We start from the raw sequence: 66,791 nt of genomic DNA, 5'->3' as shown, positions 1-66,791 counted from the left end.
TTATGATACTTGACAACGAAGAGAATATCAAAAGAACGAATTACAATAAGTCTCACATAAGAGAAATAATTACTGAAAGGTCTAATAACAACCTAAGCTGCCTGTATTGACAAGTCTTACAATGGAGAATGACAACCTCCGGGACTTGGTTTGTAATTTTTTTCTCTATAGAACTTGATTATAATTCTCCCTATCAATAATATGCCAAGCTTTCCAAGTCGTGTGTAGAACAATCGACCCTCAAGAAAGAGACGTCTAAACTACAAAATAGAGTAAGTTAGAAATTAAATGAGATAGACAAAATATTAAAAGGTTCAATTATCACATTGAGAAGGCGCCAAAATGTTAAACAAATGTCGCTGATTTTTCACATGATGGTGAATTTGTTGAAAAAGTTCTCTGCCCCACTAAATACGCTCATAAGAGTTGTAAGTCAAGCTAGAAATTAAAAAAAAAAAACTCATGATTTTTAACAAGAAATATAAAATAAAATTGGAATCCATAAAAAAGTCATGATATTGGATGAGACGATGAAAACAACTATGTCAAATTTTCCACACTCCGTGTAGGATACCTATCACAATAGAAATATATTTCTAAATTCAAAGAGTATTTGGATGAAAACTAAATCATAATTTTAAAATTAATTTATATAATTCAAAATAAATATGTGAGAGGAGTTTTATTTCAAATTTACATAAAAAAATTTTTTAAGGTGCTTCAACACTTCCTAAACACCTCCTCACAAAACAAGCATATGTCCATGATTTTCAACATTGCTTGAATATTTGGTAAAGTTGTAAATAGGGTTAGGGTGTAAAGCGCTGGCCCTTTAAAACTCACATGCCACATACCTTGAAATTATGTAATTATTAAAAATTAGCCCTTGGGTATGTAGGTTCAAGGTCTAAAAAGGCTAACCTTTTATATTATTTTTTAAAATTTAAATTATTTTTAATATTTTGAAATAAAAAAAATAATCAATAAAAACTTTAAATTTTTATTCAAATTAAAAATATTAATAAAGAAACTACTAACGAGTAGCGAAAAAAGTATTAAATGCCAATAACCTATTGTCCAAACCCAAAAAAAAAAAAAGAAGCCAAAACCAATGCAACAGAGAAAGTAAAAAGATTAAAACCAAGCAACTAAAGATTAACAATATTAACATATCTTCATCCTCCTTATGATAATCAAGATCAACAATATTTAATTGTTCTTTACTACAAGTTGGCTCTTTTTCAATGATAAAATATCAAGTTTTTGTCTTCATCACTTATCTAAGGTAAAACTATGCAGTAGTTATGAGTATAAATGAGAGTCTGAATATTTGTTAGAATAAGAATTTGTGTACTTGTTAAGACATGTAAATGATGATAAAAGAAGATTTACTAGCTATTATAATGATTGAAATGCTATAATATCAGCTAGCATTGTTGAAATTGAAAGAATTGGAAATTGATTTTAATTGTTCTTCCACTAATCCAAGATATCTAATTCTCTTCTATATCTTGCTTAAGATTAAGACTTGTCCATAAAAAAATAATCCATAATTATATAAATATATGATAATATAAAGTATAGGTGGGCTTAAATGGGCTCGTCTTTTTATTTTGAGTCCTAAAGACTAGCCTTTTACTAAATAAGTCTCTAGAAACCAACAAAGATGGATCTAGCAGAAGGGGCTAGTCCCTCACAGCGTGGCGAATTAAGGTTCGAATCCCTACGAGAGAGGTACCCCCATTTAGTATCCGACAGTTGCTTCAAATAGGGGGATACATATGCTTTAGTTAAAAAATAAGTTCTCTAGAAATTAAAAGAGATATATAATCTTACATCTCCAAAAATTAGAGTATAATTAAACGTGTTGTTTGAATTATGCTCTTGTGATTATGTATAAGCTTCTGCTCCCTCTTGCTCATGATATAAAAAGTTGGTTAATTGTTCTTTTATACTAATAAATAGAATTTTAGTCATTAAATGATTTTTTTTTTCAATTTTACACCTAAAAATATAAATAAAATACTTTTAATGGTACACTTTTATTATCTCTCATATTTCTCATCTCTCTCCTATATTTAATAAGAATAAAAATAAAAAATTATATTATTATCCTGATAATATCTTATATTTTGAATCATAATTTCTTCTATCCTACTTTTTAATTATACTATGGACTGGAGGGAGTTCTTGATTATTAGGTGCGACCTTAAGCATTAATTTGAAATTTTTTTCCCTGCCATCTAAGTATTACATTGAATTTAAAGAATACAATAAGTGACATTAATATAAGTTTAAAGTAATGTGATGCCAATATGAATTGTGCTATATATATTGATTTATACAAGAAAACTGCTGACTCCAACAAGTGAATATTATAAAAAAAAAATCGTTTTTCATAGAAAGAGTCATTTGAAAAATAATCTATTGCACAATTCAAAGACGAAGTCTGAGTAAATGTCTTTAAAATTCAAATCATCCTAACGGGGAGCTAAATATTAAATAAGATAAAAAAGAGAACGAAATCTTACTATAAACATGATTATATTAATTTATTCATTACTTTAATTGACGATGATATGAAAAACATTACTATGCGAAACAGAAAACATAAATTGCTATTCTTTCATATAATAAAAGATCCATTATGGAATGGACTTGAAATCTTACATTACAATCTTGCAAATTGTTGTCAACAAAAAGTAATATATCTCTTATATATATATATATATAATATCTCTCTATAAACCTAGCATAGATATGTGTGTGTGGGGGTGTGCATTTATTGTAACTCATGAATCACTTCCAACTCAAAATTATGTCTTGGTGGAATAATGGTACTTGTATGGTTGAAGTAGCAAAGTCAAATGGAATGGGAGGCGTTTTCAATTTATCAACTTCTCCTTCCAACATTTGTATCACCATTTTCATGACGGACGATTTGTTGGATGCCACTGAATACACGAAAGTCCCACAATTGCTAGCTTCTTTGCAATTTTAACTTCATCATCATCTTCAATGTAGATATTTATATCTCCCCCTTCAATGAAATTATGTATCCATCCTGGGTACATAACTTAAAAGTTTCTTGATTTGTATCAACATTTTTTCTTCCCACCAACCATTTCTAGCAGTAACATTCATAATTGTAAATGTCTGATTTGTACGACCATTTCTAAAGTTTCGAGAGAAACTTCAGGTGCAATATAACCTAAAGTTCCTTTTGCTGCTGTCATCGACACCGTACTTTGATTTTTAGAACACAATTTAGCTAGACCAAAATCAGAAATTTTGGAGTGAAATTGTGATCTAATAGTATATTACAAGGATTGATGTCAAAGTGAAGAATTCGATAATCACAACCTTGGTGAAGGTATTAATCCCTTTAGCTATGGCAAGAGCTATTTCTTGCAGCTTCATCCATCCAAGGAAATGTTTCTTTGTTGTCTGGGGTAGATATGAACTTTTTGGAGGCAACCATTTGGGAAAAAGTCAAAACAAGAGCACGGTGGAATCCATCAGCACAAAGCCTAACAATCGGACGACATTGATGTGATGAATTTTACCCATCGTGCCCACTTCATTAATGAATTCTTACCATCGGTTTCTGAATGATTGAGTACCTTTACAGCCACTTCAATATCAGTAGATAACTGACCTTTGAAAACTGTTCCATGAGCTCCTTCACCTAATTTTTTTTGAAATGATTTGTGATTCTCTTAAGGTCAGCATAAGAGAATCTAGTGGGCTTGAGTGCCTGTAATCGTCGATAAACTTTTCCAGTCTTGCTTGATCATCTATCTTTTTGAAGAAGTGATATATGTAAAAGCCAAAAATGAACAGCAACACTAGCACAAGGGGACCTATATACAAAGCATACAAATGAAATTCAATTCAATCCAATGAACGTCCAAAAAACGAAATTAACGACAATAGAGCATAAGCAAATTCAATTATTGTCACCTGTGGATGGTAAAGCAACGTGAGAATCTTGCTGTTTTTGTGCTTTTCAACGTCTGCTTTAGGCCACTGAGTCTCAAGGAGCCAAAGTTAAGTTCTTGTGCGGGTATGGGTGAAACAATTGAAACATCAAAGTGCAGTAAATTAGAATGCCCGTCCACAGCCAAGACACCATCTTCAGAGCTAACAGCATAAATTGGGCAGAAGCACAAGAAGTCGGGGGTACTAAATAGATGAACAGATACTAATATTAGATGAACAGGATGAGCTCAACGCAAAAGAAGAGCAATCTAAGAAAGTAAGATTGTACAGCATGTCGGAATAATCAAATTGGAAAGGATAAATGGATGAATTGTAGAGACGTTGTAGAAAGAATCTGGGAAGACAATCTCACATTTCATATATTTCTAAGATGCGGGACTCATAGTCTACTGATGAGAGGGAGAGGCTTGCTCCTTTGAGAGCTGGCACTGTCGGGAACTCAACCATCGTCACGTTTTCAATTGTAAATTAAGCTTCGCTTGCACGAGATGGAAGGGAACACTTTCATGAGCATCCCCCAGATTCATAAGCGAGACGAATACCTGCATCATCAACAAACAAGAAGAAAATCTGTGATAAGAAAACATTGCAGTCAAAGTTTTTTGTATCTCTGCCCCATCTAAAAGTTGGACTCAGAGTTCTGTCTACACAAGTATAAAGTAATTTCATTCAAAATGATAGCCGTGTTCTCTGCTACTTTATAGGAACAAATTTGGACTGATTTAGACATCAATTCTTAATTTTTTAGCCAACAAAATATTAGTTGGTTACTCGCAAGGATTGACTCATATTTAGTTCAAATCCTGGTGGGCTATCCGTAAATACTTTTGTGTGTTCCTTGAAGCCAGAGACGTGCCTAGGGGCCCTCAAAACTTTAATCACCAGTCAAACAGATGTTGCAAATCAATTTTGGCAAAAAAAAAAAAAAAGAGTCTTGGCGTAGAGAAAAAGAAAGCATTACTCGCATAGCATATTAAATACATAAATAATGGAATTGAGTTGAGAAGAAAAGTCATGGAGTGAACGGGGAGGCTCAGAGTTCAGAAATCAGAAGAGTAGCGGCTACATATCATTGTGAGAGATGGCCAGAGAGAAAGGCTCGTGGTGTTGGTATTTAGTGTGGTTCACTCTGCTTCTAACGGATGCAGTTCTCAGTAATCAATTTCAGAACAAATCCTGTAGTCCATCTCGGTGCGGCATTATAACAAACATCTCATATCCATTTCGACTACGAGATGACCCACCCTCCTGCGGCGACCTCAAATTCGAGTTAGCCTGCCAAAACAACGTCACTCTCCTTAATCTGTACAATGGAGCATACAGAGTGCTGGGAATCAACTACGAAAACTTCACAATCCGACTCGTAGATCCTGGCATTCAGGAGGGCAATTGCTCCTCCCTTCCTCGTTATTTCCTATCCCGATCCAATTTCAGCTACTCCGACGACTTTGCCTATATCGATCACCCTGAATCAGAAACTATATTCAAACACATGGTGTACCTGAAGCAGCGATCCAGTTAGGGACGACGCAACGTACGTGGATACATCTCCCTGCGTGAATTGGGAGTCCAGAGAAAAAGGAGAAGGCCATGTGTATGCTGTTGCTGGAGACTTACTGGGTAAGGACTGGAAATCAGGGTGTCGAGTGAAACTTGTGGCCGCCATTAGCTCAGATTGGGACTCATTATTGCTACGCGGAGGAGCCAAGTCCTATTCCGATATCCACAGCGTGCTTTCCTATGGATTTGAAGTTTCTTGGGTGAACTGGTTTCACCACGGTTGTGAGGCTATTTCTTGTTTCGATTACGATAGTTGCAGTTTCCCCGTGATGCTCAAACTTTCAATGTCGTCAAAGTTGTCAAACTCATCGCTATAGTCCCATGGGTATAGATAGCGTCGGTTGTGGTAAGTCACTTTTCCCTTATCATACATTCAAACTTCTCACACGTTTACAGAATATACATACGCGCACATACTCCAGTGTGAGGAGATTGGCTCAAAATATAAGAGCTTAACCAAGTAAGTAATTAATGATAGTTTTTGACTTTTACTTTTTGTTACAAAGGGGAGAGGGGAAGAGAATTTTCCAATCACATCTTTTTAGTGAGGATAAAATATATAATTTTATTAATTTAAAACATATTTAATGACTTAATTAACATTTTTTTATTTGCAAAAAGCCTAAATAATGTTTTATTACTTTTGGATCTTAGTATAGAGTTATTTAACTTTTTTTTTAAATATAAGATATCAATTCACTTTTCCTCTCATATTTATTTATTTTATTTCGAGATAGTTTTGTAATAAAGAGAGTTCTAACCAATATACTTAATTAGTAAGTATATTTTTTAAAAAAATCTATTTATTATAGATGATTAACGTAACTTTTTTTTTAATCTATTCAAATTAGACAATTAATTTATATTAAAGTTTGTTATACTATAAAGCTAATAAACTGTGTATGTATGTGTGTGTGTATATAGAGAGAGAGAGGAGACTACATGTTATTTTTTAAAAGAAAAAGCTCATATAAGAAGTTTATAATTTTTTTCATCTATTTTTTTTGCATTGGAAGAAAGCGAAAGGTTCTATTTGATTTTGTGTCATCCCTTTATTTTTAAAACTAAATAGAAATTACTTCCTCTCTCGGTCAGTTTGTGTTAATATTGCTCATATTTATGTTTATGTTAGTTTTTTTTTCCCCGGAGTATGCTTATCAAAGTTATTTATTTATCTTTTAATCTTCTTCGGTTTTTATGATGTAGCAGCACTGCCAAAGCTGCGCATATTTGCAGAAGGTATCATTCACTGTTAATGTTAGTCTAGTTCCTGTACGCTTCAAATATAACCTTCTTTTAAATTAAGAAAAAATCATTAAAAAAAATACCTGTTTAATTTTAAAATGATAATAAAAAAGTAAATTTGACCTGTAAAAATCTTTATAAAATAGTCAGCATTATCTATTTATCATTTTGAAATTTAACAGGTATTTTATGGTATTTTTCCTTAAATCATTCATTAAGGCTACTTTTGCTAAAAGAAATCATCCATTAAGGCTGCCTTTACAAACTTGTTTCAATAAAAGGGTGGGGGGAAAGATGACATTGAGAGGTCAAAATGAATTATTCATATGTTAAAATAAAAAAAATTAGCTCAGATTGAGTTTTTGGATATGGTGTTTGAAAATGGACCAACTTTGATATTTGTTTAAAATGACAAACAGATTTATGGGTGCGAGGTCTTATTTAAAATATAAACAATAGTTTTGTTCTTTCTACAAAAAAATATAGTTTCGTAAATTTAAAAAGAAAATATTCTACAATAAAAAAGAAGATACGTTGGGCTGGGAAAAAAACAAAACAAAAAAGATAAGTTGGAGTATTCTACGAAACAAAATCTTCTCACCTACAACACCGTTCGTCTTTTTGTTCTTATTTACTTCTACAGCTACCCTTGACATTGTTGACTTATTCTGTTAAATTTTCTTGCAGATTACCTCTATGGAATTTATAAAGGTAAGATTCTATCTAATTTGTTTTGATTTATAATCTTTTAATTTATTCCATATTTGCCTATAACTTTGTTTCAAAGTTTTAAAAACGAATAATTAATATATTAAATTAAACTAATAATGAATTAACTAAAACAATATAGCTAGTTCTTCTTTTTGGGGGGTTACATCATGAGGATTAAACGATATTTTTTATCTTTCCATCCTATTCCCAGCATTGTCACTACTTGAGATAGTCCTAGGTGATGATAAGCCTTTATTTTATTTGCACAATATTTATGTGTCTGGTAATTGGCTATATATATGCTCATCACCATCATGGTTACCCCTCTTTTTATACATCTATTTAAAACAGAGTGAACGAAAATGAAAAGGTGCTCTATTTTTAACCAACACAGTTACATAATTTATGATTATTGTAAAATATTCTTGACCTCTAGAAGAAATATATTCATAATGTAATATACAATGAGAAAATGAAATATTTGATCCAGGTGTAGTCATCTTTTTTTGAATAACCAAACATGTAATCAAACATCTAATATTTATGAAACTACATATTTGCAGGATTTCGCCAAATAGTGAAGATGACTACTTACGGTCACTATAGTGACTATGATTTTAGTCTAACAAATCTTGCAATCACATTAGGAATAGCGACTGGAAGAGTTGTTTTGCCAATCATCACAACCAGATTTTTATTTGGCATCATATTCCTATCTGCGCTATTGCTTTATAAATGCCATAGGAGACATTTATCAATATATGAAGACATCGAAGATTTTATACGACTTCATAACCTCATTCCAATAAGGTACTCTTACAAGGATTTGAAGACAATGACCCAAGGTTTCAAGAATAAGTTAGGTGAAGGTGGCTTTGGCACTGTTTACAGAGGGAAGCTAAGGAGCGGACCCGAAGTTGCCATCAAAATATTGGGCAAATCCAAAGCTGATGGCCAAGAATTTATCAGTGAAGTGGCAACACTTGGGAGGATACATCATTTTAATGTGGTACATCTTGTTGGTTTTTGTCTTGAAGGAACAAATCGTGCTCTTATATACGAATTCATGTCCAGAGGGTCTTTGGACAAATATATTTTTTCTAAAGAAGAAAGCATCTCCTTGAGTTATCACAAAATATATGAGATATCTTTAGGGGTGGCTCATGGAATTGCTTATCTTCATCGTGGTTGTGACATGCAAATATTGCATTTTGACATCAAACCTCATAACATTCTTCTTGATGATAGCTTTACTCCAAAGATTTCGGATTTTGGGCTGGCAAGATTATATGCTGTTGATGATAGTGTTGTCACTTTGACTGCAGCGAGAGGTACAATAGGATACATGGCTCCTGAATTGTTCTACAAGAATATTGGAGGAGTGTCTTCTAAGGCAGATGTTTATAGTTTTGGAATGCTTTTAATGGAAATGGCCGGTAGAAGAAGAAACTTGAACCCACATGCAGAATGTTCAAGCCAACTTTACTTTCCCTTGTGGATTTATGATCAGCTGGATGATGATAAAGATATAGAAATGGAGGATTTGACAAAAGAAGAAAAGGATTTAGCAAAGAAAATGATCATAATAGCACTCTGGTGTATACAGCTAAAACCTATTGATCGTCCTTCAATGAGCAAAGTGATAGAAATGTTAGAAGCAAATGATGTGGAAAGTCTTGAAATGCCCCCAAAACCTTCCCTGTACCCAAATGAGACAGTTTTAGCGGATCACATGTCCGACACTGACCAAACAATATCCACTACTCCTGGACATTCTCATAACAATCTGGGTGAGGGCACAAGTAATGGAAATTAATATGCAATTGAAAAGAGGGGGTCATAGCTGGTACCTATTCAAAGTTTGGACTTATCATATTTGTATTTCTTTTATATACAATATCATATTTGCATTTGATGGAACTATTTAGTTATTGTGATTTGGGTTTTGCCTTAGTAATTCAGCATCTTGCTTTCATTATTAGTAATGATGTCCGATATGCGCAACGCAGAGACTACTATTCTCTTTCAAGCTCATAATGTGCAATGTAGTATATATCTGTGAAGCAATAATCATGGATCAAAATCTTTAATTGAAATAGATATTTCTGTCTAACTACTTATTTGCATTCGCCTTTGTATTTGACGTTGCTAACATACACAAACACACATTATGAGGTTTAACATTTTTGTGTGCAATTTTTCTAATGAATTGTCATAATATAACACAAATAGCACTCCTAGGTGTCTAGGTAAACGCCTAAGGATAATTGACGGCTCGTCCTGCCCAACATTGGTATGACCTAGGAGGAAGGGAGACTTTACCATACTCTTGGATCATAGGTGAACCCAACCCCTTTCCAAAAAAATTTGTATCAAAAAAAAAAAACACAAATAGCATACAGTAGGTCAAAAGATGCCCAAAATTCCGGAAGCATAATTGGCTCTCTTTTCTAGGATTAAAACTTCAGAAATAATGGTCATATAGTTTTAATATTTGGTTTTTCAAATTAATTATACTAATACATATGGATGAAACCAACACTACAAAAGAAAATAGTTCATTACTGACAAAAAAATTTATTGAAAATTCCGCCACTAATTAAATGCCGTGACTAAATTTCATCAATAATCACATTTTCTTTTTAGTAACACAAGAACTAATTCCTGGTCAAAAAGGAAACCAAAAACCAATTCCTCTTTTTCAGTTTTTATCATTCACTTTGGGGCCCATTTAGAAACTGAATGCCCAAAAAATGTGCCCCATAATGGACCAACCCATAAGTCTTTATCCGTGGCCTCTCCGTTGCCTTCGCAAGATTCTTGCTTGATACTTTGCCAAAACCAAAGCGATGCTAGGTGACAATTCAAATGTGAAATTTTCAGCAGCTGCGGTTGTAATTTTTCTTTTAAAAAAAAAACTTGTAGGAATTTCGAAGCCCTACTACCTTTAAAATTCTACCTCATACGCTTAATATAAGATCTAGTTAGAAATTTAATTCAGTTTTAAATATAAAATCTCAATTTACTTTATCTTACATATTTATCTATTTTTCCTAAAGCAATTCTTATATTGATTGCACATGTTATAAGTTTTGTTAAAAACCAGTGCTAATGCACATGATTAATAAAAGTATTTTAGATAATATAACACCTATTTATTACAAATAACTAACTTAACTGTTTTTTAATACTCATAAATTAATTATGTATCTAACTTTTATATTAAAAATTGAAAGTACTAATTTTATAGAATTCCAACCTTTGGCCGCCAAAAAACCAAAAAAGGTTGTCCGCAGCAGCAAAGGAGAGACGCAGCGAGAGCATTTTCATCATGCCATATTTTATTTTGAGTTGAGATACAAAACTACCCATCAAATGATAAAATTGCACATGAGAGAAGTATATGATGTCAGGCATATTTTGAAAAATGTTAATAGGTATTTTTGCATATTAAATTTTTATTTTTTTTATTTTTGCAAAAACCCATTAAGATCTTTGACGGTTATTTCTAAAATTTTGGGATCCTTATTTATGTTTAATTTCATTTCATGATCTCTATTTGTCATTTTCTCTGCAGTTGCATAGAGATGAAAAGGTCTTAAAAAGTTGCCATACTACTTCTTGTCTTTAATCTAAGAGTTAATTAACTAATTTACGTAGAATAAAAAAATTAATTAAGTTAGTTATTTATAATAAATAGATGTTATTTTTCTAAAATATTTTTACTAATAATGTGTATTATCAAAAACTAGCATTTGATAAAACCTTAATCTGTGTAAATATTACAAAGACTACCTTAGAAAAAATAAATAAATATAAGAGACAAGATGAATTGGGGTCTTATATTTAAAATATATTTAAAACTAAATTGAATATTAAACATGCTTATATAAGGACGGGAGGTGTTAGTTTGCAAAAATTCATCAACGTGAACAACACGGTATGGTAAACAAGTGTCTCTAATTTTCCACATGATGCTATTTGACTGAAAATTAAACCCAATTAAATGAGGCGATTACAATTCAATTGTGAAACATGTTCGATGAGAAAGTCATAAAAATTGATAGAAAGAGATTAATTCCCCTCCCCCCGGGGGGGTTTGACTGCTTATTTATTTATTTATCTTTTTTTGGCATCAGAATTGACTGTTTTTACTGCCCATTCTAATTATATCGGATTTTGTAGCAGTTCTGAGTCCTAACCATATTTTATTGTGAAAGGATGAAAATATTTATGGATGAATTTGCATATTAACCACTAACCAGTTAATTGCTCTAGTGACCAAATATGAGCTAAAGTAGTGAATCTCCTCATCTGGTAGCAATGAACACACACACATAAATCATTGACATAATCAGTCTATTTGGCATGGCATCTTGGAAGAAAAAAAAGTAACTTATAGGTGTTATAAATCAGTTTGTAAATTTGAGAGCTGTTTGTTATAATTTTTGGCCAATCTGATCAAAAACTGTTTTTTTAAACATGGTTGCAAAAACACCTGAAACTTACTTATAACTTATACAAAAGTAGTTTTTTGAAATTAAAAGACATTTTGCTATATATTTTTTGTACTTTTCAATCAGTTTATAGTTATTTGTTTTAATATTCTAAAACAATCTTAGTGATTGTTATAATATTTTTAATTTTTAATATTATTTTTCATTCTATATTTAAGTAACGTGGCATGTTGATGAGTTCAGAGTGAGTGGCCTTACCTAGACTAAAACCTTAGATATCAGACTAAGTTAGCTTGGTTCGGTTTAGCTAACACCTTCAAAAATTTTCATATTAATATGATTTCTAATTTAAATCTATTTTATTAATTAAATATAAGTTTTTCATATTATAATAATCTAAAATTATTATATTTTGCAAAGTCGTATTTTTAATCATTTTTTATTATTTAATAAAAGTTATACCCATTTTGATCATTCTGCAAACTAAGCTTATTCATTTAATCATAATCCAAATAAATTTTGTACTTTACAAACTAACTTTTATAAAAGTTAATTCAAACACAAATCACACCACGAAATCTAACTTTTATCCAATCTCACTTTTTTAAAAATCAAATTTAAAATAAGTTACTTTTTCTATTGCTAATCCAAACGAACCCAATAATTACTAGTACGAAGTAACTTCACTATAAAACATTTCAAGTATAAAATTTATGTAGGACTAATTAATATGGAGAAAAAAATGAAAAAAAAAGGTAAAATAAACATTTCAAACCAATAAGAAACCTGAGAGTGTTTAATTGGGATAGGATAAAAAAAATTCGGGATGGAACCACAACCACTATAGTAACCAAGATGAGACGGGATGTAGGACGGGCTCGTCCCGTCCCATCCCAGAGTTTTTTTTTTTAAAAAAATTACTTATTAATAATTTTTATTAGATTATTCAATTTTTTTTAAGAATAATTATTTTTATGATGATTTTCAGCAATTAAATTATAATATTATCTCAATAAAATCTTATTTCTCAATAAAATAATTCATAAAAGCATTATATAGTTTTTTATGGTAATTCTTTTTTTACAATATTGTTTTTACAAGTTTTTTACATTATGCAATTGAGCTTTTTATATAATATATTTTTTTAAATGTTTTTATATTCAGAAGCCTAATAAAAAATAAAAATTACAATATAAAAAAAATCTAAACCTAAATTACATTGGTTTGTAAAGAAAAAAAATTTGAAATAGGGAGGAGATACGGGATCGAAATCCCATCCCGTCCTATGAGCAGGCATAAAATGAGCCATTTGAGTTGCATGTATAATTTGGGAAGACTCGTCTGCAAAAATAGACCTCCACAGTTAAAAATAAATTAAAGGAATAATATTAGGGAGAATTTAGAAGTCATAACAATAAACGATGACTATAAAAACGGGTATCGTTTTCTAAGTCAATGGATAACTGGTTTCCTAAAAGAGTCCTCATTCAGTACGATGTACTCAACATTGCTACCTTTCGTTCTTAGTATGAGAGTTAGTTGACTAATTTAAGTAGATTAATAAAATTTGTTGAGTTAGTTATTTGTAATAATTAGTTTTGTTTTTCCTAAAATACTCTTACTAATTATGTATTAGCTAAAACTATTATTTGATTGAAATTTAATATGTTTAACTACTACAAAGGTTACTTTGAAAAAATGAATAAATATGAGAGACAAAGTAGATTTAGGGTCTTATATTTAGTACTAAGTTAAAAGTTAAACTAGTTTTTCTATTAATGACCGAAAGTAATATGATACAACCTAGACCGTCCAATGAAAGTAGGGAGGTGATCATCTTTTGGCAGTGCTTGTGTTATGGCTATGCCTCTCTTTTATTGAAAATGCTAAAAAGGTAAAATGGGGGGAAAAACGATCGTACAGAAACTGATGATGAGAACATATTAGCATATGTGCTTTTAATTAATGGCGTCTCTATTCAGATTGCCCATGCTCATTTCCTCGTAGGATCATAGCTCTTTCAAGGAGTCCCTTCCTAATTCAAGATTTCATCTTTCTGCTTCTTGCTTCTTCCCCATTGTATTCCATTTCTGATCCATATCTGTTGTCCCTCAACTATAAAAATCTCCATCGTTGCTTTTCTTTTCCATCGTCTCCTTCTTCATCTGACATAGTCGATTCACGCCGGATCACAGATCCATCTTCAAAAGCCTGGCAACATTCGTGAAAGAATACGGACAAAAAAATACAGGAGGGAGTTAACGGATGGTTGTGGGCTGTTTAACACAGGTGAGATTGCTCGACTTTTAAAATTTCTGGGGTCAAATTCCACCATAAATTATTTTATGATGCTATATATACTTTAAAAAAATTTTCTAAGTGCTAGATGTACCTTAATCTTTTATTAATATCCACAACATTAACATAACAAAATGTTCTGCATAATATAATATACTACTTACAATCATTAATATAAGAGCTAGTTTGACATTCAATTTAGTCTTAAATATAAGATTTTAATTTACTTTGTCCCAATTAGTCCTTTTAATAGTTGGACATGTTAAATGTTTTATCAAATAATAGTTCTAGCCAATACACATGATTAACAAGGGTATTTTAAAGAAGACAATACCTATTTATTATAAATAACTAACTTATTTAATTTTCTTAATTTACTTAAATTAGTCAACTTACTTTTATATTAAAGACAAGAGATAGCATTAAACAAAAAGCATCAATCTGCACATGTAACGGAAATAGATAATAATTGATTTCATCTATGGATAAACATGAAAATAATATTACAAGCCTCACAAAATACTCTCAATAAAAATAAAAATTACATGTATTCATACACACCCAAGTATTTATTCGAATTCATGAATCACTTCGAACTCTAAATTCAAGTGTCTCGTAGGAATTATGGTACTCGTATTAGTTGAAGTGGCAAAGTCAAATGGAGTGGGAGGCACCTTTAATTTATCAACCTCTTCGTCCAACATTTGAATAATGGTCTTCATGGAAGGACGATTTATTGGATGCCATTGAATGCACCAAAGTCCCACAATTGCCAGTTTTCTTGCAATCTTAATGTCATCTTCATCTTCTATGTGGATACTTATATCACCTCCTTCCATCAAACTATGGATCCATTCTGGGTATAACACTTGTAAGATTTCTGGATTAGTATCAACATTTTTCCTTCCACCAACCATTTCTAGTAGTAGCATTCCATAACTGTAAATATCTACTTTATATGACACATTTCCAAAGTTTCGAGAGAAGATTTCAAGTGCAATGTAGCCTAAAGTTCCTCTAGCTACTGTTATTGATACTGTACTTTGATTTTTAGAACACAATTTAGCTAGACCAAAATTAAAAATTTTTCGAGTAAAATTGTGATCTAACAACACATTATGAGGATTGATGTCAAAGTGAAGAATTCGGTAATCACAACCTTGATGAAGATATTCAATCCCTTGAGCTATGGAAAGGGCTAACTGTTGCAACTTCAACCATCCAAGGAAATTTTCTTTGTTGTCTGGCGAAGATATGAACTTTTGAAGGGAACCATTTGGAAAGAAGTCATAAACAAGAGCACGATGAAAACCATCAGCGCAAAAGCCTAGCAAACGAACAATATTGATGTGATGAATTTTGCCCATAGTCCCCACTTCATTGATGAACTCTTGCCTATCGCTCTCTGAATTATTGAGTACTTTCACAGCCACTTGGATTTCCGTAGATAACTTACCTTTAAACACTTCTCCATGAGCTCCTTCACCTGATTTATGCTTGAAATGATTTGGGATTCATTTCAGTTCAACATAAGAAAATCTAGTAGGCTTATGTACCTTGTAATCCTCCAAAAACTTTTCCAATCTCACTTGATCATCTCCTTTCTCTTTGAAATAGAGATACATGTAAAAGCACACAATGAACACCAACGCTAGTAGAATTGAACCTGGTGTTACAGAAGCATGTAAATTAAACATCAAATTTCAATTAGAGGAACATACCAAAAGCCATGTTGAGAGGGGGAAAAAGAGCAAAAGAGGAAAAGCAAAGTCAATGATTTTCACAAGCACCTGGGAAAACAATTCCAAGAATCTTCCTGGTTTTACGCTTTTCAACATCAGAATTTGGTTGTGGAAATTTGATTTGCAAGACGTTTCTGTGAAGGCACATTGCGGAAATTGGAGAAACTACCTGAAACATCTTGGTGTAGAAAGCTAGGTCCCACTCCAGGATGCTATCTTCGGAGGAAACAGCATAAATTGGGCAGACCACCATATCTTGTGCAGATGAATTGGAAAAGTGTTCGTGTCTAAGGTATCTCGACCCAAGTGAAGAACAATTAAAGAAAGTAACATTTTCTTTGGTCATATCATAAAACTCTAAAGGATAAATGGATGAATTGTAGAGATGATGTTGTAGAAAGAGTCTGGTAAGACAACCCTCTGGATCCTCTGTGTGTAAGATGTGGGATTTATAGTCCCTGTCATAAACATAGAGACTTACTCCTTCAAGAGCAGGGATAGACAGGAACTCAACCATCCTGCCATGGTCATAGAGATGGAATGGAATAGTTTTATCATTAGCCACATGCTGTTTCAAACCATTCCCTTGTTTCACAAGGAACATTGATAGTTGGAATATCACCAACAACAAAAATCTGCAATAGCAAAACATGGTAAGCAAATATTTTCTTTTCCAAGTTCTACATGAAACTTGGATTGGGATACCAATATATGTTAGGTGACACGATACATATTTCATTTAGAATGAAAGCAAGGAGAAGAAGGAATTGACTTGGAAGTCCACTGTAGGTTAAAATTGTTTTCGTGGTCTATGGTGCTGCTAAAGTAAAAAGCTTTGGATTGATCACATTTGACCAAAATTGTTTGTCGTGGTTATGGTGTTAGTTAAGGAAAAGCTTTGTATTGATCAGAGTTGATCAAAATTGTTTACCATGATCCTTGGCACTATTTAAGAAAAGCATTGGATTGACCAGAGGTGACTGAAGTTGTTTGTCGTGGCTCATGATTTATGATGCAACATAAGTAAAAGCTTTGAATTGACTACAGTTATTCAAAATTGTTAGTCGTGGGCTATGGTGCTGCTTAAGTAAAATTTTTATATTAATTATAGATGACCAAAATATTTTGTTGTGGTCTATGGTGCTATTTAAGTAAAGGTTTTAAATTGATCAAATTGATTGAAATTATCTACCGTGGCCCGTGGACTACGGTACTAAAGTAAAAGTTTTGAATTGACTACAATTGATCTAAATTGTTAATCGTGTTCTATGATACTACTTAAGTAAAAGCTTTGAATCGACCAAAATTGACTAAAATTGCCCGTGGTTTACGATACTATTTAGGTGAAAGTTTTGAATTGACCACAACTGACCAAAATTGTTTACTGTGGTCTATGGTGCTACTTAAGTAATTAAAAGAGTTGGATTGATCAAATTTGTTCTTTTTCTTCACTTAATTATCAATCTCTTTAAAATTTTCAGATAATAAATTATTTAATTTGCATTTTCTAATGTACGGGAAAATGGGGGGAAAATACTCTAGCAGTTAGTCAATATTCATAGGGGCCAAGAGAGATGTAAAGACAAGTCATTAGTCAAAAAGTGAAGTCAACCTTGGAAAAAAAAGACACAAGTTAGCCGCGTGGATGAGAAAGAAAAGAAAAAAATGACAAGGAGCTGTGTTTATTAAAGAAAAGAAAAGGAATTTATTGAACAACAGCTTAGAATCAACAACTGCACATCATTGCGAACAATGGAGAGAGAGAAAGGCTTAAGGTGGTGGGATTCTGTGTTGCTTGCACTGCTTCTAACATATGGACTTGCGAGCTCCCAAGAGCAGAGCAAGTCCTGTGCTCCGTCTCAGTGCGGCATTATCACAAACATCAGACATCCATTTCGACTACGAGATGACCCGCCCGGCTGCGGTGATCCAATCTATGAGCTAGCCTGTGAAAACAACATAACTCTGCTTCATCTGAATTCAGCAACATATAGAGTGCTGGGAATTGACCACAGCAACTTCACAATCCGACTCGTAGATCCTGGAATTCAGGAGGGAAATTGCTCTTCCCTCCCTCACTATCTCTTATCCTTATCCAATTTCACTGATAGTCATAGCCGTAACCCCTATGACGCTATTTTGACATACAAACAATTTACATTCAAGCACGTAGTGTACCTAAAGTGTAGAGATCCAGTGAGGGACGACGTAGCATACCTGGACACAGCTCCCTGTGTGAAGTGGGAAGGAAAAAGTCATGTTTATGCTGTGGCTGGAGACCTGTCGGCTTACCAGTTAAAATCTCAGTGTCGTGTGAAATCAGTGGCCACCATAGCCTCTGATTGGGAGTCAATAGGAGATCAAAGAAAAAAGTCCTACACTGATATTCACATAGCGCTTTCCTCTGGATTTGAGCTTTCATGGTGGCGACGAGCTTGCATTGATTTTAAATGCCCAAGTGATCGTAAATGCTCTTTAGACCCTAAAACAACAAGTCTCAGATGCGCTGCGTTTCCCAGGAGGTGCATCAGTCCCATGGGAATAACTGACGGTGAAGTGGGAATAAAATGTACGTCACTTTTCCAGTTTTCCATTTCTGGTTTAAATTAATAATTAATAACTTCAGTTTTTAATATAAGAACTGACTAATTTGAGTAGATTTGTTAAGTTAGTTATTTATAATAAATATGTATTATTTTTTTTAGAATACCCTTACTAATCATGTGTATTAACTAGAACTATTATTTAATGAAACCTTTAACTAAAAAGACTATTTTTAAAAAATAAATAACTATAAAAGACAATTAGGAACTTATATTTAGAATTAAATTAAATATTTAACTTTTATATTATATTAAGAACCCAAGTATTATTTGCTCAAGAGCAGTACTCTTTACTTAACTCATATATTTTAACAGTTTTCTTGGCTTAAATGAAACAAACCTTTTTCCCGCTAAAATCAGTCAATGATTAATTAAAAAACGAATTTGTTTTATTGAGATTTCCATGTTCAACATGTTGACATTATATTTACGGTTTTTAATTTTTAATATTTCTGAGTCTTGCAGGTCATTTATCAAAGTTGCGCATATTGGCAGAAGGTAAATAATGAGCTTATTTACGTATATAAGAAAATTGATTAACTTAATTATTTATTATTAAAAGGTCATATATCACTTTCCGTAACATATCCTGCTTATAAATTTTAAGAGAAAATAACATCCAATTGGATACTTATTTTGTATTCAATCACTGCCGTTGTTGACACTGCTAAAATTTCCTTGCAGATTTTCTTTATGGATTGGAAAAAGGTAAGGTTCTATCTCATCCCCGGCACATTTTTTGTTATTTTTTGAGTTTAGCCACGATTTTAATTTCTTAATTAATTAGTTGATCAATTTTAATATATCTTCTGATTATATATGTTATTTTGATTTTTGACTTATAATTTGTGCCATATCTATCTTCATTTGGATACGCCAAATTAAAATGATTCTGCACATACGAATATATATATATATATATATATTGGCCTGAGCACATACGAATATTAAGTGATTGAATTGGGGAAAAGGGATCTTATATTTTACAAGTAAATTCCTACACTTTTTCGTCATCCTTCTAAAACAAATCCACGGCAATACCAAAACAACACTTCTGATTGACTCCCTATCTGTGCCGTAAACAAAAGTCTATATACTTTATATCTTGTCATGGTCAAAAATAAAAATAAACTTCATATAAATAAATGATGTTACTCATGATTTTAAATACTTTATAAATGTCAAACAAAGTTTCACTTCAAATATCAAAACTACTTCTCATCATATGATATCCACATGTCTTAAGGGGTGTTTGGATGGAAACCAAACAATAATTTTACAAGTGATTTTACAATATACAAAGTAAATATGTGAAGAAATTTATCTAGATTTGTAAAAAACTACTTTTAAAAAGCAGATATCCAAACACTTATTTATTGTCTTACTTCTCAGCGATTGTTTGCAACTCTATAAAAGGACATTGAATAGGCAAAATCAAAGATAGAAAAAAAAAATGTTTGAATCCAATATAAAAATTTTTTTTACAAATATTATTACTTATATTTTTATACCTTGTTCTTGTTCAATTTGTGTAAAATCCTCCTGTAAAAAAATACTAATAATTAATTCTAAGGTTAATAGCATTTTTAACCCCTAAAATTTTACTTTACTTTAATTTTGGTCCTAAAATTTGAAACTAACAATTTTGGTTCTTGACATCTTGTCTCAAAGGCCAAAAATACTGTTCTAAGGACCAAAAATCATAAAAATAAAATCAAATTCCAAAAATTAAAACTACAGCTGGTTTTAAATTTTAGAGACTAAAGCTCAAAAAAAAAATTCAAATTTTAGGGACTAAAAATGATATTAATACTTAATTCTATGTATATTCAAAGTAGTCATATTCTTGTCACTATTAACCAATGATACGGTGTTCTTTTTTTTTTTTTTTGGGGGGGGTGGGGAATTTGCAGGACTGGAGGAAGTAGAAAGGAAGGGTATATACCCTCACTACAGTGACACGGATTCTATTCTAACAAATCCAGCAATCAAATTAGGAATACTCACTGCAATAGGTCTTGTGCCATACATGATACTCAGATTTTCAATGGGGGTGCTACTACTATCCATATTGTTGATTTATAAATACCGGAGAAGGCACATGTCAATGTTTGAGAACATTGAAGATTTTATAAGACTTCAAAACCTTATTCCAATAAGGTACTCCTACAAGGAATTAAGAGCAATGACAGAGGGTTTTAAGATTAAGTTAGGCGAAGGAGGCTTTGGAACTGTATACAAAGGGAAGCTAAGAAGTGGATCTTATGTTGCTATTAAAATGTTGGGCAAATCCAAAGCCAATTGCCAAGAATTCATTAGTGAAGTTGCAACCATTGGGAGGATACACCATTTCAATGTGGTTCATCTTGTTGGGTTTTGTGTGGAAGGAACTAAGCGTGCTCTTGTTTATGAATATATGTCGAATGGATCTTTGGATAAATATATTTTTCCCAAGAAAGAAAGCGTCTCCTTGAGTTTTCATCGGATATATGAGATTTCTCTGGGAGTGGCTCGTGGAATACCTTACCTTCACCATGGATGCGATATGCAGATATTGCATTTTGATATTAAGCCCCATAATATTCTTCTTGATGATAATTTTAGTCCAAAAATTTCAGATTTTGGACTGGCAAGATTATATTCTGTTGGTGATAGTATTGTAACTTTAACCGCAGCAAGAGGAACAATAGGGTATATGGCTCCTGAATTATTTTACAAGAATATTGGAGGAGTTTCTCACAAGGCTGATGTTTATAGTTTTGGAATGCTTTTGATGGAAATGGCAAGCCGAAGAAGGAATTTGAATTCACATGTAGAACATTCAAGCCAACTTTACTTTCCTTTGTGGATTTATGATCACTTTGATGATGATAAAGATATTGGAATGGAAGATTTGACAGAAGAAGAAAAGGATTTAGCAAAGAAAATGTTCATAGTAGCACTCTGGTGTATACAACTAAAACCTGCGGATCGTCCTTCAATGAACAAAGTGATAGAAATGTTAGAAGCAAATGATGTTAGAAGTCTTGAAATGCCTTCAAAACCTTCTTTATATCCTAACGAGACTGTTTTTGTGGATCACATGTCCAGCTCAAGCCAAACAACATCCACTATTCATGGACATTCTCATAGCAATCTTGCTAGGTGAGGCCACAAGTAATAGAAACTAAGATGCAATTGAAAAAGGAGCTAGGTCAAAGCTCGTGGCTTTCTAAAGTTTGAACTTATCATATGTGTCCCATCTCAATATTTAGTTGTTGTTCGGATTTGGGTTTTGCCCAAATAATTCAGCATGTTGTTATCATTAGTAATGATGTTTTGCAATATCCTGAATATTATATCAGTAAAAAAATTCAAAAAATAATTAAATAATAATATTTTATTATTGTAAAATAATAATACTTTATTATTTAAAAAAAAAAAAAGAACACCTTTTGGTGGCAACATTTATTATGAAGAAGAAAACGGAGATGGATGGTTGAAGGGAGGAATTAATGAAAGAAGAAGAAAATGAGGGAGGAACAGTTGAAGGTTACAGATAAAAGGCAAACAAGAGACAAAGAAAGAAAGAAAGAGAGAGAGAGCAACAGGAAGAGAGAGACGGAGAGAGGGAGCGTGGAGAGGAATGCCTGCTATTTCTAAAGGAGAAGACAAGCTTTGGGGATAATTTAGGTACATAAAATTACTTCTTTTCATTAAAATTTTTTCATGAATATTTTCTATATATTTTAAACTTCCTAATGAAAGTATTAATACGGTGATTAGAGAAAATTTTGAGATTTAGATATGGAGTAAGTATTGAGTTTTGATGAATGTTAACCATAGTATTGTAGATATAATATAGCAGATCATTTCTATCAATTTAGATTTGTCTATTTGTTGGTTTTAATATTTAAAAATTAATTTTTAATTTAAAAAATCTGTTATATATGACATATATTGTATTTATACAGATCAAAATTAAGTTAAATAATTTATTTGGGTTGTTTGACATATTATTGAGATTTTAATCAATTTAGTTTTATTTACTGGGTGACTGGAGGCTTTAAAATAATTATTTTAAATAAAATTTTTATTATTTGTGGGGGGGAAGATCTGATAGTTATACCATTAAAACTTTGATTAAATTATTTATTTATAAATATTTGAAGTACTATTGAATTTTTGATGATTTGGTTTTGAGGTTTAAACTTCAAATGGGATTTTTAAAAAATTTAGAACATAATAATTTCATATTTGCAAATTTTGAAAAATTCTTTTTATTAAAGTAAATAATTCGGAGGATCTAAATAAATAATTTGACTTGTCATAAAATTATAAGTTAATTCTAAAATACTTAATTTGGGTTATGAGAGTTGCTGAAATTTAGAATAAAAATAAATTAAATTAGAAATTTAACTAATATATAAGCTTAATTATTTTTTTACCAGCAAATATAAGCTTAATTAATTAATTAGTTTATATTAATATGTGGTTATATTAATTGTGTAGATTAATTATTGGTTGAGTACAAGATTGACCTTGTGGTAATCCTTTTTATTGTTTTGGTGAGAGATAACTATTTTTCATTTGTTATATGTGCTAATATGTTGTTTGTGAGTATTTTGATATTTTGAAACAATGATATGCTATTTGAAACTCAGGGAGATATGTTATACCTTTTTAAGCTATGAAAATTATTTTGTGGAATTTTTGGAATTGTCACTAAGCCGTTTGAAAAAAAAATAATTTATATTTTATGGATTTTATTGAGAAAAGATTAAGATATTTCTCATTATATTCTGAATGATTGGTTATTAATTGGATTTTGAGTTGAGTCTTGCTCTATCAAGTGGTAAGGTTGCCATTAATATACATTAGTTGGCTTCCTCCGTCCCCTGTAGTAAGGGATATGCTTTTGTGGCTTCTTATTCATCTCCCAAAGTGAGAAATAAGCCTATATGTCTGATTGATCTCTTACAGTGAGGGATAAATTTATGTGGTTTGTGTGTTGACCCCATAGTGAGAGCTTGAATTATTGAAATTATCTTAGTACACATGTTTTCTGTTTATATTGATATATCTATAATTTTCGAGAATTAATAACTGTCCCACTTGACATCTTACGAACACATGTTAGTATGTATGATGAGTTAAAAAGTTGGTTATTAAGGCTTTTATCTCATCCCGTGATTTCTACTATCTTCAGGTGATAGCTTAGGTGGTGGTCCATCAAGGAAGGCTCTGGAGGCTTAGTGTACTGTTCTAGCTTGTATAACCTCTCTTCTTTTGTTTTATATGCTGGTTTATGATATGTTGCCATATCAGGCTCATCTATTCTAATGTTATAAACTGATACTTTTGATTACTACTATCTAATATGGGGGGCTGTTAGAAGGCTGGAGATTTCTAAGACTTTTCATGTGACACTCTCTTGAAAGTTTTGATTTTTGATTAATGAACTCCATAGCTTAATTTAAAATGATTTATCAATTCGTATGTTTAAAAGTATGAGTTTTGTTTGGATTAATGGTTGAATGGTATTTCTAGACTTTAGAAGTCCAAAACCCAAGTTAATGATTGATATTGCCCGTGATATAAGTTTATTTATTTTAACTATAATAGTGGTTTTATAATTTTAAGATTTCTTCTTTTCTATCATGGTTAATCTTTCGAATAAATTATTTGATTTAATCTAAGTGGGTTTTTGGAAGAACGGTCATCACATGTGTGATATGTGCAAAGACTATTAATGTAATCTCTTTCAAGCTTATAATCTACTACCTCCGACCCTTAATATATTAACTAATTTGATATTTAGTTTAGTTCTATATATAAAATCTAAATCCACTTTGTCTATCGTTATCCATTTTTTCTAAAATAATTTTTGCAATAATTGCACATGTTAAAGATTCCATCGAGCAGTGATTTTAGTTAATATACATGATTAGCAATGATATTTTAGAAAGGATAGTACATATTTATTAACTTAACAAATTTTTTTAATCTACTCAAATTATTAAACTAACTCTTATACCAAGAACCAAAGGTAATACTCACAATATATCTTTAAAACAATAAGCATCGCTCAAAATCTTCAATTGAAATCGATACTTATGTCTTACTAATTTGTAAAACATCCTATCTTTAACCCCTCAGGATACGGGTTTGGAAGCGTTATGGTTCAAGCGATTCATGAAATAATCCGTAGATTGAACTTTGTGATTGGTTCTCGGGTTACTATTTACTGGTTAAATTCCATATTTTCAGTCCAAGTTTGAGCAATCATAACTCTTAACACACGTATCCATTTTAAGTGATCTATCACTTGTTTAAAAGTTCAGGATGTGTACTTTCATGAGCAGAGTCAGTCATTTACCATACTTCTACTCTGTCACTATTTTGTTACTCAATTAGGGATAGCTTATACCCTAACTTGCACTAACAGTTCATGATTAGGACTTTCCATACGTAATGCCATTTCATTCATACACTAATCATTCCATACATTATCATAGGTAATTACACAAGCTAACATCATCATTTATTATCACATACTATTAATGGTACCTTTACAACATACATTGGTATATACAGTGTACAACGTAATATAATACATTTCTTAATTCTTTTCCTCTCTTTCTTGCTCCACTTCTTGATTTCTTCTCCCATCCTCTTGCACATAGTATGATTGGTTAAGGGAGAGTGAGATTCGGGAGAATCTCAGTAACAAACATTACCATTTATGCGTGCAAGATGGATGCAAGTATATGACATCCTTTTGTGCACAACTTTATCATTTATGCATAGTGAAATGCCATGGAAAGTAAGCCAGTTCATTCATATTCACAACATAATTCCAAGGCATGCTTAACTAAACATAGCAATCATAGTTCAGCAGCATAGCTTAATCACATCATGGCATTAATAACACATACACACATACACACCAAGTACACAAGAAAGGTAAGTTCGCTACCTTGTATCATAAGTTTTCTCTTGCTCTTCAACTTGCTCTTTTTTGCTTCTAACCATTAAGGTTGCTTCCTCAACCTTTATCATTCCTTTTCCTTGATGTCTCATGGACCTAAATACACCAACACATCATTTCCATTCATTCATTAGAGCCATGGTAATCAACAACATCAATGCTTTGTTTTTTTTTTAAGCTATATTAGCTTCTAACTTTTAAGCTTGATTTCCAACCTTTTCAAAATTAATTCCACATACTATTCCCACACAATATGTAGAATCTATTTCCAAGCTCAAAATAATCAAAATCAAACTGTTCCCTACTCAACTTGATCTGGCTGAACATCGAGTCGTAGAGCTCAACATTCTACTTTCAATTCTAATGCTTCCAAACTTGTTTTCTCACTTTTACCCCGCACAATTTTTCATTTTAAACACATTGGAAGTATCAAAATCATCAAAATCCAAATCCTAGCCCCAAAAGCCATCCCTGGCCGAAATATTACTAAAGTTACATAATCAAGAAATTCAATCAATTTCAATATAAAACCACTTGATTCTTGTTCCTTTCAAGTCTTTAAACATTATTCTAACATCAATTTTATCTTCTCCTATTCTTAAGAATTTCGTGCAGCATGTCCCCTTAGAGTTTCAAGCTCCCAAAAATCATTAAAATCCATAACCAAGCTCAATAACAACAAGGGTAGTGAAAACTACATCAAAAACCACAAACATACCTTGTTTTGGAGTTTGATCTTGTATATGACCGCTTGGCCTTTCTTTCCCCCTTCCTTCTCTCTCTAGAAACCATTTTGCCAGAGCTTCCCAAGGTTTCCTCTAGGTTGGACGAAAATGAAGGGTGGCGAGGGGTATTTATAGAAAACAAGATTGAATCTGGGCCATTGATCTTAAAAATGTGTGGCTTGATCTGGACTGTCCATTTTCTCTTTTAATCTTATAGTGACAAGTGTCCTATGATATCATGCTTACCTCATCATGATGACATCATACTTACATCATCAATCCACATGCTTTTAATCTAACCGCACACGTGTCTTGCATTCGACCGTACATGTGTCTTGCATCCAGCCGTACGCGTAATATCTTTTTTTCCATCTAACCGCACACTTGCCTCCTCCATATTCCTTCATCATTTTGGAATTAAAATAAGGAGGAAATTAATATAAAACTCGTGCAAAATATAATCCTTAGGCATTCCTCCACCTATCTTGCCATTATGCACCGTATAAGGTACTTTTTGGGGCTTTGACTTACCCAGGACCACTGAGACATGTTCTGGTACTATTTTCTCACCTGAAATAAATTCACATGGCGTTATATAACATGCCTAAAGAGGGAATGATGCTCTTCCCTTGTTTTTCTATTAAAATAATTAAAATAATCATATTTATTTTGGAGTGAACTTGACCGAATTCTTTCTACCGGTCTACGACTCCGAGAATCTGTCTCCAGTACCAATACTATTTATTTATCACAGGGAATTCTTCTAATTTTTCTTAAGTCAAAAGTCAACCTCTAGACATTTGATTTTGACTTTCCCCAGATAGTATGTAAATAGGCTTTAAATTCCATTAAAGCCAACCTCTTCGCTTTTTGGGGACGGAATTATTTTTAAAACCTATGATAATTCCTCAAGTATTTTTTTTTCCATTTTCTTCCAATTATCTAAGACCTTCCTATACTTTAAATAATTCATTTTTGAAAATATTCCAAATCAGTCAAAACCCTGGGAATTTCACAATTTCCTTCTAGGGGTATTTTCATCATTTTTAGCCTCATATAGGCCTCTGAATCTTATTTCTATTTTTCTGAAATTTTTCTGAAATGTTCAGGCCTTAACCTATCATTTCCCATTTTCTGGGATTTTTCTGGAATTTTCGGGTATAATTTCTATTTTTGCCCTTACCAACCCAAAACTTTACAAAATTACGATTTTACTCTTAGTTTGGCTTAACCTCAAAATTCACCTCATTGAGGCCTTCAACATAACATTTGGCCTACATTTACCTTTATTTCGCATTTCTGGGCCCTAAGACCTCTTCAGAATCTCTAACTTCCTCTTTTTTCAGTCCCAGAAAAATTTTCCTTTGCGATTTACTTCCTGGGAATCCTGCTATCCTTCCAGGAAATCTTTGGAACCTCTGCCAAAAAGGATCTGGTAGCCTACTCATTTTAAGCTAATTTCGGTACTTCTAGGCCCAAAATTCAGGATGTGACAATTTGCAACTGCCGTACATAAAATTTTATATTTGACGTTACTAACTAGCATGTATATCTATCAGTGTATGAGGCTTAAGCTTTTTGTGTGCAGCTGAGTGTCATAATACTCCTCTAATTCTTAATATAAAAAATTTTATATTAAAGTTTTATGTTTAAAACCAAAAATAATTCATTAATCATCTCCTACGTTCAGAATTAAAAGAGTATAGCGCAAATAAAATACCATAGCTTAAAAGCCCACTCGTCCGGAAGTATAAATGACTCTCAGTAAAGAATGAGCACATAGTTTAATATAGTTTAATATTTGGTTTTCAAATTATAATAGAAATGTATGAAACGAAACCATGAACTAATTGCTGGTCAAAAAAGAAATAAAAAATGAATTAACACTTTAGTTTCTATCATCTGCTGTGTAACCTTTAAAAAAAAGGTCGTTGGGCCATTCATGACCCAAAAATGGCCCAATACTAGCCAATTTTAAAATTACAAATCTTGGATTTATGAGTAAAATATAATTATTATAGGAAAGAGATTGTTTCAATTTTGTAAAACTTTTCTTGAGAATACTACCCGATCCTTAATATAAGATCTAATTAGCTAATTTAAAAAGATTAAAAAATTAGTTAAGTTAGTTATTTTTAATAAATAAGTATTATCTTTTGTAGAATATCTTTACTAATAATGTATATTAACTAAAACTACTATTTGATTACACTTTAAACATATGCAACTATTATAAAGATTATTTTTTTAAAATGGATAATATAAGATCAAGTAGATTAAAATCTTATATTTAGAAATAAATTGAATATCAAATCAACTCTTATATTAAAAACCAGATATAGTATAAAGGAAGGTGTTGTTTGCGCTTTAGTAGAAATCTGATGCTAGGTGATTTCTTCCCCACAAAACTTGCAATTTTTTTTTCCAATTAGCCATATTTTTCTGACTCACCAAAAGATGGAAATTACTAATGGATTAAGACATCGAAGACATCATACGACTACATAACATCATTCCAATAGGCCACTCCTACAAGGATTTGTTGACAGTGACAAAGATTATTAAAAAATAAATTTTTAGAGCTAAAATTTTCTTAGGCCCTCTGTTTCAGCTGTTCCATTGAGACTTTGACCATCACATTCTACATTTGCACTACAATGAGCTATGTGAGAAGCGAGATGCAGGCATGTAAAGAGAACAGAGCACCTTAGAGATTCCAGAGCATTCTATAGTCTTTGGGAGGTGCAATTGATGCGAAAGTTTCGTGCTCCGGCACTTTGATAAATGACAAACCGTTTTGACTTGCCTTGCGTTCAGTCATTAGTGTTCGACATTTCAGCATTGGTATAAAAATATTATTTAAAGAGGATTTAAAATGACATTGATCCAACTAAACATAATTGCTCTTTTATATCTTACGAAATAAAATTCTTCTCATATATTTATTATATATCATGCAAAATTATTTAAAATAATTTAATTTAGACACACATAAAGCATAATATACGAATATTGAGGTGCAGCGAAAAAAAAAATGTACGAGCAAATATATATTGAACACAGAGAAAGATGCACCGAGCGTCCAAGCCAATCTAAACTGTTTTTTTTTCTGCCAACCAATCTCAACATCATTTTACTTAAACTTTTTAACGTAATTAATGAGCAAATGTATATGAGAAGCATATTTTAGCACAGTATATATATATTTTAAACATAGATATCCTCTTATTAGAAACATTATTAGATACTAAATATGAGTACATCTCTTAACAAGAATTTAAGCTTTAGTTCACTATATTATGCGTGTGGGACTTAGACCAAATTTGTGCAAGGCACAACCGATGGAACGTTTAGAGGCATTGAAAGCCCAGAGTTAAGTAAATGTTTTTGCCCCCCCAAAAAAAAAATGAGTGTTAATCAAAACACTTTCAACCAAAAACCAAACTGTCCAACTTTCAATATTTGCTGTTCTAAGCCCAATTTATTTTTTTTTTGCGCCGATTCTCTTTTTACTGCCTTGATCTGATCTCAGATGAGATAATACACTAATCTTTTTTTTTTGCCAACAAAAATTATATATGCGTGTGTATATAAATATACACACACATAACCAAACTATGGTACAAAGTTCTGAACACATACACATATTATTAAGCACATTCAATCAAATAATAAATTGATCAATTTAACAGTAAACAACTTTATACTGTTAAAAATCAGATGAATTAGAGGGATTTGCATATTAAATTTTCTTTTTAATAATCTTTTCTATTTTATCTTTATATAATAATATTTTTTAGGATTCTAGTTTTTTCCCTCTTCCCTTTATGGTATGCTACTAAAAAAGTTGCTTGTTATTGGCCTTTAGAACACTAATAAAATGGGGTGAATTATCTTCCTTTTATATAAAGATAAAAGAGAAAAGATAAACACTAAAAAATATTAAGGTTGATACTTGATAGGACATCAACAATATAGTGAAATAGAATAGTAATAAATATTTAAAAATTAAATTATGCATAGACACACATAATAATATTGATTGATACAAAAATTGGGATAAAATTGAAATTAATTGTTAGAATATGTTTTGGAAAAAAAAACGATACTAAATCTTTTCTTTATTAGAAAAATATCGTATTGGAAAACAATTTATATATATTCTGACACCCTGAATCTCCGAATTTGATTCATCAAAAACGAATGGTTCGATTCCAACTCTCCTTGTTTGGTTGTGTACATCTATATGTGTGTGCGCGTCTCCGCATTCTTTTTCTTCGGTGTTTCGGTGAGGTGAATTAGGAAGAGGAAGAACTGCCTCGGGGAAACCCAACAAACCCAGCGAGGGAAGGAAAATGTTTAGCACCGATCTTCCTGAAGAAATTTGGAGGAGATATCGATGAGGCTTCCTATGAAATCCCTACTTCAATGCAAATTCGTGGCGAAATCTTGGTACGCACAAATCACTAATCCATATAACTAGACAATTTGAATGGTCTGATTCAATGACCAAAAACCGCCGCCGCTAGCTGATATTTCAATTGCACAATGCCTCTCTAAAGCCTTGCATTTTTCTAATTTTTGACTAGGAACCCATCGATATAGAAGTGCCGTTTCCTGAGAAGGATGTGAAATACATATTCGTTTATGGTCAATATAATGGGATTTTCTGTCTCTATAGAGTTTATAGGGGAGATAAAGCTGGGGAGGCCAGCTCGATTCTATGGAATCCACGAACCAAAAAGATGAAGGTTATTCCTACATCTCAAAACCAATTTCCTTTTTAGGCCACAGAGAACGCGAAGCTAAAGCTAAGCCCAATCCAAATGCCCAAACCAAATAGCTAAACCAACCCCTGCTCAAATATTGTGGTGGTTTAGTTTGGTTTTCATTAACAAAACTCTTCGGTTCCGTCGTAGGACTGTTTAGTTTGCTAAAAAAGAGCCAATCTCTCGTAATGTGAGAAATCACGGTTTAAATTTTTTGCTAGGAAAAGACATTCAGTGACTAACGGTACCTTGAAGGAAAAAAATTTAACAAAGATGTTCATAAAGGCACTATAGTATATACAATCAAAGCCAACAAATCACATTCGATTAATAAAGTAATAGAACTGCTAGAAGTAGATGAAGTCGAAAGTTTTGAAATGCCTCCAAAACCTTCTCTATTTTCCAATGAGACCGTTGTATTGGATGATACACTTGACTCTGACTTAACAAAATCCATTATCTGTTTATGTTCTCATAGTAGTCCAGCTAGTAATAATGATGTGATGATTCATGTCATGTTACTACCTCTAATCTTTAATATAAAAGATATTTGACTAATTTGAGTAGATTAAAGAAACTAATTAAGTTAGTTATTTGTAATGAATGTATATTATCTTTTCTGAAATATCCTTGCTAATCAGTATATTGGCTACAACTAACATTATTACAATGACTACTTTAGGAAAAAAATAGATAAATATGAGAGACATAGTGAATTGAATCTTATATTTAGGACCAAAATAAAAAGTCAAACGATATCTTATATTAAAAATTGGAGGTAGTAAATTCAGAGAAACTTTAACTGAGGTTTTACATTAGAAAAGGGAGTCATTTGGACCATTAAGTTTTATTTGGTATCTTCAAGTTATTTTATTCCATTAATGTCATGCTACAGAAATTAATTGGAAAAATTTTGATGAAAAAATGTGAGATTAAAAAGCAAAAAAAATCAATTTAAAGTTTTTAACTCATTTCTCCAATTTTTTAAATTGAACTCATTAAAATTTTTCTTCCTCTCTCATTCCCTTTATTTCCCTCATGGCAAACAGATACACAATAACGTTAAACCTCAGAATGAACAAACGATGCAAATCCTGACCATTTCAAATATATAGAATCTATCAATTTATAATAATTGTAACTTGGAGATGAAAATGTGCTAAACACTAAAAGATTTAGATTAGTGATTATTTTTTCAACGATACATCACATGATGAGGTTATATATGAGCTTGAAAGAGATACTTGTGAATATGACGATATCATTATATTCCTTCAGTCTTAATTATAAGACCTTTTTTATAGTGTAAATTACACTACCAAAAAAGTCTTATATTTAAGACGGGAGGAGTATTAAACATGAAAAATAAAATGATAAATTATTAAGGCAAAGCCTAAAATAAGGCAATAATAATGTTATATAAAATACAAATTGATAAGGGAAGCTAATAATTCATGTGTTTCAAAATTTTAAATAACCATTGTTTTGAGTTGGCCGAGAAATACTGTCACCGAATCGCTCTGTTTATGTAGTTGCTTTTGGACGCAGGGTCATGTCCCTTGAATTGATGTCTATGCTCATTATCGTTTTAATTCAGTCCCTCACCATAGGCACAGTAACTTGGTTAGGTTATGTCCATACGGCCAATGTTACTAACCGTAAACTTTGTCATGTTCATGGCGTCGATGGAACAATCTATCACAAAATCAATTTGCAACATGCTTTCCTTGGTTCTCAGTGGAGAATTCCTCCCCCACACCGTTTTTTTCCACATAATGTATAGGTATTTTTATATTGGAGATAATTCTATTTGAGATATATCAGCACTAAATATGAGTATATCCCTCAATGTAGATTCGAACATTGGTTCAATATATATTGTGAGAGACTAATCTTTTTTGTTTGACCTAATCTCTTTTGGTTTTCTTCTTCTTTTTTTTTGGCTCTTAGTGATAGTATATTTGAGAGAAAAAGAAAAGGTCTTTAAAATATTTAATTGAAGTAGGGACTCCTGCCCCCCTCCCCCCCCAAAAAAAAATACAGAAGTAGAGTTTGGGGCATAACACCAGCCCAAAACACATGCACTGCTAGGTGTTAGTTTCTCAGGCCCACGCTCATGGATAGGTCCACAAATGACGAATCCATGGAGGGAAACTGCAAAAATCACTTTTTTCCGAACGTTTAATTTTGAAAAAAATTACAATCAAGTCCCATTTAAAAGAATTAAATATAAAAAAATATCTTGAAATCATCAAATTATTTTGAAATCTCAAGAGACCTCATTGCAAGATATTCTATTTGTTTAATTGCCAAATTATCTTTTTTGTTTTTTAATTTTATATTGATAATTGAAAGAGCAGTTATTAACAATTTAAAGTATAAAAATTAACAATTTTTGCAAAAGCTATTGACAATTTATATATTTTGTGATGCACTGAGACATTATTGGATATTAAATACAGATATCTCTCTCAGTGAAAATTCAAACATTAATTCAATATGTTGCAATTATTAGACCCAATTCCGATTTGTTTTAAAACGGTTAATATAATTGATGCAAACTTTCTAGTCCAAAAAAAAAAGAGAAAAAGAAGAAGAAAAGAAGTAGAGTTTGGAGCATAACACCAACCCAAAACACATGAACTGTGAGGTTTTAGTCTATGAGGCTTAAAATCGTTATCCACACATCAAGAAGATTGAATATAACAGAAAAAGCTAGTTTCTCATAATGTGGCAATTAAAATATGAAACAAAATGTTTTCATCAATTTGAACAATTACTTTAATTTTTAATCTTTTGTTAAAGGGGAAAAAAAAAGAACTCAAACGAATTTTCAGCCTCAATTGAAAAACATCTAGACGTACAAAATACTCCTAAGCTAGATAGAGCTGGAAGTCAAGAAGTTAATGGACTTTGGAAGAAATATTCACAATTGACAGCGACATGGAAAACAATTGTCTCCAATTCACATGTTTTCTGGAATGTAGGGGGAGATTCTTGGCCAAAGTTTATACCATCGTCCCAGACAATTTGGCGTGAATAACAATTCAAATATGAAATGACATACTTTCATTTCCAACAGCTTCGTTTGTAATTTTTTTTTAAAGACATAATAAAACTGATGTTATATACTGTTTTGATCCTATTTATAAGGTAGAGATAAAAATTTTTTCTTGATCCTATTTATAAACTACCCCATTATATTTTTAGTATGAATCTATTATTTTGTCCTTCATTTATTATAGTGTAGATGATTATTTCTTTGAAATGTGTATATATTAAATAAGAATAAAATTAGAAAATGATAAAAACCATATTGGATGTACCTATACTTCTTTTTAATTTTTAATTTAGTACCTACGTGTTTCTTTCTCTTAATTAAATATTTAATTTTTCTTTATCAACAAATTTAAATGATGATTTTGCAATTAAATGTTGACAAGTTATGCTTTGAATTTTAATTCTGTAACCTAAAACTTTTATATCTTTAAATTTAAGCATTTGAATTATTAGATGTTTGATAAATATGGAAAATACAAAAATATTAAACATTTCATCATTTATAAAAATAATTATATTAAAAGATTAAAAATTGCAACGCGTTTTATTAGCATTTAAATTTGAAGGGATAATTTCAATTCGTTGAATGAGAATTTTCTGTTAAATGAAACTAATTTTGTTAACATTTAGGAACCAAAACCACATTTTTAAACTTGAGAGTACTATTGTTAGACTCGCAAGTTGACTCTCTAAGTTTAACGTTTTTATGTTTTCAGCTAACAAAATCGTGTTGACTTGTTCTTAAACTCGTAATAATTTTAAACTCGGTTAAACTTATGAGTTCATTTACCGAATTTACCGTTTTTACGTTTTTAGCTTACAAAATCGTGTCAACTCGCTCTTAGACTTGTGCTAAATTTTTAAATTTAATTATGTTTAGTGACTTTATATATGATTTTTATACAAATTTTTTTGTTGAATATGATAAATTATGAACATTAATAGATATAGTTTCAATTATTTAAATTTAAAATATATTTAAATGATATTGTTCTCATTTTTTATATATTAATTATTTGATTATATACTTTTAGTATCAGTTTATTAATAAAAGTAAACTCTTATGAGTTTACGATTCGAGTTTACGATTTGAGTTTACATCATTATCACGAGTTTATTCAAACTCGTGAGTTTGACAACCTTGCTTGAGAGATTAACTGAATTTTTTCCAAAATTTAGAAGACTAAATGTATAAATTAACTTTTTTTATGATTTATCTTGTAAGCCCGATCTTAAAATTAAATGAGCCAAAAAATCTAAACAATATTTTCGCATCCCATGTTCCTCAGAATCTACCGGGAGGTCCTTTGACAAAGTCAATATTCAACACCACTGAAGATAACTTGGCATGAATGACAATTCAAATGTAAAACAAAATGTTTTCATCAATTCGAACAATTACATTTAATTTGTAATCTTTTGTTAAAGAATAAGAAAGAACTCAAATGAATTTTCAGCCACAGTTGAAAAACATCTAGGCCTGCAAAATAATCCTTCGCTAGACAGAGATGGAAATTAAGAAGTTATTGGACTTTGGAAAAAGCATTCATATTTGACAGCGATATGGAAAATAATTGTCTCCAATTCACATGTTTTCTGGAATGTGCATTCACATTTGAAAAAATATAATTAGCATGTACACCGGCAGAAACAAACACACGAAGTCTTCCATATTACCCACATAATACTCATCCCAACAAAAAATAGACTTCAATAATTTTAAGTCAAGTCAGAAATGGATCATAATATCTCTTGAAATTACTCAATGCATGGAAAAACCTACAGCTACTTTTAAGTAATGACAAACGGTGACAAATGTCTCTAGTTTTCCACATTTATATAGCAATATTTGGCGGAAGCTTGTGGCCTACAAGATGGAGCTGTAATTAATTTGGAAATTGAATACATTAAGAAAGCTAGATAAATTAGTTAATTATAATAAATATAAGATGATTTCTCTAACATACTTTTTGTGAAATATTAGATTATATATATTAATTTATAGATTAGACAAATTAATTTTAAAATAATAAATATAAAAAATAAAATAAATTAGAATCTTATATTTAGAATCAAAATTGACTCCTTAACTAATTTTCATATTTCAAAAGGAAGGAGCATAAAATAGGTTAAAAAGGGGCCATAATATTCTGTAAAACGTGGGGGCACGAGAATTTGTGATACTGGACAAAGACAATTCATAAATATATGAGTCAAGAGGCATGCTGTGGTCTTAGTAACTCCCAGATGCAACTCACCAAAACTTTTCTCTTATGAAAAAAAAATAATAATAACTCATCCTTAAGAAAGAGACATCTTGACCTGGAGAATAAGTTAGAAACTAAATTAGAAAGACAAAGTATTTAAAATTTTTATTAGTACCTTGAGAAGACTAAAACGTTAAAAAAGTATCTATAATTTTCCACGTGACAGTGATATTTGGTTGAAAACTTTTCTCTCTTAAATACGCTCATCAGATCCTCTTGCAAGTCAAGATGAAAATATAAGGGGAAAAAATCATAACTTTCAGCAATAAATATAAATGAAATTGGAATCTGGTGATTTCCCTCTTGTATCGTATAAAAAAGTCATGATATTGGATGAGGACAATTAAAATAGCTATGTCACATTTTCCACATTGATTAATGATAAAGTTGACCCCAAAGAGAATTAAATTAGATCCATCAAAGTTAATTATAACTTTGACTAATGACTATGGAAGCAAATGACTATACCTCTAATTCCTTTGTATATTCTATATTTGACAGAATATATCCGTTTACTGGATAAGTTCTCCACAAAGTAAAATGAAAAAAAAAATTAAAAGAGAGATAATGATATAGCTCAAAAAATTAGAGCACAATGAAACTTTGTGTGAATTATGCGCTTGTGTGCTTTATGCATAGGTTTCTACTTGATTATTTGAGTAAGACCTTAAGCGTTCATTACATTGAATTTAAAGAAATGAGTAGTAACACTATTTATAATTTTTAAATAATGCGACGTAACACCAATTGTGTTGTATCGATTTACCCAAAAAATTAAAACTGCCAAGTCCAACGAGCGAATATTACAACAAACAATTGATTTTATTATAGAAATAGTAATTTGAGCATGTTATTACTCAATTCAAAAGATGAAGCTTCTGGATGAATGATTTTAAGATTCAAATCATCCTAAGTTCGTATATGGCGAAAAGTTAAAGAAGAGGAAAAGAGAAAGAAATCTTACCACAGACAATAAGTTTATCAATTACTCTAATTTGACAATGATCTGAAAAATATTACCATGCGAAACAGAAAACATAAGTGGCTACATGGATAATTAAAGGATTCATTTATGGAATGAACTTGAAATCTTACATTACAAATCTTTCAGATTATTCTCAACAAAAGTTAAAATTATATATATAAAGCACATATATAAATATATGCTTTATATAATTATGTATATCTATTATATTTTTCAATATATGTGATGAGGCTTAATCTTAAAAGACGAACAGCCACTTAAATTTATAAATCTCACGGGCTCCCTAATGTAAGGATGATAATGACGTACTATGTATGCTTGAAAAAATATTTTATATGTATAAATATATTTTATATCACCTACGTACATTTTGGTGGAAAACTTGTGGTGTGCAAGATGCGACCCTCAACAACTATAAGTTACAAAGGGACCATAATATTGCGTAAAACTTGGGGACACAAGAATTTATGATACTGGACAACAAAGAGAATATCAATAATATGCCAAGCTTTCCAAATCGTGTGTAGAATACTCGACCCTCAAGAAAGAGACGTCTAGACCTACAAAATAGAGTAAGGGAGTGTTTAGATAGAAATCAAACAATAGTTTCAGAAGTGATTTTACGGTCTATGAGGTAAATATGTAGAGGAGTTTATCTCGATTTGCAGAAAAATGCTTTTGAGAAGCACTTTTCAAGATATCCAAACACCCCCTAAATTAGAAATTAAATGAGATAGACAAAATATTCAAAAGGTTCAATTATCACTTTGAAAAGCCGCCAAAATGTTAAACAAATGTCTCTGTTTTTCCACGCGATGGTGAGATTTGGTTGAAAAGTTTTGCCCCCTAAATACGCTCATAAGAGTTGTAAGTCAAGCTAGAAATTTAAAAAAAAAAACTCATGATTTTTAACAAGAAATATAAATAAAATTGGAATCCATAAAAAAAGTCATGATATTGGATGAGGACGATGAAAACAATTATGTCAAATTTTCCACGATGAAAAAATCATACCTATCACAATAGAAATATATTTTTAAATTTAAGGAGTGTTTGGATGAAAACTAAATCATGATTCTAAAACTAATTTTATATAATTAAAAATAAATATGTGAGAAGAGTTTTATTTCAACTTACGTAGAAATAATTTTTTAAGGTGCTTCCAACACTTCCTAAACACCTCCTTACAAAACAAGCATATGTTCATGACTTTCAACATTGCTTGAATATTTGGTAAAGCTGTAAATAAGTGTTAGGGTGTAAAGCGCCTTCCCTTTAAAACTCACATGCCACATACCTTGAAATTATGTAATTATTAAAAGTCGGCCTTTGCGTATGTAGGTTCAAGGTCTAAAAAGGCTAGCCTTTTTATATTATTTTTTAAAATTTAAATTATTTTTAATTATTTTGAAATAAAAAAAAAATCAATAAAACTTCTAAATTTTTTTATTCAAATTAAAAATTTTAATAAAAGAAACTAATGACATATAGAAAAAACATTAAACACCAATAACCTATTGTTCAAACCCAAAAAAAAAGCCAAAACCAAATGCAACAAAGAAAGTAAAAAGATTAAAACCAAGCAACTAAAGATTAACAATATTAACATATCTTCATCCTCCTTATTATGATCAAGATCAACAATATTTAATTGTTCTTTACTACAAGTTGGCTCTTCTTTAATGATAAAAATATCAAGTTTTTGTCTTCATCACCTTTATCTACAGTAAAACTATGCAGTAGTTATGAGTATAAATGAAAGTATGAATATTTGTTAGAATAAGAAATTTTTGTATTTTGTTAAGACATGTGAATCGATAATAAAAGAAGATTTACTAGCTACTATAATGATTGAAACGCTTTAAGTATCAACTAGCATTGTTAAAAGAATTGTAAATTGATTTTAATTGTTCTTCTATTAATCCAAAATATCTAATTCTTTTCAATTATCTTGTTTCAGATTAAGACTTGACCATAAAAAACTGATCCATAATTATATAAATATATTGATAATAATAAAAGTATAAGCGGGCTAAAATGGGTTGGCTTTTTTATTCTTGAGTCCTATAAGACTAGCTTTTTTACTAAATAAGTTCTCTAGAAATTCAAAGAGATAATCTTACATCTCCAAAAATTAGAGTATAATTAAACGTGTTGTTTGAATTATGCTCTTGTGATTTATGTATAAGCTTCTGCTTCTTCCAGTTCATGATATAAAAAGTCGGTTAATTGTTCTCATATACTAATAAATAGAATTTTAGTCATTAAAGGATAATTTTTTTTTCAATTTTACACCTAAAAAAAAATAAAATTACTTTTAATGGTACACTTTTATTATCTCTCATATTTCTCATCCCTCACCTATATTTACTAAGAATAAAAATAAAAAATTGTATTAATTATCCTGACAATATCTTATACTTTGAATCATAATTTTTTTCTAACCTACTTTTTAATCATACTATGGAACTGGAGGGAGTACTTGATTATTAGGTGGGACCTTGAGCATTAATTTAAAATTTTTTTCCCTACCGTCTAAGTGCTACATTGAATTTAAAGAATGCAATAAGTGCAAGGAAAGAAAAAAACCAGACCGGACTAGCCGGTTCAACCGGAAAACCGGTGAGCCAGTCTAAAGTCTGGTATGGTTTAAGTAGAAAACCGATCACCTGTTGAATCGGAAAGTAACCGGTCAAGCCGGCATTAAATCGGTCAACTGCTCGTTTTGGGGGGTTTAACCGGTTTAATATTTTTCCCCTCCCCAAGTCCAAAACGACGTCGTCTAATGCTTAAAAGGAAAAAAAATTAAATCAAACAACAGCATTGGAGCAATTCCCTCGGTCCCTCCCTTCCTCCCGACCAAACCCCAGACCAAAATGGGGAAATAAGAAGAAAGTCCATCTAAAAAATGGAGAAAGAGGGAGAGAAAGAAGAGAAGGAAAATAGAGGAAGAGATAAAAAATAACTTATGAGAAAACTCCTGAAAAATCATAATAAAAAATGAAGTGAAAAACTTCTTTTAAAAGGTAGAGAGCATGGAAGAGGGAAGAGAATATGCTCCAAAAGTTGAGCACTTGAGTTTTGTTGTGTGGGATGAAGATCAGTAAATTGAGAGAGGAAGGAGCTCCGATAAAGCCATAGTCCTAGGATTTGAAATGAAAATGAGAAGGCGGAAAGGCATTAATACCAGAAGGGAAGGGCACTATGAGTACTCTATTTCCGGTTGCAGGCATTAATTAGCGCCTTCACGAATTTAGAGGGCGATTTAGGTAACGTGTTGCAGGCACTATGAGTACTTGTATCTTCCTTTTTCGTTTTCCAAAGCCTAGTCATCCGCTCCTTATGTTCACTTAATGGGATACTTCTAAATGTTATTTTTATTAAAATATTTTTTAATAAAAAATGAATATTTTTGAAATTTTACCTAAATTATTTTTTTAAAAATAATTACCGGTCTGACTCCGGTTCAACCCTGACCTGACCAATTAACCCTTAACCCACTATTTCGACCGATTTAATACCTGATCCGGTTTTTTGTTCCTTGAATAAGTGACATTAGTTATAAGTTTAAAATAATGCGATGTAATATGAATTGTGTTGTACATATATATATTGATTTATACAAGAAAACTGCTGACTCCAACAAGTGAATATAAAAAAAAATCGTGTTTTCATAGAAAGAGTCATTTGAAAAATAATCTATTGCACAATTCGAAGACGAAGTCTGAGTAAATGTCTTTAAAATTCTAATCATCCTAACGGGGAGCTAAATATTAAACAAGAGAAAAAACAGAACGAACTCTTACTATAAACATGATTATATTAATTTTATCCATTACTTTAATTTGACGATGATACGAAAAACATTACTATGCGAAACAGAAAACATAAATTGCTATTCTTTCATGATAAAAAGATCCATTATGGAATGGACTTCAAATCTTACATTACAAATCTTGCAAATTATTGTCAACAAAAGTAATATATATATATATATATATATATCTCTCTCTCTCTAAACCTACCATATATGTGTGTGTGGGGGTGTGCATTTATTGTAACTCATGGATCACTTCCAACTCAAAATTCAAATGTCTTGGTGGAATAATGGCACCTGTATTGCTTGAAGTAGCAAAGTCAAATGGAATGGGAGGCATTTTCAATTTATCAACTTCTCCTTCCAACATTTGTATCACCATTTTCATGGAAGGGCGATTTGTTGGATGCCACTGAATACACCAAAGTCCTATAATTGCTGGCTTCTTTGCAATTTTAACTTCATCACCATCTTCAATGTAGATATTTATATCTCTCCCTTCAATGAAATTATGTATCTATCCTGGGAACATAACCTTAAAAGTTTCTTGATTTGCGTCAATATTTTTTTCTCCCACCAACCATTTCTAGCAGTAACATTCCATAATTATAAATGTCTTATTTGTATGACACATTTTCAAAATTTCGAGAGAAAACTTCAGGTGCAATGTAGCCTAAAGTTCCTTTTGCTGCTGTCATCGACACCGTACTTTGATTTTTAGAACACAATTTAGCTAGACCAAAATCAGAAATTTTGGGAGTGAAATTGTGATCTAATAGCATATTATAAGGATTGATGTCAAAATGAAGAATTCGATAATCACAACCTTGGTGAAGGTATTCAATCCTTTTAGCTATGGCAAGAGCTATTTCTTGCAGCTTCATCCATCCAAGGAAATGTTCTTTGTTGTCTGGGGTAGATATGAACTTTTGGAGGCAACCATTTGGGAAGAAGTCATAAACAAGAGCACGGTGGAATCCATCAGCACAAAAGCCCAACAATCGGACAACATTGATGTGATGAATTTTACCCATCGTGCCCACTTCATTATTGAAGTCTTTACCATCGGTTTCTGAATGATTGAGTACCTTTACAGCCACTTCAATATCAGTAGATAACTGACCTTTGAGACTGTTCCATGAGCTCCTTCACCTAATTTTTTCTTGAAATGCTTTGTGATTCTCATAAGGTCAGCATAAGAGAATCTAGTGGGCTTGAGTGCCCTGTAATCGTCGATAAACTTTTCCAGTCTTGCTTAATCATCTATCTTTTTGAAGAAGTGATATATGTAAAAGCCAAAAATGAACAGCAACACGAGCACAAGGGGACCTATACACAAAGCATACAAATGAACATTCCATTCAATCCAATGAACGTCCAAAAAACGAAATTAACGACAATAGAGCATAGGCAAATTCAATTATTGTCACCTGTGGATGGTAAAGCAACCGTGAGAATCTTGCTGGTTTTGTGCTTTTCAACGTCTGCTTTAGGCCATCTGAGTCTCAAGATGCCAAATGTAAGTTCTCCTGCGGGTATGGGTGAAACTAATTGAAACACCGAAGTGCAGTAAATTAGTTGGTCCCCGTCCACAGCCAAGACACTATCTTCAGAGCTAACAGCATAAATTGGGCAGAAGCAGTCGGAAGTACTCATATTAGGTGAACAGAATGAGCTCAACGCAAACGAAGAGCAATCTAAGAAAGTAAGATTGGACGGCATGTCGGGATAATCAAATTGGAAAGGATAAATGGATGAATTGTAGAGACGTTGTAGAAAGAATCTGGGAGGACAATCTCCACTTTCATATATTTCTAAGATGCGGGACTCATAGTCTATCGATGAGACGTAGAAGCTTGCTCCTTTGAGAGCTGGTACTGTCGGGAACTCAACCATCGTCACGGTTTCATTTGTAACTTGCACGAGATGAAAGGGAACACTTTCATGAGCATCCCCCAGATTCATCAGCGAGACCAATACCTGCACCATCAACAACCAAGAAAATCTGTGATAAGAAAACATTGCAGTCAAAGTTTTTTGTATCTCTGCCCAATCTAAAAGTTGGACTCAGAGTTCTCTCTACACAAGTATGAAGTAATTTCATTCAAAATGATAGCCGTGTTCTCTGCTACTTTATAGGAACAAATTTGGACTGATTTAGACATCAATTTTTCTTAATTTTTTAGCCAACGAAAATATTAGTTGGTTACTCGCAAGGATTTGACTCATATTTAGTTCAAATCCTGTGGTGGGCTATCCGTAAATACTTTTGTGTGTTCCTTGAAGTCAGAGACGTGCCTCGTGGGCCCTCAAAACTTTAATCACCCAGTCAAACAGATGTTGCAAATCAATTTGGCAAAAAGGGCAGGAAAAAAAAAAGGGGAAAACCATATCATAGGTACCTCTACTTTTTCTTAATTTTTAATTTGGTACCTATGTGTTTTTTTCTCTTAATTAAACATTTAATTTTATTTTTTTTAGCAATATTAGCTATTATAACTTTGTTCTATTGGTATTTTTAGTCTTTATATAAGGATTAATGATGTTAATTGAGCAAAATTAAAGGTTTAGTTAAGAACAAAAAACACATAGGTACCAAATTAAAAATTAAAAAAAAAAATACAGGTACCTCCAATATAGTTTTCCTAAAAACAAAAAAAAAAGAAGGTCTTGGCGTAGAGAAAAGAAAGCTTACTCGCATAGTATTATAAATACATAAATACTATGGAATTGAGTTGAGAAGAAAAGTCATGGAGTGAACGGCGAGGCTCAGAGTTCAGAAATCAGAAGACAAGCGGCTACATGTCATTGTGAGAGATGGCCAGAGAGAAAGGCTCGTGGTGTTGGTATTTAGTGTGGTTCACTCTGCTTCGAACGGATGCAGTTCTCAGTAATCAATTTCAGAACAAATCCTGTAGTCCATCTCGGTGCGGCATTATCACAAATATCTCATATCCATTTCGACTACGAGATGACCCACCCTCCTGCGGCGACCTCAAATTCGAGTTAGCCTGCGAAAACAACGTCACTCTCCTTCATCTGTACAATGGAGCATACAGAGTGCTGGGAATCAACTACGAAAACTTCACAATCCGACTCGTAGATCCTGGCATTCAGGAGGGCGATTGCTCCTCCCTTCCTCGTTATTTCCTATCCCAATCCAATTTCAGCTCCTTCGACGACTTTGCCTGTATCGATCACCCTGAATCAGAAACTATATTCAAACACATGGTGTACATGAAGTGCAGCGATCCAGTTAGGGATGACGCGGCGTACGTGGATACGTCTCCCTGCGTGAGTTGGGAGTCCAGAGAAAAAGGAGAAGGCCATGTGTATGCTGTTGCTGGAGACTTACTGGGTAAGGACTGGAAATCAGGGTGTCGAGTGAAACTTGTGGCCGCCATTAGCTCAGATTGGGACTCATTATTGCTACGCGGAGGAGCCAAGTCCTATTCCGATATCCACAGCGTGCTTTCCTATGGATTTGAAGTTTCTTGGGTGAACTGGTTTCACCACGGTTGTGAGGCTATTTCTTGTTTCGATTACGATAGTTGCAGTTTCCACCGTGATGCTCAAACTTTCCAATGTCGTCAAGCTGATTGCTATGGTCACAGGGCCATATATAACGCCGGTTGTCGTAAGTCACTTTTCCCTTATCATCATACATTCAAGCTTCTCACACATTTACAGAATATCTACACGCGCACATACTCCAGTTTGAAAAGTTTGGCTTGAAATATAAGAGCTCAACAAAGTAATTCATGATAGTTTTTTACTTTTATTCTTTGTTACAAAGAGAACAGGGGAAGGGGAAGGGGAAGGGGAAGGGGAAGGGGATTTTCCAATCATGAGGACAAAATATATAATTTTATTAATTTAAAATATATTTAATGACTTAATTAATATTTTTTTTATTTGCGAAAAGCCTAACTAATGTTTTATTACTTTCGATCCTTAATACAAGAGCTTATTTAACTTTTATTTTGATTCTAAATATAAGATTTCAATTCACTTTACCTCTCATATTTATTTATTTTTTTCGGAGATAGTCTTTGTAATAATAATAGTTCTAACCAATACACTTGATTAGTAAGGATATTTTTTTAAAAATCTATTTATTATAAATAATACTTAACTAGTTTTTTTTAATCTACTCAAATTAGTCAATTAACTCTTATCTTAAAAACCGGAAGTAATATATTATAAACCTAATAAACTGTATATATATAGAGAGGATATTATTTTTTTTTTAAAGAAAAAGTTTATATAAGAAGTTTATTATTTTTTCATCTATTTTCTTTCTTCATTTAAAGAGAGTGAAAGGTTCTATTTGATTTTGTGTCATCCCTTTATTTTTTTAAAACTAAATAGAAATTACTTCCTCCCTTGGTCAGTTTGTGTTAATATTGCTAATATTATATGTTTATGTTATGTTTTTTCCCCCGGAGTTCGCTTATTAAAGTTATTTATTTATCTTTTAATCTTCTTCGGTTTTTGTGACGTAGCACCATTGTCAAGGTTGCGCATATTTGCAGAAGGTATAGTTTACTATTAATGTTTAGTTTAGTTCGGGTACGCTTCAAATATAACCTCCTTTTAAATTAAGAAAAATGATATAAAAAAATACCCGTTTAATTTTAAAATGATAAAAAAGTAAATTTGACCTGTAAAAATCTTTATAGAAATAGTCAGCATTATCTATGTATCATTTTGAAATTTAACAGGTATTTTATAGTATTTTTCCTTTAAATCTTTCATTAAGGCTACTTTTGCTAAAAGAATCATCCATTAAGGCTGCCTTTACAAATTTGTTTCAATAAAAGAGGGAAAAAGATGACATTGAGAGATTAAAATGAATTATTCATATGTTAAAATTAAAAAAACTCAACTATTTTTGCTGAACAACATAAGATCATGCTCTCCATAAAAATAAAAACAAAAACGTTGGATTAGCTCAGATTGACTTTTTGGATATGGTGTTTGAAAATGGACCAACTTTGATATTTGTTTAAAATGACAAATAAATTTATGGGTGTGAGGTGTTATTTAAAATATAAACAATAGTTTTGTTCTTTCTGCAAAAAAAAAAAAAAGTAGTTTTGTAAATTTAAAAAGAAAATAGTCTATAATAATTATAAAAAAAAACAGATAAGTTGGGCTGGAAAGAAAAAACAAAACGAAAAAGGTAAGTTGGAGTATTCTACGAAACAAAATCTTCTCACCTACAACAACGTTCGTTTTTTTGTTGCTATTTACTTTTATAGCCACCCTTGACATTGTTGACTTATTCTGTTAAATTTTCTTGCAGATTACCTCTATGGAATTTATAAAGGTAAGATTCTATCTAATTTGTTTTTTTTTTTTTTGCCAAACTATCTAATTTGTTTTGATTTATAATCTTTTAATTTATTCCATATTTGCCTATAACTTTGTTTCAAAGTTTTAAAAACGAATAATTAATATATTAAATTAAACTAATAATGAATTAACTAAAACAATATAGCTAGTCATTTTTTTTGGGGTTACATCATGAGGATTAAACGATATTTTCCATCCTATTCCCACCTTTCTCACTACTTGAGTTAGTCCTTACTTTATTTGATGATAAGCCCTTACTTTATTTGCAAAATATTTATGTGTCTGGTAATTAGCTATATATATGCTCATCACCATCATGGTTACCCCTCTTTTTATATATCTATTTAAAACAGAGTGAAGGAAAATGAAAAGGTGCTCTATTTTTAAGCAACACAGTTACGTAATTTATGATTATTGTAAAATATTCTTGACCTCTAGAAGAAATATTCATAATGTAGTCTATAATGAAAAAATGAAATATTTGATCCAGGTGTAGTCATCTTTATTTGAATAACCAAACATCTAATATTTATGAAACTACATATTTGCAGGATTTCGGCAAATAGTGAACTGGACTACTTACCCTCGCTATATGAACTGGACTACTGACCCTCGCTATATTGACAATCATGTTGATCTAACAAATGTTGCAATCACATTAGGAATAGCTACTGGAAGAGTTGTTTTGCCAATCATCACAACGAGATTTTTATTTGGCATCATATTCCTATTTCCGCTATTGCTTTATAAATGTCATAGGAGACATTTATCAATATATGAAGACATCGAAGATTTTATACGACTTCATAACCTCATTCCAATAAGGTACTCTTACAAGGATTTGAAGACAATGACCCAAGGTTTCAAGAAAAAGTTAGGTGAAGGTGGCTTTGGCACTGTTTACAAAGGGAAGCTAAGGAGTGGACCCGAAGTTGCTATCAAAATATTGGGCAAATCCAAAGCGGATGGCCAAGAATTTATCAATGAAGTGGCAACAATTGGGAGGATTCACCATTTTAATGTGGTACACCTTGTTGGGTTTTGTCTAGAAGGAACAAAGCGTGCTCTTATCTATGAATTTATGTGTAAAGGGTCTTTGGACAAATATATTTTTTCCAAAGAAGAAAGCATCTCCTTGGGTTATCACAAAATATATGAGATATCTTTAGGGGTGGCTTGTGGGATTGCTTATCTTCATCATGGTTGTGACATGCAAATATTGCATTTTGATATCAAACCTCATAACATTCTTCTTGATGATAGCTTCACTCCAAATATTTCGGATTTTGGGCTGGCAAGATTATATGCTGTTGATGATAGTGTTGTCACTTTGACTGCAGCGAGAGGTACAATAGGATACATGGCTCCTGAATTGTTCTACAAGAATATTGGAGGAGTGTCTTATAAGGCAGATGTTTATAGTTTTGGAATGCTTTTAATGGAAATGGCCGGGAGAAGAAGAAACTTGAACCCACATGCAGAATGTTCAAGCCAACTTTACTTTCCCTTGTGAATTTATGATCCGCTGGATGATGATAAAGACATAGCAATGGAGGATCTGACAAAAGAAGAAAAGGATTTAGCAAAGAAAATGATCATAATAGCACTCTGGTGTATACAGCTAAAACCTATTGATCGTCCTTCAATGAGCAAAGTGATAGAAATGTTAGAAGCAAATGATGTGGAAAGTCTTGAAATGCCCCCAAAACCTTCCCTGTACCCAAATGAGACAGTTTTAGCGGATCACATGTCCGACACTGACCAAACAATATCCACTACTTCTGGACATTCTCATAACAATCTAGGTGAGGGCACAAGTAATAGAAATTAATATGCAATTGAAAAGAGGGGGTCATAGCTGGTACCTATTCAAAGTTTGGACTTATCTTATTTGTATTTGATGGAACTATTTAGTTATTGTGATTTGGGTTTTGCCTTAGTAATTCAGCATCTTGCTTTCATTATTAGTAATGATGTGCGATATGCGCAACGCAGAGACTACTATTCTCTTTCAAGCTCATAATGTGCAATGTAATATATATCTGTGAAGCAATAATCATCGATCAAAATCTTCAATTGAAATAGATATTTCTGTCTAACTACTTATTTGCATTGCCTTTGTATTTGACGTTGCTAACATACACAAGCACACACATTATGAGGTTTAACATTTTTGTGTGCAATTTTTCTAATGAATTGTCGTTAGAAACTTCAGAAATAATTGGCTCTCTTTTCGAGGGTTAAAACTTCCGAAATAATGATCATATAGTTTTAATATTTGGTTTTTCAAATTAATTATACTAATACATATGGATGAAACCAACACTACAAAAGAAAACAGTTTATTACTGACAAAAAAATTATTGAAAATTCTGCCACTAATTAAATGCCGTCACTAAATCTCATCAATAGTCACATTTTCTTTTTCATAATACAAGAACCAATTCCTTGTCGAAAAGGAAACCAAAAGGGAAAATGACAGATAAAGAAGGTGGAATTCATGAAATTCCAGTTTGGGAAGCTAAGGAAATCTAAGGACAGAGAGTGAAGTCCTTCCCAAATTGAAATTTTGAAATTCAGTGAAATGACAAAAATGCCCTTTGTCTTTTTTTTTTTTAAAAAAACCCAGCCCCTCACCGGCCGCCGGCAGCCAGCAGCCGCCGCCGGCCACCGGTGTGGTGGCTGTCGGTGGAGTTTTTTTTGTAACAGTGTTTTTTTTTTTGTGGGAAAATATTGCAAGAAATGGTGGGTGTGGGATTTGATCCCACAACCTCTTGGTCATTTGGGCCAACAAAACGATAGATAACCATTGGGCCATCAAAGACTTGTTAACTTTATAATGCAAACAAAAATATAAGTTAACTCTTTTACTGTGACTTCAGCCCGTTACACAACAATTTACCTGAGGATGACAAGTCTTAACTGAGAAATAACAAGTCTAAATTTGATATTAACAAAGCAACTTTTCCTGATACATAACAAAAAATAGCATGTACATTAATTAAAAATGGAAATAATTTATTTGAAAATGACTCGTCTTTATTGGAAAATGACACGTTTAAACATGAGATTAACAATATGCCTTTTCCTGATACATAACAAGAAGAAGCATGTACATTAATTAAAAATGACAATAACTTATTTGAAAATGACACATCTTTACTAGAAAATAACAAGTCTAAACTTGAGATTAATAATGTGTCTTCTCTTGATACATAATCTAAACATGAGAATACATAATCTAAATTTGAGATTAACAATGTGTTTTCACTGGAAAATGAATCAGGAGAAGACAACTAATACTGCTATTATTGTTACTTTTTATTGGACAACTAACCCATTTTTTAATTAAAAAAAAAGAGGGGGTTCCAACAAAAAGACGTGTCATTTTCCAGTGAAGACACATTGTTAATATCAAATTTAGATTATGTATTCTCATGTTTAGATTATGTATCAAGAGAAGACATATTATTAATCTCAAGTTTAGACTTGTTATTTTCCAGTAAAGATGTGTCATTTTCAAATAAGTTATTGTCATTTTTAATTAATGTACATGCTACTTCTTGTTATGTATCAGGAAAAGGCATATTGTTAATCTCACGTTTAAACGTGTCATTTTCCAATAAAGACGAGTCATTTTCAAATAAATTATTTTCATTTTTAATTAATGTACATGCTATTTCTTGTTATGTATAAGGAAAAGTTGTTTTGTTAATATCAAATTTAGATTTGTTATTTCTCAGTTAAGACTTGTTATCCTCAGGTAAATTGTTGTCACGGGCTGAAGTCATAGTAAAAGAGTCAACTTATATTTTTGTTTGCATTATAAAGTTAACAAGTCTTTGATGGCTCAATGGTTATCTACCGTTTTGTTGACCCAAATGACCAAGAGGTTGTGGGATCAAATCCCACCCCCACCATTTCTTGCAATATTCTCCCACACAAAAAAAAAACACTGTTACAAAAAAAACTCCACCGGCAGCCACCACACCGATGGCCGGCGCTGGCGGCTGGTGAGGGGCTGAGTTTTTTTTAAAAAAAAAAAAGACAAAGGGCATTTTTGTCATTTCACTGAATTTCAAAATTCCAATTTGGAAAGGACTTCCCTCTCTGTCCTTAGATTTTCTTAGCTTCCCAAACTGGAATTTCATGAATTCCACCTTCTTTATCTGTCATTTTCCCAAACCAAAAACCAATTCCTCTTTTTCAGTTTTTGTCATTCACTTTGTGACCCATTTAGAAACTGAATGCCCAAAAATGTGCCCCATAATGGACCAACCCATAAAAATTTATCCATGGCCTCTCCGTTGCCTTCGCAATGATTCTTGCCTCATACTTTGCCAAAACCAAAGCGTTTTTTGTGAAGTTTTCAGCAGCTCCGGTTGTAATTTTTTTTTGTTTTAGAAAAAAAACTTGTAGGAATTTTGAAGCCACACTACCACTAGAATACTATCTCATGTGCTTAGTATAAGATCTAGTTAAAAATTCAATTCACTCTTAAATATAAAATCTCAATTTACTTTATCTCACACATTTATTATTTTTCCTAAAATAATCCTTATATTGATTGCACATGTTACAAGTTTCATTAAAAACTAGTGCCAATACACATGATTAATAAAGACATTTTAGAGAATAGAACAACTATTTATTACAAATAACTAACTTAACTATTTTTTAATATTCATAAATTAATTATATATCTAACTCTTATGTTAAAGATGACAAGTAATACTATTATAGAATTTCAACCTTTGGCCGGCAAAAAACCGGAAAAAAAAAGGTCGTCCGCAGCAGCAAAGGGGAGAGGTAGGGAGAGCATTTTCATCATGCCACATTTTATTTTAAGATACAAAACTACCTATCAAATGATAAAATTGCACATGAGAGAATTATATGATGTGAGGCATATTTTGAAAAATGTGAATAGGTATTTTTGCATATTAAATTTTTATTTTTATTTTTGGCAAAAACCCATTAAGATTTTCGACGGTTATTTCTAAAATTTTGGGATCCTTGTTTGTGTTTAATTTCATTTCATGATCTCTATTTGTCATTTTCTCTGCAGCTGCGTAGAGATGAAAAGGTCTTAAAAAGTTATCGTACTATTTCATATCTTTGACCTAAGAGTTAATTAACTAATTTAAGTAGAATAAAAAAAACTAGTTAAGTTAGTTATTTGTAATAAATAAGTGTTATTTTCTCAAAAATATTTTTACTAATAATATGTATTAGCAAAAACTAACATTTGATAAAACCTTAATATATGCAAATATTATAAAGACTATCTTAAAAAAATAGATAAATATAAAAGACAAAATAAATTAGAATGTTATATTTAAAAGTAAATTGAATATTAAACATACTTTTATATTAAAGACAGGAGGTGTTAGTTTGCAAAAATTCATCAACGTGAACAACACGGTGAGGTAAACAAGTGTCTCTAATTTTCCACATGATGCTAATTGATTGAAAATTAAACCCAATTAAATGAGGCGATTACAATTCAGTTATCAAACATGTTCGATGAGAAAGTCATAAAAATTGATAAAGAGATTTTGGGGGGGGGGGATTGACTGCTTATTTATTTTTTATTTTTTTTGGCATCAGAATTTTTTTTTTAACCAGAATTTTGGCATCAGAATTGACTGCTCATGCTGCTCATTCTAATTATGTCAGATTTTGCAGCAGTTCTGAGTCCTGACCATATTTTATTGTGAAATGATGAAAATATTTATGGATGAATTTGCATATTAACCACTAATCAGTTAATTGCTCTAGTGACAAAATATGAGCTAAAGTAGTGAATCTCCTCACCTGGCAGCAATGAAAACACACACACACACACACAAATCATTGACATAACGACTAGTACGAAGTAACTTCACCATAAAACATTTCAAATATAAAATTTATCTAGGACTAATTAATATGGAGAAAAGAAAATAAAAAAGAGGTAAAATAAACGTTTCAAATCAATAATAAGCTTGAGAGTGTTCAATTTGTTCCGTCTCGACCATTCTAATTAATTCGGCATAGGACAAAAAAAATTCGGGATGGGACCACTATAGTAACCAGGATGGAACGGGATATACGACGGGCTTGTCCTATCCCGTCCTAGAGTTTTTTTTAAAAAAAATTACGTATTAATAATTTTTATCGGATTGTTCCATTCTTTTTTGAAGAATAATTATTTTTATAGTGGTTTTCAGCTATTAAATTATAATATTATCTCGATCAAATCTCATTTCTTAATAAAATAATTCATAAAATTATTACATAGTGTTTTTTTATGGTAATTCTCTTTTTATAATATTGTTTTTACAACTTTTTTACATTGTATAATTGAGCTTTGTATATAATATATTTTTTTAGTGTTTTATCTTCGGAAGTCTAATAAAAAATAAAAATTACAATATAAAAAAAATCTAAACCTAAATTACATTGGTTTATAAAGAAAAAAATTTGAAACAAGGACAAGATACAGGACCAAAAACCCATCCCATCCTATAAGTAGGCATAAATAAGCCTTTTGAGTTGCGTGTATAATTTGGGAAGAAGACTCGTCTACAAAAATAGACCTCCACAGTTGGATATAAATGAAGGGAATAATATTAGAGAGAATTTAGAAGTTATAAAAACGGGTATTGTTTTCCAAGTCAATGGATAACTGGTCTCCCAAAAGAGTTCTCGTTCAGTAACATGTCCTCAACACTACTACCTTCTGTTTTTAATATAAGAGTTAGTTAACTAGTTAGATTAACAAAGTTTGTTAAGTTAGTTATTTGTAATAATTAGGTGGTGTTTTTTTCTAAAATACCGTTACTAATCATATATTAGTTAAAACTACCATTTGATTGAACATTTAATATGTTTAACTACTACAAAAATTACTTTAGAAAAAATAAATAAATATGAGAGACAAAATGGATTAGAGTTTTATATTTAAGGTTAAATTAAAAGTCAAACTAGTTCTTATATTAATCATCAAAGGTAATACTACCTCCGGTCCTTAATATAAGACCTTGTTTGACTTTTATTTTGGTTCTAAATATAAGATCTCAATCCATTTTGTCTCTCATATTTATGTATTTTTTTTTCAAGATAGTCCTTCTAATAATGGTAGTTCTAGCTACTATATTTGATTAGTAAGGATATTTTAGGAAAGATAACACATATGTATTACAAATAACTAATTTAACTTGTTTCTTTAATCTCCTCAAATTAGTTAACTAGCTCTTATAATTAGAACTAGAGGTAGTATAATACAACCTAGACCGTCCAATGAAAGTAGGGAGGTGATCATGTTTTGGCAGTGCTTGTGTTATGGCTATGCCCTTCTTTTATTGAAGATGGTAAAAAGGTAAAATGGGGAAAAAGTCATCGTATAGAAACTGATGATGAGAACACGTTAGCATATGTGCTTTTAATTAATGGCGTCTCTATTCAGATCGCCCATGCTCATTCCCTCATAGGATCATAGCTCTTTCAAGGAGTCCCTTCCTAATTCAAGATTTCATCGTTCTGCTTCTTGCTTCTTCCCCATTGTATTCCATTTCTGATCCATATCTGTTGTCGCTTTTCCTTTCCATCGTCTCCTTCCTCATCAGACACAGTCGATTCACGCCGGATGACAGATCCATCTTCAACAGCCTGGCAACATTCGTGAAAGAATACGGACGAAAAAATCCAGGGGGGAGTTAACGGATGGCTGGGGGCTGTTTAACACGGGTGAGATTGCTCGAATTTTAAAATTTCAGAGGTCAAATTCCACCGTAAATTATTTTATGATGCTATATATACTTTAAAATTTTTTTCTAAGTGCTATATGCATCTTAACCCTTTTATTAATATCCCCAACATTAATATAATAATTTGGTCTTAAATATAAAATTTTAATTTACTTTGTCTCTTATATTTATTAATTTTTTCTCAATATAGTCCTTATAGTAGTTGTAGTCAATACACATTATTAGTAAGGGTATTTTAGAAAAGATAACACCTATTTATTATAGATAACAAACTTATCTAATTGCTTTAATAATTAATATACTTAAATTAGTCAACTCACTCTTATATTAAAGACAGGAGATAGTATTAAACAAAAAGCACCAATTTGCACATGTAATGGAAATAGATAATAATTGATTTCATCTATGGATAAACATGAAAATAATATTATAAGCCTCCCAAAATACTCTCAATAAAAATAAAAATTACATGTATTCATACACATCCAAGTATTTATTCGAATTCATGAATCACTTCGAACTCTAAATTCAAGTGTCTCGTAGGAATTATGGTACTCGTATTAGTTGAAGTGGCAAAGTCAAATGGAGTAGGAGGAGGCACCTTTAATTTATCAACCTCTCCGTCCAACATTTGAATAATGGTCTTCATGGAAGGACGATTTATTGGATGCCATTGAATGCACCAAAGTCCCACAATTGCTAATTTTCTTGCAATCTTAATGTCATCTTCATCTTCTATGTGGATACTTATATCACTTCCTTCCATCAAACTATGGATCCATTCTGGGTATAACACTTGTAAGGTTTCTGGATTAGTGTCAACATTTTTCCTCCCACCAATCATTTCCAGTAGTAGCATTCCATATCTGTAAATATCTCCTTTATATGACACATTTTCAAAGTTTCGAGAGAAGATTTCTGCAACACCTCACATAATTATATCAATATACGCAATAAAATATTTAATTTAAAAGTCCATACATATTTTTAATATTGTAAACAAGTCAAAATTTTAAAACATTTCTAACATAACTTAACATAAACTATTAAAGTCTTATAATCATGGCAAATAAAAATATAACAAAGCATGTGCTTGAGGAGCACAAAAGCTTTCACGGCTTACTCCATTGGTGTCTTCCCTTGATTCCTACTAGATCTTTCGCCTGAAAATTGTTAATATAGGGGGTGAGATCAAACGTCTCAGTAATTACTGAAATTCTAACCTATACAAGCAAATCATATATGATAAACCAAAAATCTGTTTATATGTGTGTATATAAATATATTAAAAATCACGGATTTGACACATTCAATTCAATTTCATTTTTTTCCCCAACAATATACTAATATCATTTAATATATCCAAAAATAATGCAATATGCTGCCTCCCTTATAGCACCGTCCACCCTTATACCGCTGACTAGGGCCATAGGCTAACACATAGTCTGATAGGAACTAATCCATTTTACTGAATTATTCCAAGCTCACCGATACTAGAGATATATCCAGCCAAAGATATAGAGCTCAAGCTTAGACTATGGCTCCCCTCCTTTGTGAATAGGGAGGTGTCACATGTCCCACAGCTCCAAAGAATTCCCGGCCAAAGGAAAACATGAAAGAAGGGGCCCTGACAAGTGCCATCCACTGTGCACCGAGTGATGGCATACCACGTGGTAATTTTATATCCATGCAATCTCCTTCTATCCTCAGTCCAACAATGCATGTCAGATGCCAATAATATTACATCATAAATACGTCTGCAAATATATTAAAAATAAGATAGCAATAAAACTTATATACCATTTAATAGCAACTCATGACAATTCCATAGCCATCAATATATTTAAATATTAATCATAATTAATAGCAATAAATCTTAACAAAATCAAATAACATACCAAAACATTTATTTGAAAAATCACAATATTATATTTCAATATATACAAATATAAATTCATAATACAATCATACATAATTCACATGTACAAAAAAGAATTTTCAGAGTTACCTGGTACTCTAGCTTACAAGTATTCACAAAGAGTACTCCAAAATTTTCAAGAATCTACAAAATTGCACATTAATTTTTATTAATATAAACTCAGAACTACTTCAAAATTACTCTAAAATTCTAACACTACCCTCTAAACCAAAATTACATAAATATATTAACTCTCCCAAATCTAGGCATTTATAATAGATATTATTTTGAAAAATATAATTTACATATAAGGCTATTTAAATTTAACAACTTAAGTAAATATATTTTTATTACCCAAAATCTAAATATTTTATATTAAAATTCTGAATTATTTATTATAGTCTCCTTTAAAATTTTTCCTCAAACCAAACAACTTCTTTTTAAATTATAAACAAACTGTAATTTTATCTAATTTTACAAAGTTCTCAATTTATAATTTTTCAAGCTTCCAAAAATTATTTCAAAAATATATCTTTAAATTATTCAATATTTAAACCGATTAAAACCTCAATAATATATTAAATAACTCAAATAAATTATTTAACTCAAATTTAATCGGTAAAAACATTCTATATCTTTAAATAACAAAATTTTTTCAACTAAAATCTTAATTTAAAATTCTCAAAATAATCATTAAACAAAAATAAACCGATTAAAATTCCTTAATAACGTATCTTTAAATTTATACGATCATACATTGTCAAAACTCCATATTTACTCTATACCCAAACAGTACAATTTTCTCTAAACATTATAATGATAATAATAATAATATAAAGCTATAAATATATAGGAAATATTCATAAAGAAAATTTGATAAAGAGAAGTATATTTGTATACCTAAATGATCTCCAAAACTTGTCCCGACTTTCAGATCACGTATTGCAGCTCAACTTCTCACTCTCTTCTTCTCTTCTCTTATCTCTCTCTCTCTTGTCTTTCACTCTCTCTCTATCTCTTTTCTTCTGGCTTGAAAATACAACTGGTGAGGGCGTTTAACACCCCCCTCATTTATATCCCTCCATCTCTCCCTCCTAATTTTTCCACTTCCATCTGCTTCTTCCTCCCTTTTCCTTCTTCATTTCATACCCTTCCATTGTTTTTCAACCTTACCCTATGTTTTTCTTTGTTCTTCATTAAATCTTCTTCCAAAATTCTTTCCTCATTAATGCAACCACTCCCCCTCCCCTATCTTTTCCACCGAATTCGGTGGAAAAGATGACTTTTATTTTTATTTTTTTAAAATAGTAATATATTATTATATATATTTAATTACAATTTTTTTTATAGAAAAAAAATAGTATGTTACAATTTCAGGTGCAATGTAGCCTAAAGTTCCTCTAGTTGTTGTTATTGATACTGTACTTTGATTTTTAGAACACAATTTAACTAGGCTAAAATCAGAAAGTTTTGGAGTAAAATTGTGATTTGACAACACATTACGAGGATTGATGTCAAAGGGAAGATTTCAGCAATCACAGCCATGATGAAGATATTCAATCCCTTCAGCTATGGAAAGGGCTAACTGTTGCAACTTCAACCATCCGAGGAAATTTTCTTTGTTGTCTGGCGAAGATATGAACTTCTGAAGGGAACCATTTGGAAAGAAGTCATAAACAAGAGCACGATGAAAACCATCAGTACAAATGCCTAGCAAACGAACAATATTGATGTGATGAATTTTGCCCATAGTCCCTACTTCATTGATGAACTCTTGTCCATCGCTATTTGAATTATTGAGTACTTTTACAGCCACTTGGATTTACGTAGATAACTTACCTTTAAACACTTCTCCATGAGCTCCTTCACCTAATTTATGCTTGAAATGATTTGTGATTCGTTTCAGGTCAGCATAAGAAAATCTAGTAGGCTTATGTATCTTGCAATCCTCCAAAAACTTTTCCAATCTCACTTGATCATCTCCTTTCTCTTTGAAATAGAGATAAATGTAAAAGCACGCAATGAACACCAATGCCAGTAGAATTGAACCTGGAGTTGCGGAAGCACGTAAATTTGAACACCAAATTTCAGTCAAATGAACATATACCAAAAGCCAAGTTGGGAGGTGGGGGGAAGGGCAAAAGAGGAAAAACAAAGTCAATCATTGTCACAAGCACCAGGGAAAACAATTCCAAGAATCTTCCTGGTTTTGCACTTTTCAACATCAGAAGTTGGTTGTGGAAATTTGATTTGCAAGAACATTGCGGAAATTGGAGAAACTACTTGAAACATCTTGGTGCAGAAAGCTATGTCCCACTCCAGGATACTATCTTTGGAGGAAACAACATAAATTGGGCAGACAACCATATCTTGTGCAGATGAATTGGAAAAGTGTTCATGTCTAAGGTATCTCGACCGAAGTGAAGAACAATTGAAGAAAGTAACATTTTCTTTAGTCATATCATAAAACTCTAAAGGATAAATGGATGAATTGTAGAGACGATGTTGTAGAAAGAGTCTGGGAAGACAATCCTCTGGATCCTCTGTGTGTAAGATGTGGGATTTATAGTCTGTCGTAGACACGGAGGCTTACTTCTTCAAGAGCAGGGATAGACGGGAACTCAACCATCCTGCCATGGTCATAGAGATGGAATGGAACAGTCTTATCATTAGGCACATGCTGGTTCAGACCATTCCCTTGTTTCACAAGGAACATTGATAGCTGGAATATCACCAACAACAAAAATCTGTGATCGAAAAGCATGGTAAGCAAATATTTTCTTTTTTGAGTTGTACATGAAACTTGCACTGGGATACCAATGTATGTTAGGTGACACAACACATATTTCATTTAGAATTAAAGCAAGGAGAAGAAGGAATTGACTTGGAAGTCCACTGTGGGTTAAAATTGTTGTCGTGGTCTATGCTGCTAAAGTAAAAAGCTTTGGATTGATCAAATTTGACCGAAATTGTTTTCCGTTGTTTATGGTGTTAGTTAAGGAAAAGCTTTGTATTGATCAAAGTTTATCAAAATTGTTTACCATGATCCTTGGCACTATTTAAGAAACTCTTTGGATTGACCAGAGGTGACCGAAATTGTTTGTTGTGGCTCATAATTTACGATGCAACTTAAGTAAAAGCTTTGAATTGACTACAGTTATTCAAAATTGTTAGCCGTGGTCTATGGTGCTGCTTAAGTAAAATTTTTGTATTAATCATAGATGACCAAAATTGTTTGTTGTGGTCTATGGTGCTATTTAAGTAAAGGTGTTAAATTAATCAGAGTTGACTGAAATTATTTGCCGTGGCCTGTGGACTACAGTACTACTTAAGTAAAAGTTTTGAATTGACTACAATTGATCAAAATTGTTAATCGTGTTCTATAATACTACTTAGGTAAAAGTTCTGAATCGACCAAAATTGACTAAAATTGGCTGTGGTCTACGATACTATTTAAGTGAAAGCTTTGAATTGACCACAACTGACCAAAATTGTTAACCGTGGTCTATGGTGCTACTTGAGTAATTAAAAGATTTGGATTGATCAAATTTGTTCTTTTTCTTCACTTAATTATCAATCTCTTTAAAATTTTCAGATAATAAATTATTTAATTTGCATTTTCTAATGTACAGGAAAATGGGGGGAAAATACTCTAGCAGCTAGTCAATATTCATAGGGGCCAGGAGAGATGTAAAGACAAGTCATTAGTCAAAAAGTGAAGTCAACCTTGGAAAAAAAAAAGACACAAGTCAGCCGCGTGGATGAGAAAGAAAAGAAAAAATGACAAGGAGTTGTGTTTATTAAAGAGAAGAAAAGGAATTTATTGAATAACAGCTTAGAATCAACAACTGCATATCATTGTGAATGATGGAGAGAGAGAAAGGCTTAAGGTGGTGGGATTTAGTGTTGCTTGCACTGCTTCTAACGTATGGACTTGCGAGCTCCCAAGAGCAGAGCAAGTCCTGTGCTCCGTCTCAGTGCGGCATTATCACAAACATTAGACATCCATTTCGACTACGAGATGACCCGGCCGGCTGCGATGATCCAATCTATGAGCTAGCCTGTGAAAACGACGTAACTCTGCTTCATCTGAATTTAGCAACATGCAGAGTGCTGGGAATTGACCATAGCAACTTCACAATCCGACTCGTAGATCCTAGAATTCAGGAGGGAAATTGCTCTTCCCTCCCTCACTATCTCTTATCCCTATCCAATTTCACTGATACTCATAGCCGTAACCCCTATGACGCTATTCTGACGTACAAACAATTTACATTCAAGCACGTAGTGTACCTAAAGTGCAGAGATCCAGTGAGGGAAGACGCAGCGTACCTGGACACAGCTCCCTACGTGAAGTAGGAGGGAAGAAGCCATGTTTATGCCGTGGCCGGAGACCTGTCGGCTTACCAATTAAAATCTCAGTGTCGTGTGAAATCGGTGGCCACCATAGCCTCAGATTGGTAGTCAATGGGAGATCGAAGAAAAAAGTCCTACGCTGATATTCACACAGTGCTTTCCTCTGGATTTGAGCTTTCATGGTGGCGACGAGCTTGCGTTGATTTTAAATGCCCAAGTGATCCTAAATGCTCTTTAGACCCAAAAACAACGATTCTCAGATGCACTGCGTTTCCCGGGAGGTGCATTAGTCCCAAGGGAATAACCGACGGTGAACTGGGAATAAAATGTATGTCACTATTCCAATTTTCTGTTTCTAGTTTAAATTAATAATTACTAACTCCAGTTTTTGATATAAGAGCTGACTAATTTAAATAGATTTGTTAAGTTAGTTATTTATAATAAATAAGTATTATCTTTTTTAGAATACCCTTACTAATCATGTGTATTAACTAAAACCATTATTTAATGAAGCCTTTAACTAAAAAGACTATTTAAAAAAAATGAATAAATATAAAAAACAAAATAAATTAGGAACTTATATTTAGAATTAAATTAAATATTAAACTTATTTTTATATTAAGAATCCACGTACTATTTGCTCAAGAGTAGCACTCCTTACTTAGCTCAGATTTATTTTAACAGTTTTCTTGGCTTAAATGAAACAAACCTTTTTCCCGCTAAAATCAGTCAATGATTAATTAAAAAAGCTAATTTTTTTATTGAGATTTCCATGTTCAACTTGTTGACATTATATTTAGGGAAAATTCTAATTAAATCCATTTGAAATAGCAAAATCCTAATTTAAGCCTACACTTTTAACAAATTCATAATTAGGCCAAGAGGCCTTATTGGGGATTTCTAAATGTTGCTAAAAGACCAAAATGCCCTTTGTAATTAAAAAGCCTAATTTTAGTTTTAACTCTTTTAACTGAATTTAACTAACATGTTTTTTTATTTAAACATTATCATATGAAAATTTGGCCAAAAACATTATCATATAAAAAAAAAGAAAAATCACGATTATGACCAATAAAAAATAATTGAAAAGTCAAGATAAAAAAATACATAATTTCTAGATATTCATAGAATTATAAAAATATGGGAACTAATAAAAATTTTATGATTTTAAATATCAAAGATTGATAGGATGAAAGATTTTTTTTTTCTTGGGTGTAAGAAAAAAATCAAATCAAAGATTCACGGAATTCTTGAATATCTATTAAAATTAATTTTACTAGTTCACAAATTACATTGAGACTCATCAATTCATCTTCAATTTCAATTAAATCTACTTGATTTTTAATTTCAAGCTTACGACCTACATTCAATTTCAATTAAATCTACTTGATTTTTAATTTAGTTATTCTAGTAGATTTAATTGAAATTTTTTAATAAAAAACAATTAAAAATCAAGATAAAAAAACATGATAATGAATTAAAGATTCATCGAATTCTTCCATATCTATCAATATTAAATTTATGGTTTCTCAAATCACGTAACGATTGATCAATTCATCATTTTTTTTGCTTGAGAAGAGAAGGCTCGCTGGCGATACTTCTAGTGGAAGGAGAACTGGCACAGCAAGCAAAAGAAAAATCATCTTTGAAATAACATTCCTACAGTATGAACCAATATCTTATTCATGTTTTAGTTTGTGCCATTGTTTTGATTTAAAGTTGAAAGTATAATAATCCTTGAGATAATATATAATTACATATGATCATCTGCATCTGTGCTAACCATTGTGAATCTCCAAACCTAATGGAAGCTTTTCTTCCCGACCAACTTCAAACCTAATTAAATGATCAATATGTTTGTGTTGATTACATTATTCACGAGAGATTCATTGAGCAATGTTAAGTTTATATCTTTTTGATAAACTCTCACATTCGACAATATAAAATGTTGTATGTGGAAGTTGTTGAACAATCACATGAATACTCATATTTTTTATCCATTAGTTATTAGTTAACCTGTCAACCATTTTTAGTCACGTGTTAATCATATTATTTTTTTAAAAAAGTTTCAATTAAATCCAATCAAAATACTGATTAAATTAATTTATTCATTGCAGGTTGGTATTAAAAATGACATCTCCTTCCAGATCAACATTTGCAAAAGAACTATTTTGTTTTTTTCATGTAGATGGGCAATTTGTGAAGAATGTTGAAGGTCAAATTCAATATAATGGAGGGAGAGTAAGATTAAAAACCATAAGAGAGGGGATGACACTTGAAGAAATGAGAATAATGATAACATCATGGATTGGCATTGATGGTAATAATGTAGAGATGAAATACACTGTGACTTTTGATGAGAAGACCCTAATAGATCTTATTGATGATGCGGAACTTGCAAACCTATTTCAACATAATGAGAGAAGAGGGCATGTGTATATAGCATGCAAAGAAAATGACAATGTACAGGAAACATTTGATGAGCAACAAGTGTAAGTGACTTTGTTGTTGTTGTTATTATTTTTTTAAAAAAAAAAAAATTGGCATTCATTATAGTGTTATTGTTAGTAACAAAAGTTGTGATTGAGTTATGCAGCATAGAGGAATTGCTAGGAGGCTCAGAACAAAGCCCTCTAACAAATGAAGCACTTGGAGGACCTAGTAGCCTACCTTGTAAAGTACAAAGTGCACCCACACCCATGCCTGAATTGAACTCATTGAAATGGAAAAAATTGTTGTCAGGAGTATTGCAAACATTTGCAAATGCTGATGCTTTTAGAGAGGCACTCTACAAGTATAGTATTGCTCATAAGTTTCAATACAAATTTTTGAAGAATAGCAAGGATAGGATGTCTGTGAAATGTAAAATTGAAGGGTGTCCTTGGAAGATAATAGTAAATGCGATAGGGAAGCAAACTCCTTTCCTACATGTGACACAATTTCAAGATGAACACGTTCATCATGCTCAAGACAACCTTCAAGTGATACATGCTCGAAGAGCTAGTCTAACGTCATCTATTATAATTGAGGAGGTAAGGTCTCACATAAACAAGGGTCCAAACGAAATTAGGAAGACATTACAAAGAGACTATGGTGTGAATCTCACATATAAACAAGCATATGCTGCTAAGGAAAAAGCACTTGAGGATATTCAGGGTAGACCAGAGCAGTCTTATATGCTTATACCATGGATATGTCAACGGTTAAAGGATACTGATCCAAAAACTGTGGCTAAATGGGTAGCTTCTCATAATAACATTTTTGAGCGTGTCTTCATAGCATATAGTTGTTGTATAGAAAGATTCATGGTTGGGGCAAGACATATACTATATATAGATGGAACTCATTTAAGTGGCTCGTATAAGGGCACCTTGCTATCAGCCTCCGCATATGATGCAGATAATGAATTGTTGCCACTTGCAATTGGTATTGTAAAAGGAGAGACATATGAGGACTGGACATGGTTTTTGGTTATGATTAAAAAGACAATAGGATTAGTTGAATTGACAATTGTTTCAGACCGTCACAATGCTATAATAAGAGCTGTACGGGAAATATTTGGTGGTGAGTGTCATGCATTTTGCTATCGACACGTGAAGGAAAACTTTAATGCAGAATTGATGAAATTAAATAGAGGTAAGAAAAGGACAAGTGCCAAGAGCAAGGATGATGCACTAAAATTGCTTGATGACATTGCATATGCAAGGCTTGAAAGTGAGTTCAATGATGCTATGGAAAATATGAGAAGTTTCTCTTCACAATTATTTCAGTGGCTTGAGAATCATGGGGATGTTGATAGGTGGGCTTTAAGCAAGTTTCCATTTAGACGATGGGACAATATAACAACAAATCTTGCTGAGTCGTTCAATGCATGGATGGTGAAGGAGAGGAGGCACAATGTTGCTCAATTGATCCATGAGCATCGAGAAAAGGTAGCAAAGAAAATGTATGCATCAAGTATGGCAATGAGGAAGTGGAAAACTATTGTTGGTCCAAACATAGAATCAAAAGTGAGAGAACATGTGGCTAGAGCTGAACAAGTGTTAGCTGAACATTATGGAGACATGATTTGTGTTCATACATCTTTTGGAGACTTACAGGTTGATCTTCGTGCACATCAATGCAGTTGTGCAGCATGGCAAATGTCTGGAATTCCATGTCCACACGCTTGTACGGCCATCAAACTCGTACATGGTAATGTGTATGATTATGTTGAAGACTGCTACAAGATTACAACACAAGAGAAGATTTATAGAAGGAGCATGATACCTGTTATAACCATTGATATGCCAAACCCAAATAACTTAAGAATGGAAAATATAATGGGACAAATTTTCCTCCAACCACCTCAGACTAGTCGACCTCCTGGAAGACCAAGAACTACGAGGCGCGAATCACAATTCCAAAACACAAAAACATACCACTGTTCAAGATGCCATCAAGCTGGTCATACAAAAAAGACTTGCAAGAATCCAAATCCTTGTTGAAATTGGTCTAGCAAATAGCTAATTTTTTTTGGGGCATATGTAATGTGATTATTGATGCACATGATGACTAATGAGGATGTGGTCTTTTTTAGATTTTATGTCAAAGTTGTGTTTCGTTGTTGTGAACGTTATGTCAACTCTAGAATTTATAGCCTTTTAGTTATTTTTTATATAATAAAAATTTGATATTGAATAAATCTTAGGGACCGAAAAATTGAAGATGAATTGATGAGTCTCAATGTAATCTGTGAAATAGTAAAATTAATTTTGATAGATATTCAAGAATTCTATGAATCTTTGATTTGATTTTTTCTTGCACGAAAAAAAAGATCTTTGATCCTATTAATCTTTGATATTTGAAATCGTAAAATTTTTATTAGTTCCCATATTTTTGTAATTCTATGAATATCTAGAAATTATGTTTTTTTTATCTTGGCTTTTCAATTATTTTTATTGGCCATAATCGTGATTTTTCTTTTTTGTTTTGTTTTTTATATGATAATGTTTTTCGCCAAATTTTCATATAATAATGTTTAAAGAAAAAACATGTTAGTTAAATTCAGTTAAAAGAATTAAAACTAAAATTAGGCTTTTTAATAATGTATGGCATTTTGGTCTTTTAACAACATTTAGAAATCCCTAATTAGGCCTCTTGGCCTAATTAAGAATTTGTTAAAAGTATAGACTTAAATTAGGATTTTGTTGTTTCAAATGGATTTAATTAGGATTTTCCCTTATATTTACAGTTTTTAATTTTTAATATTTCTGAGTCTTGCAGGTCATTCATCAAGGGTGCGCATATTGGCAGAAGGTAAATAATGAGCTTATTTACTTATATAAGAAAATTGATTAAGTTAATTATTTATTAGTATCATGTAAAAGGTCATATAACACTTTCCGTAACATATCCTGCTTATAAATTTTAAAAGAAAACAACATAAAACAAGATGCTTATTTTGTATTCAATCACTGCCGTTGTTGACACTCCTAAAATTTCCTTGCAGATTTTCTTTATGGATTGGAAAAAGGTAAGGTTCTATCTCATCCCCGGCACATTTTTTGTTATTTTTTGAGTTTAGCCACGATTTTAATTTCTTAATTAATTAGCCGATCAATTTTAATATATATTCTGATTATATATATTATTTTAATTTTTCACTTATAATTTGTGCCATATCTATCTTCATTTGGATACGCCAAATTAAAATGATTCTGTACATACGAATATATATATATATATATATATATATAAAGGCCTGAGCACATACGAATATTAAGTGATTGAATTGGGAAAAAGGGATCTTATATTTTACAAATAAATTCCTACACTTTTTCGTCATCCTTTTGAAACAAATCCACGGCAATATCAAAATAACACTTCTGATTGACTCCTTATTTATGCCGTAAACAAAAGTCTATATACTTTATATCTTCTCATGGTCAAACATAAAAATAAACTTCATATAAATAAATGATGTTACTCATGATTTTAAATACTTTATAAAGGTCAAACAAAGTTTCACTCCAAATATCAAACCTACGTCTCATCACATGATATTCACATGTCTTAAGGGGTGTTTGGATGGAAACCAAACAATAATTTTAGAAAAGATTTTACAATATACAAAGTAAATATGTGAAGAAATTTATCCAGATTTGTGAAAAACTACTTTTAAAAAGCAGATATCCAAACACTTATTTATTGTCTTA

At 31.6% G+C, this 66,791-nt stretch overlaps 3 protein-coding genes, 1 long non-coding RNA gene and 3 pseudogenes across 5 annotated transcripts; 5 read left to right on the top strand and 2 right to left on the bottom strand.

The window, feature by feature from the left end:
• Positions 1-5,671: 5,671 nt before the first annotated feature.
• LOC114743032 (rust resistance kinase Lr10) lies at positions 5,672-9,468 on the top strand. 2 transcript variants are annotated; one of them, XM_028931251.1, is made up of 4 exons: positions 5,672-5,908; positions 6,772-6,801; positions 7,495-7,518; positions 8,082-9,468. In XM_028931251.1, the coding sequence occupies exons 1-4, from the start codon at positions 5,884-5,886 to the stop codon at positions 9,332-9,334; spliced, it is 1,332 nt and encodes a 443-aa protein (XP_028787084.1). In that variant the 5' UTR covers positions 5,672-5,883; the 3' UTR covers positions 9,335-9,468. The 2 variants fall into 2 exon arrangements, with proteins under 2 accessions (XP_028787084.1, XP_028787083.1); XM_028931250.1 differs by having other exon boundaries at positions 5,873-5,908; positions 6,769-6,801.
• Positions 9,469-14,842: 5,374 nt separating this feature from the next.
• LOC114743030 (rust resistance kinase Lr10-like) lies at positions 14,843-16,619 on the bottom strand (annotated as a pseudogene).
• Positions 16,620-17,740: 1,121 nt separating this feature from the next.
• LOC114743029 (rust resistance kinase Lr10-like) lies at positions 17,741-21,766 on the top strand. The gene is made up of 2 exons (XM_028931248.1): positions 17,741-18,509; positions 20,634-21,766. Exons 1-2 carry the CDS (start codon positions 17,768-17,770, stop codon positions 21,764-21,766), a joined length of 1,875 nt encoding a protein of 624 aa, XP_028787081.1. The 5' UTR covers positions 17,741-17,767.
• LOC114743035 (uncharacterized) lies at positions 19,084-20,574 on the top strand. Its single transcript, XR_003739951.1, has 3 exons — positions 19,084-19,116; positions 19,303-19,326; positions 20,532-20,574. It is a non-coding gene; the product is annotated as an uncharacterized LOC114743035 (long non-coding RNA).
• A 22,245-nt stretch (positions 21,767-44,011) lies between the features above and the next one.
• On the top strand, positions 44,012-46,212 carry LOC114743028 (uncharacterized). Its single transcript, XM_028931247.1, has 2 exons — positions 44,012-44,795; positions 46,176-46,212. Exons 1-2 carry the CDS (start codon positions 44,029-44,031, stop codon positions 46,210-46,212), a joined length of 804 nt encoding a protein of 267 aa, XP_028787080.1. The 5' UTR covers positions 44,012-44,028.
• Positions 46,213-47,310: 1,098 nt separating this feature from the next.
• LOC114743034 (rust resistance kinase Lr10-like) lies at positions 47,311-48,431 on the top strand (annotated as a pseudogene).
• A 5,641-nt stretch (positions 48,432-54,072) lies between these two features.
• Positions 54,073-58,605, bottom strand: LOC114743027 (rust resistance kinase Lr10-like; annotated as a pseudogene).
• Positions 58,606-66,791: the final 8,186 nt, after the last annotated feature.

This window comes from Neltuma alba, unplaced genomic scaffold (genome assembly GCF_004799145.2).
Source record: "Neltuma alba isolate B1F8T4 unplaced genomic scaffold, ASM479914v2 tig00003917_pilon, whole genome shotgun sequence".
In the NCBI taxonomy this organism is placed as follows: domain Eukaryota; kingdom Viridiplantae; phylum Streptophyta; class Magnoliopsida; order Fabales; family Fabaceae; genus Neltuma; species Neltuma alba.
Note: the sequence above shows the minus strand (reverse complement) of the source record. Positions and strands in the feature narration are given on the sequence as shown.

Excerpts from the sequence above, each read along its gene's own strand:
- LOC114743032 (XM_028931250.1), top strand. The coding sequence starts at position 5,884 with ATGGGTATAGATAGCGTCGGTTGTG. Across the intron at positions 5,909-6,768 it reads TATAGATAGCGTCGGTTGTG|CAGCACTGCCAAAGCTGCGC; the intron begins GTAAGTCACTTT and ends TTTATGATGTAG. Across the intron at positions 6,802-7,494 it reads GCTGCGCATATTTGCAGAAG|ATTACCTCTATGGAATTTAT; the intron begins GTATCATTCACT and ends ATTTTCTTGCAG.
- LOC114743029 (XM_028931248.1), top strand. The coding sequence starts at position 17,768 with ATGGAGAGAGAGAAAGGCTTAAGGTGGTGGGATTCTGTGTTGCTTGCA. Across the intron at positions 18,510-20,633 it reads TTTAGACCCTAAAACAACAA|GTCTTGTGCCATACATGATA; the intron begins GTCTCAGATGCG and ends TCACTGCAATAG.
- LOC114743028 (XM_028931247.1), top strand. The coding sequence starts at position 44,029 with ATGGCCAGAGAGAAAGGCTCGTGGTGTTGGTATTTAGTGTGGTTCACT. Across the intron at positions 44,796-46,175 it reads CGTGATGCTCAAACTTTCCA|TTTTTGGATATGGTGTTTGA; the intron begins ATGTCGTCAAGC and ends GCTCAGATTGAC.